Raw genomic sequence first — 72,089 nt, 5'->3', positions numbered from 1 at the left:
TACAGCACTAAATCTGATCATTTTTATAAATTAAATCATTTTAACAGAGGGAAATCTGTGGCATAGAGAATGCTATATTGGGTCACGTTTCACACAGTATCCTCAAAGCCATCTCATTGTCCTCCTTAAAATTCTCCTGTGCTGTGAGGCCTATAAAAAAACAACAACAAAAAGCTCAACTATGGCAGCTGTTTTGCTGTGACCACTGTTTATCTTGCAGAGCACTATCGCTTTGTTTCCTGTGCGCACTTTGACTATTTGTTGTCCCCATCTTTTGTCTCATTGGACACTTGTATTGCAAATGCTTTGGGACAGAGGCCATGGAGCAAAGGTGCTACTCCAGCACACCCCCTTTAGGTCAGATGTAGTGCTGCAGCAACTTTGCCTCGGTTTCTCCACACAGTCCTTTGGACAACTCCAGCCATAGGAATGTCCTGGTGCTCTGCCCTGACCGCTTTACAGAGTTCACCCCTCCTAAGGCCACAGATCCCTTTGCCAAACCCCAACATAAACCTATATTAAAAAAGCCTTCAGCCCAGCTGGCTACCACCTCATCACAGATATGGTCAATCACTGTGTCTCGATCAACCCCTCAGTCCAGGGGATAGCACATTCAAACCCTTACACAGGGATTCAAGCTGATTACAGCTTGTCAGCCCCCTCATCTCCAACTCACCCCCAGAGAAGCCTGTCTTCTCTTCTCCCTTCCCCTCAGTCTTCTTTCTGGCTGCTTCCCAGGGAGAGAGAACATCTCTGCTTTGGATTTCTTCCCTTCCACTGGGCTCATCCAGCTCTTCATGGAAATAAAACCCAGCTCTTCCCAGCTGGACTTTGTCTCTAATTAGGCCTGGCCCACCCTCCAGTTGCCCTCAGTCAAGTTAATTGATCTCTCAGGCACATATTAACCCTTTCATGACATGTGTGGGGTACATTTCTTTTTATATGCTTATCCAGTGCCTCACACAATGGGGCCCTGATCCTCTAGGCACCATCACAAAACAAATAATTGTTAATATTTTCTGAAGTTGATCTATTCCACTGACGCTGAGCATCTGGAAAGTGCTCCTCCATTACAAGCGCTGAGAAAATGGTGCATTTGCAGCACGCCCAGCACCCCTGCCAAGGGGTGGAGCAACAGAATGGGACCAGAAACGGAAACCAGACTCCTACAGGAGCGGGTAGAGCCTTGTCACTAGGCCTTACAGCTAGCCCTGGAATCATCACCACTTCATATTTAATAAACTGAGCAAATGGAGACATTTTTACAAAGTTTTATACATTTACACCATTACTAATCTGTCTAGAAGTACACTGTGCCTAATACAAATGTAGGGCCAAATCCTGCAAGAATCCCATTGCAATAAATAGGAAGTGAGTCTAACAAGATTTGGCTCTTAGGTATATAGACACACAGGCAAGTTTTTTGGTCTTTGCATTCTGTTTCGTTTCCCATTCCAGATCTCTTCCCTCACTATACCCATTCTCCACTGGGATGTTCATTTCTCTACTACAATCACCTTGAAATTGCCACTATGTTGTTCTCTATCTTTGCTTCTTATGCTGTGGTTCAATTCATTTTAAAAATTAAAATTTGATTATTCTGCAGATGATGTGACTCTTAGCAGTAAGACTCTTGGCCTTGTTTCAACTCCACTCTTCTGGATGAGCAGCTGTTAATTCCATCAGACCTACACTACAGACATAGGCACCACCTTTATGAGTTGCTAGAGGGCGCTCGACCACCGCTCGGCACCAGGCCCTGCCCCCCACTCCACCCCTTCTCCCAAGCCTCCACCCACCCCACCCCACCCCTGCTCCACCCTGTTCCACCCCTCCCGCGAGCATGCCATACCTTCCTCCTCTCCCTCTCCACAGCGCCTCCTGCATGCCTCTGAACAGCTGATCTGCAGTGGGTGGGAAGCGCTAGGAGGGAGGGGGAGGAGCTGATTTGGGGGGCTGCCGGTGGGTACTGAGCATCCACAATTTTTTTTCTGTGGGTGCTGCAGCCCCGGAGCACCCACGGAGTCAGCACCTATGACTACAGAACATATAGCAGCGCAGCTACACCAAAGCAGCTGCTCTGCTGTAAGCTCTCTAGCGCAGTGGCTCTCAACCTTTCCTGACTACTGTGCCCCTTCCAGGAGTCTGATTTGTTTCAAGTACTCCCTCCCTGCAAGTTTCATCTCACTTAAAAACTACTTGCTTACAAAATCAGACACAAAAATATAAAAGTGTCCCAGCCACACTATTACTGGAAAATTGCTGACTTTCTCATTTTTACCATATAATTATAAAATAAATCAATTGAAATATAAATACTGTACTTACATTTAAGTGTATAGTATATAGAGCAGTATAAACAAGTTATTGTCTATATGACATTTTAGTTTGTACTGACTTTGCTAGTGCTTTTTATATATCCTATTGTAAAATTAGGCAAATATCTAGATGAGTTGATGTACCCCCTGGAAAACTTCTGATTCCCCCGGGGGTACATATACCTCTGGTTGAGAACTACTGATCTAGTGAAGCCATTTTAAGATGACAGGAGAGAGTTCTCCCATTGACTTAATTAATCAAGTGACATAAATTTTGCAGACATAAGAGGTAATGTAGACATGGCCTGAATCTAGTGGTGGATGTAAGAGGACTGAAATGTATCTCATGAACAGGCATTGTGCTCATAGATTGTGTACTTTGTAGGGTGTTTGTTCTATAAATCAAAACTAGGCAGGACTTAGATTTCTGCAGAGAAGTAATCCCTGCCACTATTTACCTATCTTATTTTTTTTTATGCAAACAGGAGAATTAACCTTACATAGCAGTTCCCCACCCCATCCCACCCCACAGTGTGTATGCAGTTATATAGGGATAAAGATGATATTCCTCTATAGGAATGGAAAAAACTATGCTGATGTAAATCACCTTTATACTGGCATAATTGCATCCACACTACAGCAATTACCAGTATAACTATACCAGCAAAAAAACCCAATCCCCAATTGACATAGCTATAACTGTCAAAGTTTGAAGTGTAGACAAGGCCTTAGTCTATCTGTATTTATACCAGGGTTTTATGAAGAAGTTTCCCCCTATTGCTAACACAGGTGTAACTCCCCTATAGGCAGTGATAGTGGGAGCATACTGTAGACAAGGATCTTATGACCACTGGTGATTTTAATGGTGTGTCATCTAATCCTGCTGAAATTGTTTTGAGAGACGCCACTGGTTTAATATATTTTTGGTGCTTCTCTATCTAAAAATATTGATTTTTAAAATGAAAGTTTGCAGCCCATAATGTAAATGGCCCACTTTGGTACTTATCTTTAGATGGATCTAACCGTTGTGATAATGACATTTTTGAAAGTGGCTTCTGTTTAATGCAGAGTAATAATTTCTAACCATGATTGATCCATAAAACAAAATCCATATAATTGTTAATACACATTCTAACTAGGAGCAGTGATGGCATATGTGCTAAGAATGCTTATCAAAGCATGGCTAAAGCATTGCATGCTCTTTGACAGAGTTGGCTAAAATTTCTGCTGGTACAAAAGAGCACATCTCTGTTGTCATTAATGAAGTTCCACTTGTTCACACCAGCAGAGAGGAGACAAGCAGTCAGTGAATATTTTTTCTTTAAAAAAGGAAACCAAAAGTGCTCTTAGAGTTTGGGTTCTTCATCCTCTGTGGTACTGGGCAGACAAAAACAGAGGAGGACATGAGGATCAGATACAGCAACTGAAGTCGAATGGCTGGTTGTACCCTGCCTTCCTCTGTGTTAAAATACAATGGTATTTTAGATAGAATGACAGTTGCAGAATCTTCCACAATCTCAGGTGGTGACTTTCCAGCTCCGCTTGCCCACAGGAGAGCTTAATATAAATACGTGTGAGGAGCAGCGTATAAAGGCCTATACCAGCAGGTCAACATAAAATACAGGCACAATTTTGACTTCCGATCAGAATACATTCTAAGGCTGGATGGAAAGACAGTGCTGTTTTTTGTAAAGATATTTACCATCTAAGATGGTATGAAAAAGTGTTTTTAAAAATATAAAGTTTACATTTGTAAAAGGCACCCTCCTTTACTTGGCTCAGGTGCAGGTACACAGCCTAATAACACATCTAACTGTACTACTTATCAAAGACAAAAACAAAGCACAAAGGGCAATACCTCCAAAGAAAAAAAAGATCCCTGCCCCCCACTTCAGGCAAGCCCCTGAAAAAAGAGATGCATACCCAGGCAAGAAGGTACCCAGCACTTATTACACATGCCACCTTTCACTCAGAGTCCTGTGAGAGCTCTTTTTCCTCTTCCACCCCATTCTGATCTCAGCTTGGCAGTTCTTTGCATTGCACCAGCCCGCCCAATACCTGAGTTTTTATTAGAATGTTGTTTAGATCACCTCTTTAGGCAAAGAAGTCAGTATCCTTTTGTAATGCAGCCACTCACCTCATGAGCACCTCTTAGCCGCTGGACATGGTATTGCACTGCTTTTCTCCCCCTTGGTGCCCCTTCCAGGCTGCCAGCCAACCTTTGAGGGTCTTCAGTGGCTTTTCCTCTCTAGCTGAGGCACAAAGTCCAAATGAACCCCTTCTGGGGTATTAAAGAGCCCAATAAACAAACAGCCCCATTGCCCTCGCTAGGGTCTTCGGCCCCAACTCTGGTCCCTTTAATTCAATTCTTTGTTCTGGGTCTCAACTAAGCTCTGTCCCCTTCTTGGGTTTATGCCACTTTGGCTGGTAAGGGAACCCAGGCCCACCTCAGGGACACTACAAACAGCAGCTATTCACTGCTCAATTTCAGTTAATTGCTGTTTCTTCCTAGACCTCTTCCTACTTAGCCCCTTTCAGCTTCACCCTTACCTCAGGTTCTTATGACTTTGCTCTCCCTGCAACCGCAACTTAAGCAAATGCAGCCAGAAACAAACTCTGGTTATGCCTTTGGCCAGAATGAAGCATGCTTCCAGGGCTGTCCTTAGGATTTATGGGGCCCTACGCACTATTATTAAACTGGTGCCCTATGCTCCACTTAAGCCTGTCCCCAGCCGGTGCCGCTGACCCCAGTGCGTCGAGGTGGCACAGCCACCACCCCTGCCTGCGGACCCCCGGAACTCCCACCCCATTGCTGACACACACTGAGCTTTGTACGCAGCAGATGCTGCGCAGTGACTCAAGATAGGCTTCGCACTGTCACATGGGGGCTGCAGCCCCTAGCCACTCCTGGCTAACCATGAGCATTTTGACAAGAAGTATCAAGCAGTAATAACAACAATAATATGAGTGTGTGTGCATGACAGAGTGTGTGTGTGCATGTGTGTGTGTGTGCATGACAGTGTATGTGTGTGAGAGCCCGTGCATGTGAGACTGTATGTGTGTGTGTGTGTGTGTGTGTTGGGGGACTGTGTGACAGAGTGTGTGCTGGGGAGTGTGAGACTGTGTGTGTGTGTGTGTGTGTGTGTGTGAGACACAATATGTATTGGGGGACTGTGACTCATGAGAGGCAGAGTGTATGTGGGTGTGAGAGCCAGTCTGTGTGAGAGAGACTGTGTGTGTGTTAGGGAAGTGTGAGAGACAGTGAGCGCACTGTCACTTTAAGTCCCCCTCCCTTCCTCCCTCCCCCCCACTGACTCACATGGAAGTTTCACTCCTCCTGTCCCAGCCCCAGCCTGGCCCCTGCCGGAGACCGAGCAGCGCAGACAGACAGGGGCCAGGGAGGGACTCCACTCTGGGCAGCGGTGGGCCGGGGCTGAGCCTCTTTGGGCTCCTCAGGGCTGGGCCGGCTGAGGAAGGAGGGAGGGAGGGAGCGGGGCTGGGGTCCGGGAGAAGCCCGCCAGCACTGCGCAGGTGAGGGACCAGAGACGAGAGGATTCTAGCCGCAGCCAGCAAGGGGAATGGTGCCCCAAATTTTCAGGTGCCCTACGCAGCCGCGTATGCCTAGGGACGGCTCTGCACACTTCCTTGTCTCTCCGGTCCCAGCCTCCTTTTAGCTGAGCCTGCTAGGGTCTGACTGGCTGCTTCTGTGAGGCCTCTCTAGGCAGGCCTGGAGGACCCACCTGTAATGTTGCATGCCACATGCTTTATGAAAATATGCTCATGAATGTGAATATGATGGAACTGGAATATGCTTTATGCAAAAGGTCTCTTGTAAGGTATTACTACAAAGCTTATAATCTACTGCGTGTATTCATCGTATTTGTTTGCATGTATTATTTCTATGTCTGAAATTAGGAGAATAAGATATAAACTTGTATTACTGATGTAAACATATTAAGTGGAAGCCATTAAGGGTGCTTCAGAATCAATGAACTGTAAATGGCTCTGTTTACTTGCAAACCTTCCTGTGTACATATGGGCCAGCCCAGGAAGAATGGAGGCTGGGGTCTCACAGGACATGTGCTCATGTCACCTGATACTGGAATCCATCTTAATCCTTGTACTTTTCCATTGATGAGGCTGGGGTGGGGACAAGCACAGACAAAAGATTCCCACCTTGTGCCAAAGATATAAAAAGGGGTAGAGCAGGACAAAGTGGGCTGCCAGTCATAAGATAACCCCTGCTTACCTCCTGAGATACCTGCTGGAACTAACAAGGACTGTACCAGGGGAAAGAATTGGGTCCAGACTAGGAAGGAGTCTAGTCTGTGAGAGAAGCTTATTGGAACATCTCGGAGGGTGAGATATTACCTGTAATCAGTTTCTTAATGTATCAGGCTTAGACTTGCGTCTTTTTGCTTTATTTTGCTTGGTGACTTACTTTGTTCTCTCTGTTATTACTTGAAATCACTTAAATCCTACTTTTTATACTTAATAAAATCACTTTTGTTTATTAATAAACCCCAAGTAAGTGATTAATGCCTGCGGGAGCAAACAGCTGTGCATATCTCTATCAGTGTTATAGGGGGCAGACAATTTATGAATTTACCCTGTATAAGCTTTATACAGAGTAAAATGGATTTATCGGGGTTTTGATCCCATTGGGAGCAGGGTGTCTGGGTGCAGGTAACCTGCTGAACCATTTTCAGTTAAGTCTGCAGCTTTGGGGGCGTGGATCAGACCCTGGGTCTGTGTTGCAGCAGGCTAGAATGTCTGGAGTCCCAAGCTGGCAGGGAAAATGGGCTCAGAGGTAATTTCAGCACATCAGGTGACAGTCCCAAGGGGATCTCTGTGACCGAACCCATCGCACCACCTTCATTCTTCCTTTCCTGGGTGGGGTGTAGTAGTAGTCTCTTTTTGTTCTTTGATGATATTTCCTGTCTCCTGGGGTCCAAATACCTGCCAAACACACACATGCACATGCACACACACAGCTAAACCGATTGTTTACATAAGTAGTTAGCACATATTCTAAGGGACAATTCCAGGTAGAGTGGCCCATTAATACCTTTGCAGTCATAGAACAAAAAGGGGAATTAGTAGGGTACAAATTGTTGTAATAAGCCAGGGCTGGCCAAACTGTGGCTCATGAGCCACATGCGGCTCTTTTACTGTTAAAGTGTGGCTCAAAAGCCCCCAAGGTCCTCCCCATTCTTCACCTACCAGACTGGCAGGGGGCGAGCTCAGGACATCTGCCTTGCAGTGGGGTGGTGGGCTAGAGGCTTCTGTCCAGCGGGAATGTGGATCTCGGGGCTTCAGCTCTGTGGCGCACACCTACCAGGGCTCAGGGCTTCAGCCAAGTCAGGCTTCAGCCCCAAGCCCCGGCTCCCGGCAGGTGTGCCCCGGCTCTTGAACTTTTGAAGATTGTCGTATGCAGCTTGGAGGGCAAGTAAGTTTGACCACCCCTGTAAATAGCTGTCTTTATATCTTGTATTTAGCTGTGACACTTGAGTGCCTTTCTGAGACCTGAAGAAGAAAGAGCTCTGTGTGGCTTGAAGGCTTGTCTCTCTCACCAACAAAAGTTGGTCCAATAAAATATATTACCTCTCTCACCTTGTCTGTCTAGTAAAGCATAGCACTTGACAACCTGACATGAAAGCACATTTTAAATGTTCTCAAAGGGCAAGCAAGGTACTTTCAAAATACAAAAATGCCATTACAGACTCAGGTTCTGAAGTTACAGTGATTGAGGATGCCCTTTGAGAGTATAAAACAGCAGATACATGAATTAAAATTATATGTGTGTATTAGGCTCAGCAGCTTGATCCATGGCATCTGCCATATGTATGAGGAGATGTTCATGGCTGCAGTCTTCCAGTCTGCTTCCTCAACAGTACACCCTTCCACTCACTCCCCCCGCTTTGTACCTCGCCAGGCATCCCCTCCAGCACCCCAACTATACCCCCTTCCAGCTTCACCCCTAACCTCTCCAGTGTTCTCTTTTTGGGATCCTGAACTATGGTAACCTTTCTTGGAATCTACACACCGGAGACAAAATAAGAAACAGTTCCAGCCCCGGGAGGCTCACGGATATCAGTGCTTTATACCTGGGCCCCAAGACCTGCTGAGAAAAAGGGGCAGGAGTTATAGGAGGTGACTACCTCCCCTTGCCTCCTCTGTGGCAGTAGGTTCCCCTCAACCAGTGGCCCAGTCTAACTAATTTTGGCAGGTTTGTCAAGGGCAACATACCAGTACCTACAGACCCATCTGTTCCTATCTGTACCTTTGCCAATCATCTATCCCACTAGCTTCATGCTTGGAGTCACATCACATTGCATCAGTGGGTCCTAAGTACAGTGGGTCTAGGATATTCCCTTCATTTTTTTTCTATGCCACCTTCCCAGTCCCTTTCCCTGTCCCTCTTCAGGACCCACTCTCACAAGACTCTTCTTCAGCAGGAGGTCCAATCTCTCCTTCTAGCAGAGGCCATAGAAGACATTTCTCTGTTTCTCAGGGGAAGGGATTTTTCTCCCACTATTTCCTTATTCCCAAAACAAAAAGATGGTCTCAGACCTATTTTAGATCTAAGAAAGTTAAACAAGTACCTGAAGAAAATAAAGTTCTGCATGGTTACCCTAGCTTCCATTATTCCTTTCCTGGAACAAGGGGATTGGTATGCTGCCCTCAACTTAGGGTACGTCTACACTACGGGACTATTCTGAATTTGCATAAACCGGTTTTGTAAAACAGATTGTATAAAATCGAATGCGCGCGGCCACACTAAACACATTAAATCGGTGGTGTGCGTCCACGGTCCGAGGCTAGCATCGACTTCTGGAGCGTTGCACTGTGGGTAGCTATTCCGTAGCTATCCCATAGTTCCCGCAGCCTCCCCCGCCCCTTGGAATTTCCGGGTTGAGATCCCAGTGCCTGATGGGGCAAAAATCATTGTCGCGGGTGGTTCTGGGTAAATGTCTGTCAGTCACTTCTTCCTCTGGGAAAGCAACGGCAGACAAGCATTTCGCGCCTTTTTTCCCTGGATTGCCCTGGCAGATGCCATAGCATGGCAATCATGGAGCCTGTTTTGCCTTTTGTGACTGTCACCGTATGTGTACTAGATGCCGCTGACAGAGGCGATTCAGCAGCGCTACACAGCAGCATGCTTTTGCATGACAGCAGAGATGGTTACCAGCCATACTGCACCATCTACCAATCCATAAATTGGTAAAAAGATGATCATGGCTACCAGTCATTTTGCACCATTTGCTGCTGTCATAAGTGCCCCTGGCTGCTCTTAGCCAAGGGCGCAAAAGCCAAAATTGGGAATGACTCCGAGTCAATCCCTCCTTTTTGGTAACTAAAAATAGAATCAGTCCTGCCTAGAATATGGGCAAGTATACTAGAGAACCACTGTATCAGAGAGCACAGCTGCTCTGTGTCAGATCCTGCAGAAATTATGAGCTGTATGCTATTCACAGGAGATGCTCCTGCAACAACCCCACCTGTTGATTCCATTCTTCCCCTAGCCTTCCTGGGCTACCGTAGCATTGTCCCCCCACTTGTGTGATGAAGTAATAAAGAATGCAGGAATAAGACACACTGACTTGTTAGTGAGAAATGAGTGGAAGGCAGCCTCCAGCTGCTATGATAGTCCAGACAGGACAGTAAGGAGTGTGGAGGAGAGGAGCCCAGCATCCCTCTGCTAGTCCAGGGGCAATTGAATCTTTTTTTTACACATGAAGGGTGGGGGCTGACGGAGCTCAGCCCCCTGTTTCTATGATGACGATGGTTATCAGCCATACTGTACCATCTACCAGGAAAAATTAGGGCCAGGCGCCCTTGATCGACCTGACGGATGCTAGTCAGTATGGTTACCAGCCCTTTTGCACTGCCCCATGTGCCAATAGGCTGATGATGAGGACGGGTACCAGTCGTTTTGCACCATCAGCCACGCATGGCGGGGGGGGGGAGCAAGGATGTTGGTGTTGAGTGCTGCAGCATCGCGTCTATCTGCAGCATTCAGTAAAGATAGGGTGACATGTAAAAGAGTCAAGAGAGGATTGTTTTCCCTTTCACTTCTGGGGGTGGGTGGGGGGGTGCGTAAATTGCCGAGCTATGCCCTGACCCACCGCGGACACTGTGTTTGACCCTAGAAGCATTTGGAGCTCAGCCAAGAATGCAAATGCTTTTCAGAGAGACTGCAGGAACTGTGGGATAGCTTGAGTCCTCCAGTCCATGAGCGTCCATTTGATTCCTTGGCTTTCCGTTATGCTTGTCACGGAGCAGTGCGCTGAGTCCCTGCTATGGCGTCTGTCTGGAGATTTTTTAAAAATGTTTTTTAATTCATCTTCTGTAACGGAGCGCTGATAGAACAGATTTGCCTGCCCTTACAGCGATCACGTCCGCATGGTCCATGCGGGAGCTCTTTCTTTCTTTTGATTTTTAACTGCATCGCCACACGTGCTGATCGGAGCTCCACGCTGGGCAAACAGGAAATATTCAAAAGTTCGCGGGGCTTTTCCTGTCTACCTGGCCACTGCATCCGAGTTCAGATTGCTGTCCAGAGCGGTCAGTGGTGCACTGTGGGATACCGCCCGGAGGCCAATACCGTCGATCTGCGGCCACACTAACCCTAATCCGATATGGTAATACCGATATTAGCGCTACTCCTCTCGTTAGGGAGGAGTACAGAAACCGGTTTAAAGAGCCCTTTATACTGATATAAAGGGCCTCTTAGTGTGGACGGGTGTGGCGTTAAATCGGTTTAATGCTCCTAAAACCGGTTTAAATGCGTAGTGTAGACCAGGCCTTACAGGACATTTACTGCCATACAGAGATCTGTCCAAACCACCACAAGTTTCTCAGATTTGTAGTGAATGGAACCCACTACCAACTCACAGTACTTCCATTTGGCCTATCCACAGCCCGTTGCATTTTCACAAAGTGCATGGCAGTGGTAGCTGCGTATCGGAGGAGACTGGGAATCCATGTGTTCCCCTACCTGGATTACTGACTGGTAAGAGGCCAGTCTAAGTCTCATGTACTGTACAGCATGAGAGTCATCATCCAGGCCACCTTCAATGCACTAGGGCTGTTACTCAATCTCAACAAATCATTTCTAAAAACTGCAAAGAACAGAGTTTGCTGGAGCACTCATGGATGCCATGAAAGCCAAAGTGTTTCTGCCTCAGTCAAGGTTCCAAGTTGAGGTGTGGTATCGGACAGAACATAAGAACATAAGAAAGGCCGTACCGGGTCAGACCAAAGGTCCATCTAGCCCAGTATCTGTCTACCGACAGTGGCCAATGCCAGGTGCCCCTGAGGGAGTGAACCTAACAGGCAATGATCAAGTGATCTCTCTCCTGCCATCCATCTCCATCCTCTGACGAACAGAGGCTAGGGACACCATTCTTACCCATCCTGGCTAATAGCCATTTATGGACTTAGCCACCATGAATTTATCCAGTCCCCTTTTAAACATTGTTATAGTCCTAGCCTTCACAACCTCCTCAGGTAAGGAGTTCCACAAGTTGACTGTGCGCTGCATGAAGAAGAACTTCCTTTTATTTGTTTTAAACCTGCTGCCTATTAATTTCATTTGGTGACCCCTAGTTCTTGTATTATGGGAATAAGTAAATAACTTTTCCTTATCCACTTTCTCAACATCACTCATGATTTTATATACCTCTATCATGTCCCCCCTTAGTCTTCTCTTTTCCAAACTGAAGAGTCCTAGCCTCTTTAATCTTTCCTCATATGGGACCCTCTCTAAACTCCTAATCATTTTAGTTGCTCTTTTCTGAACCTTTTCTAGTGCTAGAATATCTTTTTTGAGGTGAGGAGACCACATCTGTACACAGTATTCGAGATGTGGGCGTACCATGGATTTATATAAGGGCAATAATATATTCACAGTCTTATTCTCTATCCCCTTTTTAATGATTCCTAACATCCTGTTTGCTTTTTTGACCGCCTCTGCACACTGCGTGGACATCTTCAGAGAACTATCCACGATAACTCCAAGATCTTTTTCCTGACTCGTTGTAGCTAAATTAGCCCCCATTATGTTGTATGTATAGTTTGGGTTATTTTTTCCAATGTGCATTACTTTACATTTATCCACATTAAATTTCATTTGCCATTTTGTTGCCCAATCACTTAGTTTTGTGAGATCTTTTTGAAGTTCTTCACAATCTGCTTTGGTCTTAACTATCTTGAGTAGTTTAGTATCATCTGCAAACTTTGCCACCTCACTGTTTACCCTTTCTCCAGATCATTTATGAATAAATTGAATAGGATTGGTCCTAGGACTGACCCTTGGGGAACACCACTAGTTACCCCTCTCCATTCTGAGAATTTACCATTAATTCCTACCCTTTGTTCCCTGTCCTTTAACCAGTTCTCAATCCATGAAAGGACCTTTCCTTTTATCCCATGACAGCTTAATTTACGTAAGAGCCTTTGGTGAGGGACCTTGTCAAAGGCTTTCTGGAAATCTAAGTACACTATGTCCACCGGATCCCCCTTGTCCACATGTTTGTTGACCCCTCAAAGAACTCTAATAGATTAGTAAGACACGATTTCCCTTTACAGAAACCATGTTGACTATTGCTCAAGAGTTTATGTTTTTCTATGTGTCTGACAATTTTATTCTTTACTATTGTTTCAACTAATTTGCCCGGTACCGACGTTAGACTTACCGGTCTGTAATTGCCGGGATCACCCCTAGAGCCCTTTTTAAATATTGGCGTTACATTAGCTAACTTCCAGTCATTGGGTACCGAAGCCGATTTAAAGGACAGGTTACAAACCTTAGTTAATAGTTCCGCAACTTCACATTTGAGTTCTTTCAGAACTCTTGGGTGAATGCCATCTGGTCCCGGTGACTTGTTAATGTTGAGTTTATCAATTAATTCCAAAACCTCCTCTAGTGACACTTCAATCTGTGACAGTTCCTCAGATTTGTCACCTACAAAAGCCAGCTCAGGTTTGGGAATCTCCCTAACATCCTCAGCCGTGAAGACTGAAACAAAGAATCCATTTAGTTTCTCCGCAATGACTTTATCATCTTTAAGCGCTCCTTTTGAATTTTGATCGTCAAGGGGCCCCACTGGTTGTTTAGCAGGCTTCCTGCTTCTGATGTACTTAAAAACATTTTGTTATTACCTTTGGAGTTTTTGGCTAGCCGTTCTTCAAACTCCTCTTTGGCTTTTCTTATTACACTCTTGCACTTAAGTTGGCAGTGTTTGTGCTCCTTTCTATTTGCCTCACTAGGATTTGACTTCCACTTTTTAAAGGAAGTCTTTTTATCTCTCACTGCTTCTTTTACATGGTTGTTAAGCCACGATGGCTCTTTTTTAGTTCTTTTACTGTTTTTCTTAATTTGGGGTATACATTGAAGTTGGGCCTCTATTATGGTGTCTTTAAAAAGGGCCCACGCAACTTGCAGGGATTTCACTTTAGTCACTGTACCTTTTAACTTTTGTCTAACTAACCCCCTCATTTTTGTATAGTTCCCCCTTTTGAAATTAAAGGCCACAGTGTTGGGCAGTTGAGATGTTCTTCCCACCACAGGGATGTTGAATGCTATTGTATTATGGTCACTATTTCCAAGCGGTCCTGCTACAGTTACCTCTTGGACCAGCTCCTGTGCTCCACTCAGGATTAAATCTAGAGTCGCCTCTCCCCTTGTGGGTTCCCGTATCAGCTGCTCCATGAAGCAGTCATTTAAAGTATCGAGAAATTTTATCTCTGCATTTCGTCCTGAAGTGAAATGTTCCCAGTCAATATGGGGATAATTGAAATCCCCCACTATTATTGGGTTCTTAATTTTGATAGCCTCTCTAATTAGAACTAAAAGCATATCCCATTACCACAGTACACACTTCCCTCAGGCTCTTGGGGCACATGGCAGCATGTACCTACGTAGCACAATACACTAGACTACACCTCAGAAGGCTTCAGGGAAGGCTAATGTTTATCTATGTCCCTGTTGTATTGTCTAGACAGAGTAATTTGCATTCCAGAGTTAATTTTGTTCTCTCTGGACTGGTGGATAGACTCTCAGAATGTCTGGGAGTTCCCTTCATTTCTCTGCAACCAGCACTTACATTGGCCACAGACACCTTGTCCCTGGGTTGGGGAGAACACATGGGAACCCTACAAACTCAAAGGTTGTGGTCCTCACAGGATGTGAGGACTAATATAAATGTCAGGGACCTCCGTGCTATCTATGTAGCCTGTTCGGACTTCTGTCCACATATTGTGGGGAAAATCTGCTAGTGTTAACGGACAACACAGCAACTATGCTGTATGTAAAGAGAGAAGGAGGGGTGTGTTCATCCCAGCTGTGCCAGGAGGCAATTCTACTTTGGGAGTGCTGCATAGCAAACTCCATTCACCTCAAAGTTGCTTACCTCCCAGGAGACTAAACATTTTAGCAGATCACTACATCCGGACATGGCCAGGTCCATTTTCCAGCTGTGGAGGACTCCCCAAGTGGATCTATTTGCCACAAAGGCCCACAGAAAGTGCCACCAGTTCTGCTCGGGGGTGGGGGTCATAGACCAGGTTCTTTGATGGACACTTTCCTGCTATCATGGATGAACTCTTTGCTATACCATTTCTACCCAGTGTTTTGTTCAAGGCCAAGCAGAACCATGTTTGACTCATATTACTAATAGCACTGTCATGGCCTCGGCAATATGGATTCTCAACCCCACTAACGTTGTTAGTGAGACCTCCTCTGCCTCTCCCATTGGATCCAGACATGATTTCTCAGGACCCTGACTGTCTGCTCCACCACAACCTACAGGCCCTCTATTTGACAGCATGGATGCTTCATGGATAACACCAGTGGAAATGGCTTGCTTGAAAGGCATTCAAGGAAGTGCTTCTGAATAGCAGAAAACCTTCAGCTAGGCATGCTTACATGGCCATGTTCTATCTGGTCTCAACAGACGCATGTCTCTCCAATGCAGGCTTCCATTAACCATGTTTTGAATTATCTGTTGCACCTAAAACGTCAGAGTCTGACAGTTAGTTCTATTAAAGTACATTTAGTAGCTATTTCAGCTTTGTACCCTCCAGTGGGTAATAGATTGCTTTTTTTTGAACCCATAACTATAAGATTTCTAGAAGGGTTAGACAGGTTATACCCACAGGTGTAAGAATCTGTTCCCCTTATGGGATATCATCCTGTTGTTAACAAAATTAATGGGGCCACCTTTTGAACCTCTCATGACTTGCTCCCTATTCTCCCTCTCTATGAAAGTAGCATTTTTGTTTTCAATTACCTCAGCAAGGAGAGTGGGTAAACTGAGAGCCTTGGTCTCAGAACCAACTTATACAGTTTTCCATAAGGGTAAAGTTTACGTCCGCCCTCACCCAAAATTCCTGACAAAGGTGGTTTTCAATTGCCACGTTAATCAGGCTATTTATTTGCCAACATTCTTCCCAGACCCTCACATGCAGAGATAAGGAGAAGCTTTTCGCTGGATGTGAGGAAAGTTTTAGCTCTCTACTTGGACTGTATCAGGTCCTTTAGATCCTCAACGCAGTTATTTATTATGTAAAGGGTAAACTGGTTTCCACTCAGAGGATTTCTTCCTGGATTTCCTCTTGCATTTGTTTGTGCTACCAGTTAGCTAAAGTCATGCCACCTCCTAGATTGTTGGCTCATTCGACTAGCATGCAAGCAGTTCAGCAGATTCCCTGGAGCAAGTACCTATCTGAGACATTTGCAAAGCGGCAACCTGGTCATCAGTTCATATATTTGCTATTCATTATGCCATTTACCATCAGTCCAGGAACAATGCCAGTTTTGGACAGTTTGTTCTAGAATTGCTGTGCATGTAGACTCTGAGTCCACCTCCACATTAATCTGCTTGTGAGTCACCTATAGTGGAATGGATGTGTACAATCACTTGAAGAAAAAAAAACCCAGCTACCTACCTTTCTGCAACTGTTGTTCTTCCAGATGTGTTGCGCATGTCAAGTCCACGACCTGCCCTCCCTCCCCTCTCTCTCAGAGTCTATCCAGTAAGTGGTGTGTGATGGCATAGGATGCTCAAACTGCCCTGATGAGTATCGCAGAGGGAAAAAGTTCTTTAACAATTCATAGACTCTAGGACTGGAAGGGACCGTGAGAGGTCATCGAGTCCAGTCCTCTGCCCTCATGGCAGGACCAAATACTGTCTAGACCATCCCTGATAGACATTTATCTAACCTAATCTTAAATATCTCCAGAGATGGTGATTCCACAACCTCCCTAGGCAATTTATTCCAGTGTTTAACCACCCTGACAGTTAGGAGTTGTGCAATTGTGCACAAGGTGCGCACACACCTACAGTGGACTGGACATGTGCAACAAATCTCAAAGTTACGAAAAAGAAGGTAACAGGATTTTTTTCCGCATGCTTTATGAAGCACTGTGATCTATGAATAAAAAGTGCTGTATAAGAGCTAAGCATTGTTATTATTGTAAATTACTACCAAAAACTGATATTTCAAAAGCATGAAATTAGAAAGAACACACAAGCCTCAGTATGGTCATTTTCCTTTTATAATTGCTATTCTATTCCAGAGATCAATGTGATATGACAGCATGAGAAAAAAGTGCCACAATCTCTATAGCTTTTCTCTTCAACAAATGTATTTTTGACAGTCTATAAACGTAGCCACTGGATGGCAGTGTTTTACATGGAATTTCAATAGCAGTTTCAACAGTTTAATAAGACTATGACTGCGGGTGCTCATCAGATTAAAACTGCCATCCAAATACTAAGCTAGCACTTATTTGAATTCCATGTTTGTTGCACTGACAAAAATTGAACAGACAGTCATATTATGGAGAGGCTACTGTCTCTGCATTGTTAAGTCTGAGACTTGCTTTCCATTATAAGCCCAGCTTTGACTCTCACCTCTGAAATTCTCAAAAAGGGTCTTTTCTATTTCAAATGTCATCTGTGCAGTGGGTGGCAAGTGGAGAATTTTTGCTCAACTTTCAGATAATTTGGACAAGCTAATTATTTTTTGATTTTTTTTAGGTTCCCAAAAACCTGTATTATATTTTGAAAATTCCTCTGACACTTGTTTGCCATGTCTTTTCTCAAAAATGGCTTTCAAATAAAACTTATTTGAAAGACCTCAAAGAGGTCAAGAGCATAGGATCAATTTTGAGACAGGAAAAGGCATATTTGTCAGAACTGGAGGTGAATTTGCTCCAGCCAAGTTCATACCTCTTTTGTGTTGGTCTATTGAGGACATTTAACAATCAAGTTTTACTGGCATGAATGTTTGCAGAAAATTAATTCCAAAGTGGCCTGTGTAAATATTTGCAGAAAACATTTAAAAAAAAATGCGTACATGTCAGTATTTGTGCTAGAAGCACTCACACGCTCCTCTTTTCATGGAACAGAAACAATATCAATCGTGATTTATTAGATAAATCACAACTAACCAACATAGCTCAAACAGGAAACATTGAACACTTACTGAGACTATATGCCATCAATCCACAGAGTAAAAAAGCTTAATACACCTCTACCCCGATATAACGCGACCCGATATAACACAAATTTGGATATAACGCGGTAAAGCAGCGCTCCGGGGGTGGGGATGGGGGGCTGCATGCTCCGGTGGATCAAAGCAAGTTCAATATAACATGGTTTCACCTATAACATGGTAAGATTTTTTGGCTCCCGAGGACAGCGTTATATCGGGGTAGAGGTGTAATACTCACAATATCATAGGATAATTTCAAATAAGAAATTTCAGAAAATCATGCTGTGTGTGAGGAGATTCCATGAAAAGTAAAAGAGGCTAAACCTACTGAATAAATTGTTACTTTGTTCTACCCACCCTCTTCCCAGAAGCCAGAGAGCCTGACTAAATATCTGCTCCTGTTATCTTCTCCTGACTCCTGCCTATCATGCTAGGGCTGGCATACACCAGCTGAATCTTCATTCCCAATAAACTCCTCTCACACATATGCTCAGTTCCAGTGACTGTTTCAGCCATGGCCACAGGAGAGACATCACCACTACCTTGCCCCTTCTACCTGAGCTAATTCAGCTTCCCTAAACCCCTCTCCCTGAGGAAACGAAGTCCCACTGAGGGCATTATCTCCTAAAAATATTTCTTAGTGCTGAGAAGATTCAGGGATGAATTTCCCTCCCCCTCACACACATATTTAGGGGGGAAAGGAAGAACCTCTCCTGCACCTCCATACTATTAGTCTTGTCCTCCTACTGGTAGCAACCTTGTCTCCATGTTATGCCTTCAGAGTACACAGGATGCAGATGCTGCAGTATTCCTCCTGCTGTGAAAAATATAACTCTCCCCCGTCCCCGGTAGTGGTGCAGTCTTCAAATCCACTCCTCAGCCTATGACTGTGAACTTCTTAAAACCCTTAGAAAATGTTCTAATCCAAAATTAGCATTTTTTACATAGCGGGTAAGAAAGGGTCAAAGAAGGGAAAAATGGAGTCTGGTCTCGGTACTGGGCAGAGTTAAAATTATTGAGATGTCCCCACTGCTTTTTCACACTGTTGAGTGTTTGGGATCGAAGTTTAGACTTAACTCTGAATTCCCTGGGTTTCTGATGGCTATTTTTGAGAACTAGAATGTTCTTGTAAAATATTTTACCCTTGTTACTGATAAGTTCTCTCAAGCTTTACTTTAGCTTAACACCTTTTTTTTTTTTGGTCTGGGAATTGCACAAGACTTAATGTGCTTTATTACTATGTAAAACTAAATTCACAGGGCTGAATTCATATTTGAACAACTCATTTCAAATTTGCAGCTTCCATTTCCCCCCCATCATTAATGATGATGTGTCACAAAAACCATATAAAATGTAGTAACATAAAACGAGGGAGAAAAAACAGGTTGTGGTACAAAAAATAAATTAGACTTACGTTGTCTAGTCCCTGTTGAGAAAATGAGTTTATACAGTTCTAGCAGTAGGATAGTGATAACATTTGATTGGTTTATGGGTGTCAGCATTTCCATGACTAAACCCTCTCCTTCAGGAGTTTGTAACTTCAGTGTGAACATTTGTTTTGGCAGGAAGTTTGCTTATCAGTTTATATTTGTATGCGTGTGCACACGTGTATCAAACTAAGTATTTAAAAGGGGAAAAAGCATGCTCTTAAATGCTTAGCTAAGTATTTAGTTGATTTAAAATACATGGTTTTCTTACAACCTTAAGTGTGTTAGCTTAAGATTCTATATGACATAGGTATTACAGTTTCTTACCATAAAGGAGTTTTTGTTGGTGGGTTTATGTGATGGCTTATGTGTTCTGCTTCTTGGCTGGTACTGATAAAGTAGGTCACTCAGCCCCTAGAAAATGGGTCGGTCTCACAAGCCCTCTCTCTGGCTGGTGGAGGAACAACATTGATTAACTCCAAGAGAGTCTTTTGATTCATCGTGGCAAGAAGGATTGTAAGAGCTCTAAAGGGTGAGGTTGTAAACTGGTGACAATGAGCATCTCAGGGCACATTTTAACCTGTATAATGTGCATGCAGATGGGTTGGGGGGAGCACAGGAAGAGGGTGTATGGAACCTCACCTATCTTAGATGTACCCATGCGCCTCTGCAGCAGCAGAGCACTGAGGAGACTTTTAGGACTATGGCCTTGCTTCTCTGACAGTCCTTCTAAGGGGTGTGGCTTGACAGTTAGGGGGTTCACCCATACAGTCATAGTAATGCTCCCCCTGCTGGCCACTCACCAGGCTATGTTGGGTCCCAATCCACTGGACCTGTGTTCTCTAAGCTTCCCTGGGTCTTAGTAGACTGCAGTATTGTTTCTTCCCTTGGCCTCTCTGACATGTCTCCTGGGCACACACTCTTGTCTGTCACTCCTTCACAGAAATGGAATCACAGAGCTCAGCTGCCCTAGGCCCCCAGGATCAGTGGTCACCCCTCAGTCTTCCCAGTATCTGAAGCACACACTGTCCCAGAACCCCAACTGTCTGGGCACTCTGGGTTATTGTTTAATTCTTCAAGGACATGTGATAGTGAAAAGCAAACAAACGTATAGGCTTTGTAAAGGTTTCTAGACACCATTATGTTTTACTTAGAGATAGCACAAGAAATACACTGATCTAGACAAAATAATAAACACACCTGTATGCATTTCCCTGCCTCAGTTTCCTCACCACTCTTTGGGCTTAGAATAGAGTCCTCTGAGGAGTCCGGGATTCCCCCTTACCCGCACATGTCCTCTTTTCAGAATCATGGAATCTGTCTGCCTCCTCTAAGTTTGTTATCTGTGGGACCAGCTGAGGAAGACGTAAGTTAAGGGTATGTCTTCACTAGCAACGTTAAAGCGCTGCCAGTGCTCTCCCAGTGCTGTAAAAAAACACCCCTATGAATGGATGGCAAGTTTGTAGAAATTTTGGTGGTGCCCAGAACCCGCCCCCCAACTCCGCCCCCCAAACTCCGCCCCCACCTGCCTAAGGCTCTAGGAGGGAGCTTGGGCGGGGGAGGTCTGGGGTGCAGATCCTGGGCTGGGGATTAGGTGCAGGAGGGGTGCAGGGTGCAGGCTTTGGGATGGAGTTTGGGTGCTGGGTGCAGGCTCCGGGCTGGGGCAGGGGGTGGGTGTGCAGGAGGGGGTGAGGGGTGCAGGCTTTGGGATGGAGTGTGGGTGCAGGCTCTGGGCTGGGGGTGGGGGCATAGGAAGGGGTGAGGGGTGCAGGCTCTGGGAGGGAGTTTGGGGGTGGGAAGGGGTGTGTGGGAAGGGGGAGGGGGTGCACTCTCTGGGAGGGAGTTTGGGGATAGGAGGGAGTGCAGGGGTGAGGGCTGTGGGGCTGAAGATGAGGGATTCATGATTCAGGAGGGGGCTCAGGGCAGAAGGTTGGGGTGTGGAGTGAGGGCTGTGGGGCTGTGAGGGGTTCATGCTGCAGGGGGGGCTCAGGGCTGGGGCTGAGGATTAGGGTGCAGGGGGATGAGGGGTTCATGATGCGGGGGCGCTCAGGGCTCTGGCTGGGGCTGAGGATTAGGGTGCGGGGGGATGAGGGCTCTGGCTGGGGATGAGAGGTTTGGGGCATTGGAGAGGCTCAGGGCTAGGGCGGAAGGGCAGGGTAAGGGCAGCCTGCCTTGCCATTAGTGCAGGGCAGGCACTAGGACCCTGGGGCAGCAGACAGCAGTTCTGCCCGGAGCTGCTCTACTCCAGCAGCTCGAGCAGGCAGGGGAGAGGCGTGTGCTGCTTTTTGTCAGGCATGGACCCGGCGTGGCGGGGGGGTGGTCACGCAGGGGGAGGGGTGGTAGGCGGGGGCTGGGACCTGCTCCAGGCAGGGATGCGGCGGGGGGGGGGGGGGGGGGGGGGCCGGGGCCTGATCCAGGCAGGGCCGGGGGAGAGATCCAGCTCCAAATATTGCTGGAGCAGGGCACCCGGCCCTGAATATTCCTGGAGCCCGAGCACCGCAAAAGTATATAACCTGCCACCTATGCTCCTATGAGGGAGTAGCTACCAGTGCTGGGAGCGCGGCTCCCAATGCTGGTGCACTGTCTACACCGGCACTTTACAGCACTGAAACTTGCAGTGCTCAGGGGTGTGTTTTTTCACCCCCCCTGAGCGAGAAAGTTGCAGCGCTGTAAAGTGGCAATGTAGACAAAGCCTAAGAGGATACCCCTGCTATGAAAGCATACCTATCTTTTTCTCTTTCCTGCCCAAACTTCCTTTTCCTGCTCTGAGAGTCCCTCAAGTTTATATGTTCCACCACCAACACCTGGTTCCTTTGATAAGCTGCTGGAGATTTTCCCCCAGCCATCCTATTGTTTCATCTGGGCCAGGTCTATTCAGTAGCTAATAGCCCCTCAATGACTGTTTCTTTCCAAGACAGACTTGCAGCCTCCATTCCTCTCTGTCACCACCTGCTGGAATTTCAGTCCAACATGGAGGTAAAAAGACAACAGAGAAGGCGACTAGCCTTACAACCTAACTGCAGCTTGCAGCTTGATAAAGATACATACAGAGAGTTCATAATCTCAAACTGGAATTCATAAATGGTACATAGATTCCCCCAAACAGCCATAGGGGGATAGCCAGTTACCTATCCAGGCAGTGCATATACTGCGGTGTACAGCCTTTGCTGGTAGAGGTCCATGCCACTTCTTACCAATGTCCCACACATTGGCCCTCATCATTGATGAGGAGGATGGCAGTGGGATTCTCTAAGAAGCCAGCACTGCTCTGCTGCCCCTTCATGACTTAATCAGTCAGGACAGGATATTAACCTTTGCAGAACCGAAGATTAAAAATTCCCTGTGATCCACATTAAAAGTTTCTGAAAGAAAGAAAGAAAAATGAATGAAGTTAAATTATATTTTAAGGTGAGGGAAAAAAGGGTTTGGAGAGAGTTTCATCTATACATTCAATTCCTACCATACTGGAAGCTGCTCTGCACTGTTTTTCAGATCTGATGCATTACATTTGGCTGGTGCATTCCAGCCAAGGAAACCAGTTTTGCACCACTGTTCGACAAGGCTGTGGAAAAAACAAAGGCCGAACAAAAGCTTCTTTTAAACCACAAGAAACAGAGGCAGGGCTGGATTAACTTTTTGTGGCCTGGCTCCAAACATATTTGTGGGCCCCTATAGGGGCAATGAAACATGGTGTGGGGAGGTCGGTCTTTGGAGCGAGGGGCTGGTCAGGGGCAATGGGACATGGTACGGAGGGGGCAGCCCCACTCCACCCAGTGTGAGGGCACTGTTTACAAACCGGCAGTCGCCAGATGCACACTGGCATGCCCAGCCCTGTGCTGCCAGCGTGCCCTTTCCCCATGGGGGTGGATCCATGCCATGCCACACAGCCACCCCCCCAGCCAATACCCCTGGACCAGCTATACCCAGCACCCCCCCACAAATGCACAGTGCCCTGAATACCCCCCCACCCAGTGCCCTTCCTGTCCTCAGTCCCACAACAGCCCAGTACCCCACACAGACACTCCACTGCCCCATACCTCAACACGCACAGATCTCCCCTGCCCCCACTGTCCAGTACCTTTCCCCACATCCACCCCATAAGTACCCCCAAAGCACCCCAAACAGACCCCCACTGCCTAGCACCCCAAAATACACAAACCTCCCCCATTGCCCAGAGCCTCCCACCCCTCACATCCCAGCATCCTGCCCACAGACCCACTTCCCCATGCCCCGCTGAGCCAGCGCAGAGCAGGGATCCTCCCTCCCAGAACAGTGCTAGGGGGCAGGACAGCTAAAACTTGGGAGCACAGAGTGGCCCCGTCCCCCGGGGCCCCACCCAGTCCAACCTGCCTGGCGCTGATGGTGCTCACAGTGGAGGAGGTGTTTTCTTGCATGAGCGGTGGGGAGGCGGCAACCTGCAGCTTCCCCAGCCTGCCGCTTCTGCAGGGCAGTAGGGAGAGGTGGGCCCAGCCCCGAGGGAGCCCAAAACGGATGGTCACTGGCCCAGAGCGGCAGCAGCTGAGGGCTCCTCTCTGCCCCCAGCTCCGCCGGCAGCTGCCTGCTGGTGTCAGGGGCAGAGAAGAGCCCTTAGCTGGCTGCTGGCCGAAAGGAGCAAGCAGTGGGCGGGGGTGGGGGAGGTCAGGGTTTGGGGAGGAGCTGGCAAGCAGGGCCAGGGGCAGAGAGAAGCCCTGGCCAGCTGGCCAAGAGGAGCAAGCGGGGTAGAGAGGAGCCAGCTCGTCCAGGTGCAGTGCAAGTGGAGCAGGCCGGGGCCCGTTTTGAGCATGGGCCCGGCCCCATGGCCCCATTGTAAACCTGATACTGAACAGAGGGAAATACTCTGGTTGCAGTAACAGAAAAAAGATTTAAGAAGTGAGATTTATTAGACTTCAGGCCTGGCTATTCAGATCAAGGTGGAACATTGTATGCTGGGACCTGAAATCATGGCAGGTGACACATCCATGATAATGCTGAAAATTGCTACAATAGGCTTCATTTTATGCAAATTAGGTCCCCCACACTTAATTTGATGCATATGAGTAATCCTACTGAAGTTAGTGGGACCAGTCATGTGCTTAGAGTTAAACACATGGGTAAATCTTTGCAGGATTGGGCCTACAGATACCTGAGCTCCAGCCACTAGGCCAATACACGGCTTTGGTTGGATAAAGTTTGGGCAGCTTTGTTGTGCACGCTGTGTCAAATCCTGCATTCTTTACTCAGCCTCCTACTGAAGTCTCTGGAGATTTGCTTGGGTAAAGAGTGCAGGATTTTGCCTAATATCTGTCTCTCAAAATACAGCAAATGAGGCAAACAAAGTGCCCACTGATCTTCACAGTGAATTAGTCTGCAAGTCTATATTACCAAAACACCCTCTTTGTACCATTACATAATAAAGTAAATCCCCAGCAAGGCAATGAGGCTTAGGCTACAAAGATTCCATTTAAAACCAAGAGTTTTATTCATTAAAGTTGGACTTTACTTCAGGACAGAGTGAAACAGAGTAGTTAAATAAAAGCTGCAGGCCTGGAAAATGTTGTTATTTAGTCAGCTGTCAGAAGCCCATGGGTATGAATTCCTGATCAATAATATTTATTACTACTGTTGCAACTAATAACACTGATTCCAGAATATCTAATTGCATTTGAAAATTAGAAATTAACGCCTCAAATGAACACTATATAAATATTTCATGGGATAATAAAGCTTCCTTAGAAGGAAAACTTTTTAAAATATAATGTGGCCAAATAGAGAAGTGGTTCAGAAATACTGTGCAGAATAATAACTGTATTCTGTGCCTTGGCTTTTTTGGTGCTGCAAAGTCACCTAGATATAAGATTGGCTGATTAGAAAATGCAGCATACTTTTCATACACTGTGATTATCATTAAAAAAATACCACATTTGCCAATATTAATCACACCACAGAATCTGAGATATTGCATTTATTGCTAATTTTATAGGGAAATGCTGAAGTAGCTCAGATACATTTTGGAAAATGTGGATTTATTTATTAATTTGTAGTGTACTTACAAATATTCTGAGATAATGGTTACAGAATCTTAAATCCAAATGCCCAACAAATACGGAGAAGCAGAGCAGGAGTGACAAAAACACGTGAGACTGCATGATGTTTTAGATACAAATACTGTGCATGCTGCACGCACCGAATGTGTAACATGCAGATATAGGAATTGCCAGACCAGTGATCCATGTAGCTTCCTATCTTGTCTCTGACAGTAGCTGAACCAGATGCTTCAAAGAAAGGTGGAAGAATCCCTGTGCAAGACAATTTTGGAAGAATCAGCCCAAAGGGGAAGTATCGTTCTTGCTCTCATTGGTTAACAGTTTGCTTATGCTCGGGTTATATCCTTTAGCTTGCTTTCCCTCTTACAGACTACTTAAGTAAAATATTACCTCTTGGAATACCATAGATTTTGACACTAGTATCTTCTACAACAGTCTTTTGTATGCAGAGGTGGATTTAAGGAGCAGCATCATTGGCAAATGCCAGCGAAGGTCCCCTGCTGCTAAAGTAAACAAAGGACTGAAAGCTTCTGCTGTACTCCAAGTCTTTGATCTTTAGAAGCTACCCTAGCGGAGGAGCAGCTGCTCTACTGCAAGCTCCTCTAGTCCTTCCCCCTCCTCTCTGTGGCCAGCTGCCAAAACTTCCTCTGCCCCATCCAGCACTAACACAGACAGCAGGGAAGGAGTGGAGCAGCTGCAGTACATACTTTCTCCTTCAATCTGGTAAAGCAATGTGGGCAGTGATGGCGGACTAGAAATACGTCACACGCCAAGCCCCCAACTCTGGTCCTACTGCCTGGAGCCAGGTGTCAGGGGAAGAGACCAGTGGCATTTGGTTAAAAAAAAAAAGAGGCAGGTAAACTAGCCTTTTTGGTGTTCCAGGCAGGGCACGAAGGGTGTGCAGTATCAGTAAAAGAATGGTTAGTTTACCCATGTATACCCTCAGTTACACTATAGGGACAGACAGCATGTGAGTGCATGTAGCAAGGTGAGGGGCTCCTTGAGAAAGCCAGAAAGGGCAATATGAGAGAAAGGGAGAGGCCATAGAGGCTTACAAGAGGAGGAGGAGCCTAAGAGACTGGCCCCACTGAAGTCAATGGCAAAACTCCCACTGACTTCAATAGGGCCATGCTTTCATTCCCAGAAAGGGAGGACGCTGAGAAAGCCAGAAGGAGGGCAGGCAGAGGAATTCATAATCTGGAAGTGTAATCTGGGAAAAAAAACCTCAATATGTTGGAGCTGGCTGGCAATTATTTTTTCTTCCTGGAAAAAAATGTGAGATTTTCATCAATTTTTTTTCTAGCCTTCAGCAACCGTAACAAAATAGTTTTGGTTTTAAACATTTAAAAATTTCTTTGGTTTTCAAGATTGTCTTTTTAAAATAAAAATACTCAAATATTTTAATTTTAAACCTCTTTTCAGTAAAAATCTTTTAATCAAAAAAATTTCAGCCAGCTCTCCAATATATTCCCCATTAAAATCTTGTTTCACTTGGTCTTCTTGCTGGTTTCAGTCCTGAAGAAATAAAACATTTTTGGCAGGGATCCTCCTAACAGAACTGAACTGAATATGTTCCTGCTCAGTGAACTACAGTTTAAGGCACCAGAGAGTCATAAACTAAACAATTATCAGAGGGGTAGCCGTGTTAGTCTGGATCTGTAAAAACAAAGAGTTCTGTGGCATCTTATAGACTAACAGACGTATTGGAGCATAAGCTTCAATACGTCTGTTAGTCTATAAGGTGCCACAAAACTAAACAATTGTACATTCTCAATGGATACTACTCCTGAGGGCACACCAGCAACCCGTAAATTTCAGATTCAGGCATGATTTTCAAATGAGTCAAGGCTCCCCTGGGTATCATCTTATTTTGTTTTAGAACCTCATCAGCAATCATCTCCAGCATAGTGCTTTCTAAATCAAAGGTATTGACATACACCAGCCTACATTTTCTGAAAGTTTTCCCTCAACTTTTTAATCCATTAAAATGTACTGACTTCCATCAAGTGTCAAATGTCAATTAAAGCCTTTACCAGCTCTGTGTGTGTGACAGGAACTTGAAAATTTGCTAATGTTTCTAATGACAAACTGATTCTGACTGTTGATACAGGTTTCTCAGAGTAAAAAGTAGATTACTGGACACCAACCTTTACTAAAGAGACAGATGGGTGAGATAATATCTTTTATTGGATCTACTTCTGTTGGTGAGAGAAACAAGCTTTTGAGCCACACAGAGCTCTTCTCTCTCTCTCTCACCAATAGAAACAGGTCTAATAAAAAAGATATTACCTCACCCACTTTGTCTCTCAAATATCCTGGGACCGACAGCTAGAACTACACAGTATACCCATCTTTACTGAAGATGAGCAGGGCTTGAAGAAGGAGTCCCTTGCAGAGGTTGATTTTGCAGACAACAACTTTGAAAATAAATGGGAGGATTCAGATCACTGGCTTCAGGACTTTCAGAATTAAAAAAAAATGTTTTCAGAGAGAAAAACAACTCTCAGTCTGGAGTTGCAGGAAACAACATCCAGTAAATGACAACGAGAGAAGAGGAGACAGTGGGCATGGACACACCTATCTAGGAGGGGTTTCTTGGATTTGAGAGACTACTACTACTATTTATTCTCTGAAAGAGGATGAAGTTACCATAACTTGTTCAAGAAATAGGTTTATTCTGATGAGTCTGGTTATTTTCATAACAAAGTTCTTAGAAGGATTTTTTTTGCCATAAGGGCACAATCTTTAGAGAGCTCAGTGCTAAAAATACTCAGTACACACTGTAGTGGCTTTATTCTACAGAGATGTTAGCGTGGCAACAGGATCTGAATGATGTCATTGGAGAACCCGTAGAATGGAGCTCCAGTTGTTCATGAGCCTTGCCAGGTGAAGCTCTGCAAGGCAGGCACCTGTACTCTTTTAATTGTCTGCGAGGTGTCATACACACCTGTGGTGCTGTATAAATAATACATTGCTAATGATATACGAGCTAAAAGTAAATGCTGAAAACTTTTGATACTTTCAACATTGGCTTCAGCATCTGTCTGCACATCTGTTTCCTTTGTTATTCTTCTCTACAAAAGGATTGAACTGCTGTTGAGGGCAGAGATGCCCATTCTTTGTAGGAATTAAGGTTAATTATCAGTATCTATTGTTTTCTCCTTGTATTGCCTCAGCAGATCCACACTGTTGGAGTTGTGTGCCCTGCCATATGAGCCTTGGAATCTTCTATAGAAGATTCTGGCTGGGGTGGGCATGGAAACATTTTTCTCCCTGGGCGTAAGCTTTCGTGGTAATTACTAGGGTTGAGGTTTTCAAAGCTAACTAGAGGATTTAGTTACACAACTCCTTTTGACATGAATGAGAGTTGTGTGGCTAACTCCCCCAGGAGCGGCGCCAGAGTTTCTGGCGCCCTAGGCAGAATTCGGGGGGTGGCATTTGTGCGCTCCCCATGGGGTGTGCGGGAGATTCTGGTTCCACTCCCATCGTGTCGCCGAAGAAGGACCCTCTGCCGAAATGCCGCAGGCGACAGCAGCAGTCATTGAGCTGCTCAATTGCCTGCCGCTGTTTTCCGTGGCACGTCAGCAGAAGGTCCTTCTTCGGCGGCGCGACAGGAGTGGAACTGGAAGCTCCCGTGCGCCCCGTGGGGAGTGCACAAAATGCCGCCCCCCGAATCCTGGTGCCCTAGGCGACCACCTAGGGTCGCCTAATGGAAGCACCGGCCTGAACTCCCCTAGTCAGCTTTGAAATCTCAACCTAGGCTGCATTGGAATGTAAAGAGAATTTAGTTTTTCCGATTCTATTTATTATTATTATGTGTGTGTGTGTGTGCGTGTGCCTGTTCATACACAAAAGGCTTGTCCTCAAAATGGTAGACACTGATAAGGAGATGGGCTTACGAGGTGCTTATATTGTCCCTCTAAAACACCTCTTTTAGACCAGCATGATTTGAGTTTAATGTGTCTGTGTGAAGGATGTAAAAAGCAACAAAGAGTCCTGTGGCACCTTATAGACTAACAGATGTATTGGAGCATGAGCTTTCGTGGGTGAATATCCACTTCGTCAACCTGCATGAAGGTTATTCCTTCAAAGTCTGTGCGACTTGTGTAGCATTCACACGAAGGCCCTGCAAGACAGCAAATAGGCTTAAGGTGTTTCTCATTGAGGGAGCTTCCAATCCACTATACAAATATGATAGACTCATTTCAGAGGCTGCTCACTCTACACAACAGCTTGTGGTGTGTTCTGACCCTGCAGTGTGAGGTCAGTGGAAGAGTCCACTGGTGCCTCTACCTTCCAATTCTCTTTTCCAGAGAAATGTTGAAGCAACCTTATCTCCTCCAACTCTGGAGAGAAGAAATGTGAGTGGCTATCTATGTATAAATCCTCCGCCTTTCAGTAATGTTCTTTTCTCCAGAGGTACCAGCTGAAATTTATCCATACTCCTGGAACCTAAACAATTGCCTTGACAATGAGGACACTCTTGTTTGCATAAATGGGATCAACTGGTCACAGCAGGTTATGTGGTGCCAGCAGCTGCCTCTTGTTAGGCAACGTTAGTGGTTCTTAGTCCCTGCCAAATGTAAGGATGAGACACAAAGCATTTAAAGAACTCACAGCCTTTCATAAGTAAGCTGAGGAAACTGACTACTGTATGGCTAATCATGTTTCTCTTAAACCAGAGAAGGCAACACTAAATACTTACAAGAGTGAGTGAAAGAAGTTGAAGTACTAAGACTCTTTCCAGTTCTACTCTTATGCAACAAAACATTTGAGAACATATTTTATTCTTTACAATCCACTATAGATGGTTTATGATTTTGAGCCCTGTTTAATTTTCTTTTGATGGGTATTTTTATAACTCCCACATTCAAAAATTTTACTTGGTGAATTAAACTGTGAGTCAGTCCACCAAAAAAGAATATAGTAGGAATTTTAAGAGAAAAAAAAGTAATAGAGTTCAGCTAATAATTCATAATGAATATTTTGTCCGATTTCACCTCCTTTACTATTTGTGAGAATATCATGAGATTTTCACATTTGTTTTTTAAATCAGTTGAGAATTTCTTAAAAAAACCTTTTCTCGTAATTGAATAACTCTCACAGATATGCTACAGATATTTGAACTTCTACATTCATCCCATGTTGGTTAGTTACATTAATGTGATATTGTTTCTATTCCGTGATTGGATGATTTGTATAGCGAACCAAACCAGCACAAGTTGAGTATTTCAATCAAATATAAAATTTAAAATTCAAGTTTCTTAAATATTTGAGCATTCAAAGGTGAAAAGTAACTTTTGATGAGTATGTGTGGAAGTGAAGCTTGGCTGCATGAATGCCTGCAAAATGCAAACATGAAAGATTGAATCAAAATTAGTTTCCAATGATTATTAATTATTATTACTAATGATTTACATTGCAGTATCTCATAGCAGCCCCACCCCACTGTGACAGGCACCATACAAACATAACTGAAAGATAGAACCTAAGCTATTTGGGTCAGAGCCTAACTATAAAACCAGAGGCAAGAGATTTAGAATAAATGTTAATTGAAATTTTCCTTCCACTATTTGCTCAGCTGAAATAAGTAGCACAAAACTTTACTGATATGGAAAGTTAGATAAATATACCTTTGTATATTTCCAAAGACAGAGAAACTATAAAGCTTTAACGCTATCCTAACTTCTGCAACTGCGTAGCTTCTACCAAATAGAGAAAAATCCAACATTCAAGCTCTTGTGATGTCTTAAGAATTAGTTGTGCTGTTGATATATTGTAATTCATTTTCTGTAGAGGGATCTGTAGGTTTTGAGAACAAAATATACGCAGTGTCATATAACTATCTTGAAAAGCTATTAGTTGTAGAAATATTACATTCATTTTCTTTGTCATAGGTGTTTTATATAGCTAGTAAAACTGGGCAAACATTGCTAAAACTTTTTAGTGAATATTAATTCAATTCTTTCAAACAATGTGTTTTGACTGTTTGAAAGCCTTTGGCTAAAATATTCATTAAAATGAACATTTCAACCCCTGATTTACTAGCAGGATTGTTTATGGAAGCAGCAAACTTTAAACTAATATGGATGAATATCTGGGGGAAGCTAATTTTGCATTCACAAATGTGAATAATTAAACCAAAAACATGATTCTAAGAGTTATGATCTGTACTTATGGCATAGAAATGTATCATATGAATGATGGATCTAATCAAAACAGCTAGAATTTTGAATTAAAAAAAAATCTACAACAGATAACTCATTGCCTAAATTGCAGACCAAGAATTATAGGAATTATTCAACACGTTATTTCAAATAATGAATACATTCAAGAAAACTGCAATCAGCTCAGAAACAATTTCTAAATAGTAAGAGAGGCAAAATGTGTCAGATGGAGTTATTATAAATTATTTCTTCAGCCCTTGTAGATAAACTAGTTTAATAGCAGTTTAGTACAGAGAAGGGAGAGCAGTATAAACTTTTTTTGGTGTCAAATAGATCAAAAATCTACTAATAGATTCACACACAAGCAGCAAAGCTAGAGAAAAGCCAAGCTCCGAAAGTGTAGTAAGATAAACAAAGAAGGACTCAGCACAAGCTAGTGGCTACAGTAGGGGCTGGGAGTTGGGGGATATAGGGATCTGATCCAGCTCCCATTGAAATCAGTGGCAAAACTCTCAGTTTCAATAAGGCAAGATTAAGCCCATAAAGTCTGGTGTCCACTCTGCCACTGACTTACTTTGTGACCTTGGGCAAATCACTTAACTTCTCTGAGCCTCAGTTTGCCGATCTAAAAAATGGCTATGATAAAGCCAGTGGTTCTTTGTGGGAGTGTAATTAATGATTCAAAAGTATTTGAGGCCCTTGGATTAATGTATTATTATTAATAAAGCAAAATGATAAACAGCACTGTGATGGGGTATACAAACCCCACACTGGATAGAAGGGGTTAAAAGACTATACTGGGCCAGCTAGCCCCACCCCTACAACCCCGCAGAGCATGCTCCTACTGGAGACAGGGTAGAAAAGGGAGCAATGCAGCTCAGAAGGGGGACACTAGACCTACCCTGCAGGCTCCTGCAAAAGGAGTTAGAGACGCCTCTCTGAGACACCAAGGACTGTATGCTGAGCCTGATCGGGGCTGATGGTTTGGCTTCCCTTTTATATTTTCTTTCTTCTTATCAGGGACTGGAAGTGGAAAGAGCAGTGGTAGGAAGTGACCCAGGGAGAGTAACACAGAGGGTGCACAACCCTCCCCAAGGGTCAAAGCTGCTGACCCTTCTAGGGTCCTGGGTTGGAGCCTGGTGGAGTGGGTGGGCCTGGGCTTTCCTACCACTACCCCAACTCCGGGTGATGAGATGCTAACCACTAGGCCAACCAGCCCACTGAGGATCCTACTACAAGCACCCATTGCAAACAAATTGGACTGTACAGCCTGATGAAAAACAAGAAAAAAAACCTTATTTTATATCATCCAAACTTATTATATATGAACTCTTCCTCTTGCATTTAACTTTGTGGTATATAGAATAAACAGGAAAAACATTTTACAGGAATCCATACAAACTGTGAAAGAACACTAGAAAAAAAAAAGCATTAACACATCCCACTGCAAAGCACAAATGTATGCCATATCAGGGCCGCCCAGAGGATTCCGGGGGCCCGGGGTCTTCGGCGGCGGGGGGGGCCCTTCCGTTCCGGGACCCGCCGCCGAAGTGCCCCGAAGACCCGCGGCAGGGCCCCCCTCCGCCGCCGAATTACCGCCAAAGACTGGGCTGAACTCGGCGGCAGGTCCCGCTCCGTCTTCGGTGGTAATTCGCGGGCTGGGGGTCCTTCTGCCCCGGAGCGGAAGGACCCCCCCCCCGCCGGCGAAGACCGGGAGCAGAGGAAGCTCCTGCGCCCAGCCCCGCAAGAGTTTTCCGGGCCCCCCGGAGCGAGTGAGGGACCCCGCTCCAGGGGCCCCGAAAAACTCTGGTGGGGGCCCCTGTGGGGCCCGGAGCCTGGGGCAAATTGCCCCTCTTGCCCCCCCTCTGGGCGGCCCTGTGCCATATGAAAACCATCCCCCAAATACACACACACACACACACACACACACACACACACACAACTACTGATGTGGAATATGTTGCCAAAACAGAAAGAAACATATTTGAAAGCAAGCAGGTGTTTACAAAAATTATGCCTTAAGAGAATCTCAGTGAATACTACTGCTTCTACTTAGCACTTCTATAGTGAAGAAAACATCTTTGCCAAGGGCTCAGTATCAATACATCTTAATAAAGTTATAAGAGAAGAAAAAGAAGCTTTGTGAACATATCTAATGTAAGATCCAGGAATTTTTTGATATGTATGAAAATCCTCCCTTACTGTGTCTGGCACATTTCTGGTCATAAAAGAGAATTGTATTAGCAGCTTTCAAACTGATGTACACTTCACCTTCTTGAAGAGTTTGGTCCCACCAATTTTTCTATTGAGATATTATTCAATTATAGTTAAGGATAAGATTATATCACAGAGGTCATGGAAGTCACGGATTCTGTGACTTTCAGTGACCTCTGTGACATTTTCCGCTTCAGCCCCAAGGTGGCGGGGTCGGAGCTGTCAGCTGGCGGCAGCCGTGGAGCTCCGAACCACAGTTGGCAATGGGGCTCCTGGAGATCTCAGCAGCTGCTGCGGGCAGTGGGGGCACCCAGAGTCATCAGCAGCCACCATGGGTAGGGAGTGCTGGACCCTCCCATCCTGCAGCAGGGCTTGGGCTCTCATCTCCCCCACCCTCCGCAGGGCTTGGGCTTCAGTCGTCCTCCAATCAGACTCCTCCCCCTTAATTTTTAGTAAAAGTCACAGACTGGTCATGGGCTTCTGTGAATTTTTGTTTATTGCCTCAACCTGTCCCTGACTTTTACTAAAAATAACCGTGACAAAATCTTAACCTTACTTATATTCATTAAACAAGATGACCTTTTCCACCAAGATGGGACTATTAATATTTTATCTCACTTGATACTGATTGGCCTAACAAAAAACAGTGGTCCAGACTGCTATGCTCTGAAAGACCTAGAGGGCGATATAAAACAGATGGGAATTTTGGACTTAAATAACACAGAAAATTCTATTTGTCCAGCACTGGTGTGCTCCCCTGAAATCATATCAGCTTTCTCTGTTACTTTTCCTTTTTCCAGCAATATCTCTCTTCAGCAATATCTTTCCTTCACTCCCTGCCATTTACTACACACAAGGCAATCTTGAACCTCTAAGTACATTTTTCACAAGTATGTTTATGAAATATTTCTCTATGTAACTGTGTATAAGACCTTTATTGTTACTCTTGTCCCTTAACCACAATATTGCAAAATAGATAGATAGAAGTCTACAGGTATCCCTCCCTCCTTCAAATCACTTCTCCCTAAACATTTATCAATATTGTGGCACTATACACTCTCTCTCGCTCTCTTTTTAAACTTTGTAGTTGGGAGAGAGTTATGTTTTATTGACTTGAGTTAGAGTCAATGCAGAATTTTACCAACATTTTCTGACTTCCAAGCAACAAAAAGTAAGGAGGGCGATTAGGCTTGATTAAAAGGTCAGAAGTTCTATGGAGCTACTCATATTATGAAAATTATGACCATTTATTTGCATGGGCTTGCTGTGAAGTGAGGCTGGAGAATCAGCCAGCATTATGGTACAACTGAAAATTATTCCATCTGATTGATGGTCGGTAGGTAGTGTTCGTGAAAGACATTTGCAGGTCCCAGGCAAGTTCTCAGTGGACAAGTTTCCACAGTACAACAGATACCCCCATATTTGGTACCCCTTTTGGCAGTCTCAACACAGAAGTCAAGGACTGGGTGGGCATGGAGAGTAAATTACTTTCTTAACACTAGAGATGGTCCCTCCATATTGGGGCTGTGGTACATTGGTAATGTGGTGTGGCATCACTTGTTCTGGTGCTGCAGATGCTGTCCATGTTCTGTGGATAAACACAGAACTTCAAGGTTGTAAGTTCAACTTTTCAGAAGTACTAAATTCAGACACAAATCCTCTTTTCAGATTTGCCAGGATATTCTGCTGTCCCCACCTTTGTGGAGTGGGTCAGAAATATGCAGGTAGATAGAAAAGAATATTTAAGACACAACTTATCATGTGGATCTGAGAGGAGAATTTTGCTGTGAGAGTACTGAGTACATTTCAACAGAAATGGACTCCTTATAGTGCTGCTTATGACAAAGCTTTAAAGGGCAATTTCATTGCAGTAAGTGGGATCCTGCAAGCAGCATCCTTTTGTCTGCTGGTAGGAAAATAACCATTATATTCCTATTTGTACTGATTTGCCTGAATTGGGCCATTTCAAACATTCTGTTTGCTGCCTGAGCTCTTAAGGCTGACTTTAAATGGCAGGCAGAACTCTGGAAATCTCTGAAGTGACTCAGATTTTTTATGGCTGCCCAGCAATGAATCAAGGGATGTGGGAGTGGATGGTTCTACAACAATAATAAAAACAATAAAAAACCTGCCATACACCCACATAAAGCCCTACTTAATTGACTGGTTTTGGAGTTGACAAAGTGATGTTCATGAATCCAGCTCACATTTTTTAAATCTGCTACCCCCCCACCTCTAAAGATGAGGATATAAAAGTGATTCAGTCTATATTTTCCCTTAGGTTTTGTATTCCGTTTGGTGCATTTCTCTGCTCTGTTTTAATGCGGAAACAGTTTAATAGGCTCAGTTCGGTTCCCAATAGAACTGACCAAAAAACCCACAACTGAAAGAAATTAGCATCTTGTTAAAAGTCTCAGCAGAAAGACCCAGGACTGAGTGGGCATAGAGAGTGAACAGGCAGGTAAGTAAGAGCTGGTGGTGTTTAAATTGGTGTAATATACATGTTGGGAGAGGACAGCAGAAGGAGGTATAAAATATAACAGTATAGGATATGTTTCAGAGTAGCAGCCGTGTTAGTCTGTATCCACAAAAAGAACAGGAGTACTTGTGGCACCTTAGAGACTAACAAACAGTATAGGATATGTTTACACCAGTGGTCCCCAAACTTTTGAGGGTTGTGCCCCCAACCCCCGGGAGAAGGGCCATGGCCAGGGGTCGAGGCTGGGTTCTGGGGCAGGAGCGGAACTGCAGCCAGGCTGTAGTGGGGGCCTGCAGCCGAGTCTGTGGCCAGGTGTGGCTCAGCTCCTGGCCTTTCTCCCAGCCTCGGCTCTGGGCCAGGAATGGAGCTGCAGCCAGTGGCTGAGACTGGGGGCTGGCACAGGGCTGGAGTGGAGCTGTGCTGAGACTCAGGATGGGGACAGGAGGGAGCTGTGGATGTGGCTGGGGGCAGAACGGAAGCAGAGCTGGGGGCAAAGATCGGGCTGGATAGTGCTCCCTCCCCATCCCTTGAGGGGGGTCTGGCCCAGCCCCCCACAACCCTGGATGTTCCTCTATGCCCCCCTAGAGGGCAAGCCCCACACTTTAGGGAACTCTGGTTTACATTATGGGGCACAGTCTACACCGATAGAAGGGGATTTATGTCGGTGTAGGAACTCTGCCTTGCCAAATGGTGTTAACTAGGTTGACAGAAGCATTCTTCCATTGACATAGCAGGGTCTATACAGGGGGTTAGGTGGACATAGCTAGGTTGGTCAGGGATGTGTTTTTTTCACACTCCTGACCAATTTACTATGCCCATCTAAATTTTGAGTGTGGACCAGACCTTAGACTTCTTCTAGACTTATGGTAGTCAGACTCACATAGGGCCAGATTTTTAAATGTGCTCATCTCCCATTGAAGTGCCAAAGTAAGTGGTCACATTTTCAAAAATAGCTCAATCTGTTGGGTGTAGAGTTCTGAAAATCTGGCCTCACTTATGGGTGCAAGGTATTTGAAAATCTGGCTACAAGTCTTACCTTAGAATTGTAACCATCACACCTGAATTTCATATCTAAGGAATAGTGCAGACAGTCACAATATGCAATCTTTTTCTGTTCACCCTATCAGTGATTAACCTAAAAGTAACATGAAACTTGATCATATTACAACTCTACCTGTGATTTATTGTGTCCACTAAAGAAAACTGGATCTAAGATAATTTTGCTCAGACAGGATACGAGCAGGTTAGCTAGCAGCTCCTTAGGAAGTTTATTAGTCATTTTTATCTCATTCTGTAACAAACCTACAGGGAAATTCTAAAGGGATAACTTGTTAGCTACAAATGAAATGTCATTTTGGTCTTCTCTGGGTTAGTAATGAACTCTTCACAGATCCGTTCCAGATCTGCAAGTCAACTAGTTGTAAGGTGGCAGGGATGTCACCTATGTACTTTTGATGCCTGGGAAGAAAAAAGGGAGAAATGCACACAGAAAGATGTTAACAAAATGAAACACCACCAATTACTGCACCTGTCATTATTCAGCAACAGATAAAAATAATTCAGAAATCTAAACAATCAGAAAACTGAACACAATTATGTAAGAAATTAAGTTATACCGTTGCCATGACCTTTAATCAATCACTCAGCTGTTAATGTTAATTTTGTGATCTAAAAATCATAGTTCTATTTGCATTTTAATGGCTGTTAAATGAAAGTCATCAGGAAGAAATAATGGCAGCATGGCCTTTTGATACAAAATTCTTCCTTCTTAATGTGATACACAAGATTAGGAAGCCCGGCTCAGAAAAGATTTCTTGTTCTAAACTGCAGTTGGCATATGGAGCCAACTTTGCAGAGGGAAAAATAAAGCAATTACAAACAAAATACCATGATCTTACTGTTATAAATAAACAGGAATTGCAAAATAGTAAGAAAGCCATAATGGCAACATCATTACCCACATGCTAACAAAAAACTTTATTATAGCCTAACAACTTGTTTCACAGCAATCTGCCTTTTGAATATTTTTTCTAGCAATAGGGACTTGTCCTTGACCAAGAGAGTTTTGATCTTCCCATGTCTTAAAAAAATTAGCAAGAAAGAAGAGAAGGGAGATGAGAATGAAAGAAAAATATCCCCTCACCAACAGATTTTAAATACCTGTGTTGATAGCTGTACAGTGAGTTTTATCATTTGCAAGTGATAGGCTGTAGTGTAGTGGCAAGTTCCTGCTGCTGTGTGTACAGTATAAGCATAAATGTAACGGTTATGCAGTGCTGTATTTCACAGCTAGTGACACGAAAGCTTGAATGTTCAATCAAAATTCTGATTAAATTAGATGCCCATTACTAGATGATAGGGAACTGGCTAATAACTTCTTTATTGTTAATAAGGTGAAAATGTTTTTGTCTGACTTTTGATGCTATTTCTTTCAATTTAAATTTCAACATTTTTCTTGGTTAACATGTAGCCCTTCATGATTACCAATGGATTTATTTGTATGCAAAATGCATAAAATTGATTAAAATGTTATGCATTGCTTAAAACTTTCTCTAAATCTCCTAGGAGACTACCCCCAGGTGGATCTTCTATACTTAAGAGAGAAGGTCTTGGAAATACATGCTCAGAAAGGAAACCAGCAATTTGATGATTTGCAATTGGAAGGCAAAGTTAGCACATCTAATGAAAGAAAAAAATGGTTTAGATCTACCTGAAGTTCTTATGTGGAACAGATAATTATAGAGTGGAAAGACGTTCAGTAGATATCATGAAGCTAAGTTTCATAAGAGGAGATTTCCTAGCAATAACAAAGAGGAATTTTAGAGTGGAACCTTGCTAAAGTCTTTTGCCACGCAAATATGATGAGAGCTGTCCAGAAAAACTGACTAATTTGAATGCATTGAACAACATGCCCCTTTCTTTCCCCAAGCAGAGAACCTATCCATTTTAATTCAACACATTAAGAGTGTACAGGTGGAATGCATGCTAATAGGATTGGCTCTCTGAAGTCAGTTTATGCTTCAATTTATGCAGAAAATCATAGCAGAATAGAAGAGGAGCTCCCATTTTTACTATGACGTGACCTGTTCAGAGTTTTAATAAAGATTTTTTGCAATATATATTACTGCTCTTAAAATTTTTCCCGTTTAAAAGTTAGTTAAAGGACATTGCAGATCCCAGCTCTGTAAACTAACTGACTGAATCAAAAGCAACACTTTCAGGAAGCTGATTTATTGGATTTTTTGGTACACCTCTACCTCGATGTAACACTGCCCTTGGGATCCAAAAAATCTTACCGTGTTTATAGGTGAAACCGCGTTATATTGAACTTGATTTGATCTGCTGGAGCGCACAACACCCCACGCCCCCGGAGTGCTGCTTTACCACATTATATCCGAATTCGTGTTATATTGGGTGGCGTTATATCAGGGTAGAGGTGTACTTTGAGAAATCTGTAATCTTAGATAGAAAATCATTGATTTTGCCACGATCAACACAGCATTCTGATTCTCAGTATGGTTTTGGGTTGCAAGAGTGAGGGCAAATATTCGGTGTGTGAAAGGTGACTACTGAGATCCCTGGGCTGAAACCCTGGCTCCACTGAAATCAAATAGTAGCTTTGCCATTGACTTCAATAGGGCCAGGAATTTGCTTCAGAGTCTAAAATCCTTTAGTTCAAAGAATAGGTACAACACAAGCAGAGCTCTAAGGTGCTTCTTCATGCTGTCCTGCCAAAAGTATGTAATCCCTAATCTGGAGGAACCCACAATGTTTAGTCTCTAGGACCGTTGGTGATTGTGCTCAGATTATCAAGAATCATGTCAACTAGTGTTAAATGTGGCAATGGTTTTTGTGATTTATGTATGTCCATTTTATATGATGTCACTTTTAAATAATAATAATGGGCAAATCTCAAAAAACCTTTGGAAGATGATTTGGATAAGCAGTCAGAAGGTTTAAGATTTATTTTGCAAATTTAACGGAACCTCTTTTGTTGAGAAATCAGTCCAGGAATCTCATGTGAATAAGATTTCTTATAAGATTTTCACTAATTCCCAATTCTGCTCAGGTCAGAAATACTGCAAGAATGCTGTTCAGTAGTTTCCTCTTCATGAAGGAAAATAGAAATTAAACAATCAGTGTCCAACAAAGTACCAGTCTGGTAGGGGATTGGTTTAACTTTTTGGTAAAGAGTCAAGCCCGTTCTAGTTTACCCAATCCCACTTGTCCATCCATCCCTAGTTTTAATTGCCCATTTGGTCAGCATTTAGAACTAAGGTTACAGGCATTGTAGAAATGTCAGATGGACAAACAGATCTTTATTCATGACTTTGCATGTGTTTTAAAAGCCACACATTTTCAGTTTTTACCATCTTATTTTCAAAATACAGAATTCTGAGGAAACATTCTATCATGCAGTCAATACTGTGTTCCTCAGCAAACTTCATGAGAACAGGTAGCAGAGCAACTCCAGGAGAAATATCACAGAGGCATATTTCAATTAGAATTTTTGTAGGTATGTAAACTACACCGATTTTATTAATGGTAGCTGATTTTACAGGTGTCATTATAGGACAATGGGAGGAGCTGTAAACATGATTTCCACTTCCATCCAGCTCCCTAGGTTGTTGGCCCCATTACTGAAGTGCACAGGAAGGCCAAATGGCCCATGGAGGACAGCTTCCATAATAAGGGTAAGGTGATGCAAATGGTTTCTGTACAGGATGCCAGGAGGGTGAAGCCTGAAAACCCAAAAGAGAAGATGTTCCAAAGTACATGGTACTGAATGTGGAATGGGAGGCTTAGTCTGTGGTGAGTAGAACTGAATTCTCTGGAATGAGTCTCAGACTCCATTCTGAATGGAAGATTGGCCAATTTCACAAAACCTTGGAACCACATGACTGGAGATGGCCTTCTGCTTGGCCAAACAAAGACAGGGAATAAGTATGAGGAGAAGTTGATAGAGCCTTCTGTTCGTATCACCTCTGGAACTGAGAGCGAGAGTGAATCATAGCCAGACCAAGGAAGACAGCCTTGACAGGGAAGGTGACCAGACCCTTTGAACTGGGAATGGAGAGTTCTCCTTTTGTATGGGGGAGAAGGAACCTCTACTCTGATGATGGAAAATTCCATTGCATTCTTTATTGCTGAGTGCCTGCTGGATCCATTAACCCTAAATAGCTCTCTTCTCCTTATCTCTCGATACTGAGGAAGAAATCTTTGGTGATGTTTGAAATGGCTCTTGACTTCTCAGACCTTCCAGGCTCAAGGATTTATCAGAACTAGAATCCAAATAATTTTATTTGCACCAGGAAAGGGACTTTGAAGAAGGGCCTGACTCCAAGTCTGTCCCAGAAACCTTAAGAGCATATCAGTATCAACTAAGTTTGAGACCAAAGAGTTCTTATAGACCTGGTAGCAGATAGGATTTATCTTGAGCAAATGCCTCTGAGGGAGGTTGATAGACATTTTGCCTTCATGTGCAGGGCAAAACTTAAACCTGGTCATTTTTTCTAAGATGTGATGTTGCAGCTGAAAAATGAATTAAACCAACAAAGTTAGGAAAGCAGTTTCTGTGGAACAGAATTTACTCCAACCCTTAATAAAACCTACTTTCTTTTAGGTAAAAATATGATAGTTAGCTTATAGTATCTTAAACTTGTTAAGTGCAAATTTGTTTTAGGAAAACTAAGATGACAATGGACCAGATCCTCAGCTGGTGTAAACTGACAGTTCCATTAGCAGCAGCTGAGGATATGGCTCAATGCATTTTCAAATCTTAAATATTTTCAGTAGTTTTTCCTTACTTTAGAATACTGAACAGAAGCATACCCCTGGGCTGTATCATATAAAGCTACATATATTGGACTGTATGCTATGGCAAAAGTCACTTTTAGTAGTAAAGTAAAATCATGACAACATCACTGTTTATCTTGTCAGGGCACATATAGCAGAAAATAAGGGTGTTCTGAAAATTATTTAGAACATCTCATGAGTCTGATGATGCTATTTCATTTGGATGGGAGGAATCAGTGACATCTTCCGTTCTGAACACTAAATTAATGCTCATCAACTAATCAAGAGTAAGCATTCTCTCTCCTCAATGTACATGTTCTCTCTAAATGCACAATAAATAAAGTCCACTTTTGACTATGCTAACTTACAACACTTCACATGTGAATATTCCTCTTTCAGAAATATTGTAATGTGATTCCTCTTTTGTCATATAGTTTGGAACATAAAGTGACGTAGCATTAGAAAGGAGCTTTTCATTCATTGGCATAATGGGTCACCATGTTATGGAAATAACTTAGATTCAATTATATTCAAGGGCTTTGGAAGAACTTTTATTCAGGATGTTGCTCAATTGGAAATTTCCAAATATCCACATTCACTTGACATATTTTTCCTCTTAAAATGAATTATAGAACGCTAGGACAATATTACAGAAAAAAGTATGTTTTTAACCAACAATGATCTCATTATTGTAGATCAGCATTATTGTCACTTAGTGAACCTAAAATGTGAGGTACACTCAGCACATACTTTCAAGGCTGAGTATGTACCTTGCATTATGTTCAGGAATTTAAGTTTCATTGCTATAACTACCGTGGGAGGGTAGCACCACTATAGTTTAGGTTAAGACTAGTCTACTATTTAACAGCCAACTTCCCTAAGAGCTCTAAATTCCCCATGTTTACTCAGATTGTCAAACTTTGCTGTGCCTCAGGAGGGTCTGGGGTAGGGTTGGTGGTTCAAATTAGAAGTGATGTGGGCATGGGTTCCCTGAGATAGAGTCCTCCTACAGAAACAGCATGACAACCTTTTACAGTTCTTATCACTTTTCTTGTGCATATCTGGGGGTCAAATTATGGCTCTGGTCCTCTCAAACTGTTCTCACCTGCTCAGGATTGATCTCAGCTAGTGTTCAATACCCAGTGCCCCATTAGGGAAACAATATTACCAGGCAGGCCAAACTTACTGACCCCCCAAGCCATTTATGACAATTGTCAGAAGTTCAAGAGCCGGGGTGCACCTGCCAGGGCTCAGGGCTGCAGCCCCACTCCTGCTGAAGCCCTGCTAAGCCCCAGCAGGTGCAACCCATGGGGTTGAAACCCCAAGATGCCCCTCCCTGCTGGACAGAAGCCTCTATCCCACCACCCCTCTGCAAGGCAGAAGTCCTGAGCTTCCTCCTCACCCCAGTCTGGTAGGTGGAGAATCGGGGGAGCTCCGCGAGCCACACTTTAACTGTAAAAGAGTTTCATGCAGCTCACAAGCCACAGTTTGTCTCCCCTCCACCCCTGCAATATTAAAAAATGTTATTTAGGTAAAAGTTGGAAGAAGTTACAAATCAACAAGCCAGAGAAAGTCATTCATGCATGTGTAGCAGGACTGGGGCTCTGTTTCAAGCTAGAATATGTGTAGCCTGCTGTTAGATTAAGTGGGTGGCTCAAGGCGATGTGGTGGCTAGTGAACCCAAGCTGCAGCAATGTCCAGTGAGTTCAAGTGTTGCCCTTGTCAGCGTTCTGAGAATGCGTGCTGTGCTTTCGACCTGCATTCTGCAGGGCTCCTTCTGGAAGTTTTGCTCCAAAAGCAAAACTTCTGGTTTAAGAGCTGGTAGTTCAAAGGGATCTAAAATCTTCATGCTTACTTAGAGCTTGTCGACATAGGGAAATCTTGAAAATTCTACTGCATTCTTTATTGCAGTCCCTGCTGGATCCACTGACCTTAAATCTCTTAGAAGAGGAGAGGGATCCAAGGGAGTGAAGATACCCATGTCCCTTCTTCTTGTCTCTTGAGAGTATAACTCCCTGCGTAGACACTCTTATTCCAGAATAAGAGTGCCCTTTTCCAGTTCAGTTTATGTCACAATGGAAGCAGTATAAGCTAAACACTAGAAAAAGGCACTCTTATTCTGGAATCAGAGTGTCCATATGGGAGTTATAGTGGTACAACTATAGGGGTATAATTATGCCAGTAAATTTCCTCGTGTAGATAAGCCTGTTGATTTTTCTTTAGAAGTAGTATCAGAGAAAAAAGCATTAATTAATAGAGGTAAAATAAAAAGATCAGAGGAATTGCCATACTGGAACAAATCCAAGGTACATCTAGTCCAATATTGTTAGGCTGGACAGAATTCTTTTTTTAATAAGTTTGATGGATAGAATTGATGTTTATTTTTTCTCAATTTAAATTTCTACAGTTGCACAAAATTATGGGGAGGATCAGAAAATTTAGTGACAGTAGGTGTTGAGATGCAAGAAGTTAAAACTTTATAACTGTTAAAAAACACAAACTGTCAACATCACATGTCAAAATGTACAAAGTAAAGATCCTTAAATCCAACTAATAAGCTCTTGAGCATCTTTTTTCTTACTGTGCCTATCTGTAGATTTTGATGACTATAAATGGAAATAAGTTTGTCAGTTTGTGTGTATATGGTGAAATCAACATTTACCGATAAAAATCTAATCCTTCCAAGCACAAATATCTTGCCACAGACAGTGACCAGCACCACATGCTTCGGAGGAAGGTGGAGGAACCCCACAATAGGTAGATGTGGGATAATCTGCCCCCACATAGGTCTAATTCTGGTCTCTATATTAAACCAAGGTTTAATATCTAGGAAGATGAGAGACAGCAGCATTATGCTAACCATGCTGCATTCTCTTCACTCATTTCCTGGACAACGGGACTGAGCATGATCACAGAAAAGCAAGTAACTGTGACTTCCGTAGATGTCACCATGCTCAAAAAGGTGGATGAGCATGAGGAAACACACACATAAGAGAGTCTTATGCTAAGGATTGATGTAAGGTCAACATTGCCTAATACAGCACCAGGATGCTATTGTCAGTCAAAATAGTTACTTATGTTTATCATGAAAAATAAGCACTGAAAACCAATTTAAATGCTAAACAATTCATCTGATCTGCACCAATCAAGGGTTCACACCTAAGAGTTTTATCCTTCAAAGTGCTGTAGTTTCTGTGAAAAAGTGGTCTGAAAGGAAAGAGACTCTAGAATTTTTTTTAGCCAATGGCCCTTTAAAAAAGTCATAGGAAACCTCAAATGATATTCCCCCCCCCCCCCCGACAAATTGCTATGGAGAAATCAAGCAGTGCACAAACTACAACAAACATTTTAAAGTGACACTATCACAAAAGATAGAATGTCCATAAACTGTTTTTCACCTGTTAAAATGAAAATGATAGTGTTACCTTCCACTATAATATTGCTGTTCCACATTAGTGCTTGGGGTAGAGTTAGTGGTGCAAATTGGGGTAATTTCATGCAGGGGTTCATCAGATTCCATCCCCCCAGGAGTTGATTTTAATAATAAAAACATTCTGAAACCCACAGGAAAGATTATCTTGAAATCCACAACAAGGGTTGGGCTAGACTTTGAGAGAGGGGAGAAGAGAACACCCATTGAGAGGTACTGTTTCAAGCTGTATCTATCTCCCTGGGGTGTTCCCATTCAGTCAAGAATATCCCTCTACTTTGGGGTGAGGGGGCGCTACCCACAGTCTCCACCATGTGTATGTGTGCGTGGCCATCCCTTCTGGTCTATCCCTGAGGGAGGCCATGCCTCATCATGGTTGCACCCTTAGCATGGCAATCAATTAGTGGGGGAATGAGCTGTTTCAGGCTGCTTAGGCCAGGCTGAACAATAACGAGTCTATGAACCCCAGCCCTTGGGAAGGGTGGGGCACCAACAGTCAGGGGCTCTGGCTTGTGGTCAAGGCAGGATAGCAAAGGGTCTATAAGTCCCAGTCCTCCGTTGGGCAAGGGGCAAACAGTTTAAGATCTCATCTCTCAGACAGGGTAGAGTAATAAAAGGTCTAGCATCCTAGCTCTGGCAGACTGTAGACTAGCATAGGCGTCCTGACCTATGGAAGAGAGGCTGCACCCCATGGTTAGGTGGCAGGGGGACCCAGGCCTACCCGACTCCACCTGGTCCCAGCTAAGGGCCCTAACAGTGGCTGAGTGTTTCACCACTGGGGAGTCTAGCCACAACACACTGACATTTCTACAGGCAGTGACACAGCCAGACTACAGTCATCTGTTGCTGGGCTACTACCTACCTTCCCCTTGGGGTGTACCTGCATCCAGGGGTCAGCGTCCATCTCCTTGGAACACACCATCAACAGTAGTCCCAGCCGCTCTCAGTATTTGAAGTGGCAGGGCACTCAGGAAGCTCAAGCAAGTCCTCGGGGTGGCAGCAGTCCTCCTCAGCATCCTGCTCCAGGGAGAGACGCATCTATCTCCTTTGACAGCTCCAGCCAAACTGAACTAGGGGCCCTATCTTTTAAACTTCCACTTCCTGTCCCGCTCCTCAGCTTCCCGTGTGGCTTTCCTGGCTGTACAACCCAAGGAACAGGTTGTGGTCCCTCCTGGTCTATCTCTGAGGGAGGCCACGCCTCCTTGTTACAAGTTCCTCTACCACAAGCCAGGAAGTGGAGATGAGTTGCACCATAGTCACTACTATAGCTTCAAGGCTGCAGTGACACATTTCAGTGGGAGAGGGGCTGACTCAATAGGATAGCCGAATCTCAGCTACAGGAGGGCTAATGTTGTGGGTTGGAGACTAGTGGAGCAATCATTAAAATAACAATGAAAGGAGAGGGGATTAAGGGAGCAAATGCAGTTCTAAGTCAAGGTGTTGTGAATATATTGAACTGAGGTGGCAAAGAAGGTGAAGAAAAGAAATGGCATGTGTTATACGCTAGTTCTAGGAGTCTGGGTAAGAATTAGAGATTCTTCTTGATGGGAAGGAATTTGATTTAATTGGCATTACTGAAACCTGGTGGCATGATCTGAATGATTGGAAAGTTAAAATCACTGGTTCTAACCAGGTTAGGAAGGATGGAGTGGGTAAACCAGGTGAGGGGTGGCATGCTACATTAAAGACATCATTACCTGTTTTAAAGTTGAATTGATGTGGGTCAATGTGCTAACTTAAAAAGTCCAGGAGGTGAAATGTTGAGGGCTTGTTACAATCACTGAATTAATCCAGAGAGCACAGTGGCCATTGACTTCAGTTTTGAGTGCTCAGCACTTCTGCAAATCATACCACAGTGTATCAGGTCAGACACCCATAAAATAAGGAACAGATGAGTGACCAGCTCAGAAAAGTCTGGGGTAACTAACATAGAAGTGCTGTGGCAGAGATATTGTTAGAATCCAATTCTCTAGGAGCGCATTCAACTGCCTTAACCATGATATTATTCTTTCTCTTCTTGCTAACCACTGCCTCATTTACTACACACCTTCCAGTGGGGTTGGGGGTCCTACAGACAACAACCTCCTTTACTATACAACCTTGGTTCATCCTGTGGAAAAAGTAGTATGTAATCATAAATTAAATACTATATCATAATGCAAGTGCACAAGGGGGCAGCATTGATGCTGCACAGGCAACCTGAATTCTGGCATTTCCTAACTTCTGAGTGCTTGACTTTGCAACCTTAATAATGTTCTTTGAATGTAATTTTCTGTGTGTAATGTAACATAGAGCAAGTTCACAAAATGCCTAAAAACTGTTTTCTGCAACGGAGTATATAAGATAGCATCACTTCCTTGTATTTTTCCTTTTCTAGATTTTTAGCTGACTGTAGTGCTTATGAAAGAAAGCAACTCAGTTCATTGAAAACCTTGGGGACTGAAGTCCTCCATCAACACACCAGGTAAAGTATGGACAAAGCTAGCACAAGCTTTCCCTCACTGCCCCGAGAAGGAGCCTCAGTGATGTTCTGGAAACTGAAATACCCTCTCCTTTAGAACCAGGATTTCAATCTCCATGTTTATTCAGTCTTTGTCTTTGCCAAATGGTACAAGTTGTGCTGGCTGTTTTGTGACCTGCCCCCTATCTTATTCCATATAGGCCACCAAACAGTTATCAGAGGCTGGTAATATTCAATTCCTCCCAGCCAGGGCTGGATTTGAACAGATGAGTTGGGAGCATTATCCAATCCCTCAGTTTCCTCTGTATGACAGCACACATTTAAACTATTCATGAAGGCTGCATTTATTTACAACTACTTTTTTAGCCTTAAGAAGCTTACCAAATATGTAATTCACTGCAAGTTCACATTTTGAATTAAAGAATATAATGACAATTTGGGGATCTGACAGAGAAATGATCTATGTGTTACCATGCACAACTGAAGGTCACAAATCTGGTTGCTGCCCCCAACTAAATTATTCAGAAAGAGTTTCAGGGCAATTGAAAAGACAGTGATTTTCTGAGTTTTATGAATGCCTGCAACGAACTGCTGATTGGGATTTGAGACTTCATGTAAATGAGTCTCCCTTTGCCTTCTCCATATAGTACATCATTGCTTGATTAAACCAAGCCTACCTCTGCTACATAATTTTGTTTCCATATTTAAAATTAATCCATTTTTAGATGGATTAACCCCTAGAACTCTTCCTCCTGCTCTCCTCCTCCTCCAATAGGGATGCATGCTCCTACTGATAAAATAAATTCCTAATTTTTATTTTAATGTTTTGGCCTGCTGACTTTTTGCCTATATCTCCTTGTCTCCTATATCAAAGATGTCAATCCCAATCTCTCTCTCTGTAAGAGTATCTATATATCTATATCTATATATACAAATCCTTCTTGTATGCATTTAAGGTGCTACTATGGAAAGAAGCTTGGCAAGGCTGTGAGAGCCTTCTGTTTTTAGTATGGTACACATCAGGCATGAAGAGAAAAAAAAGAGATGGAAAATCCTTAGCTTGATTTTCTACAGCCAAAATCTGTTCATCAGCTTATAAAAGGGAGTAGTTGTTGGTTCTTGTTTTTTCTTTTGTAAATTAAAAATAAGTCTAGCTTTATGATGTATTAATTGCCATAAAGGCTCCAAGATTTTGAGACAGCTGCCTCTATTCAGTTAGTGAAACTTGTTCTAAAATGTTTTCCCCTGAAGGTACCTTGACTACTGCCACTGATAAGGGAGCAGGGGAACACCTCTCAGCCACTAGAGGGCACTGTACTCTCAATTTAGGACCCTCAGGCTTTCCCATAGAGCTAGGAATTTTGTCCTAAGGAAATTTGTATTCAAATACTTAAGTTGTAGTGCCTGTTTTTTTTTTTAAACCCACAACTAAAGATATCATAATAGTATAAATGTGCCAATCTCCTCCCCTCAAAAGCAAACAAATTCCCGTCCACCCTTGCCTTACCTCCACTAAGGAATCAATCATATATATGTCTTAACCAGGGCCGGTGCAACCATTTAGGCGACCTAGGCAGTCGCCTAGGGCGCTGGGATTTGGGGGGTGCCATTTTCTTCAGCAGCGACCGCACTGGCCGAATCTTCGGCCGCCCCAGTCGCTGCCGGCATTGAGATGGAGGGAGCTGGGGCAGGGGAGCGCGAGGAGGGCCGCCTGCAGCAAGCAGGGGCAGCTCTAGCCATTTCGCTGCCCCAAGCACGGCGGCACGCCACGAGGGGTGCTCTGCTAGTCGCCGGTCCCGCGGCTCCGGTGGACCTCCCGCAGACGTGCCTGCGGATGCTCCACCGGAGCCACGGGACCAGCAGACCCTCCGCAGGGACGCCTGCGGGAGGTCCACCGGAGCCGCCTGCTGCCCTCCCGGCAACTAGCAGAGCGCCCCCCGTGGCATGCCGCCCCAAGCACGCGTTTGGCGTGCTGGGGCCTGGAGCCGCCCCTGGCAGCAAGTAAGGGGGGGGCAGCACGCAAGGGAACTCCCTGCCCCAGCTCACCCCCACCTCCTCCTCGAGCACGCCGTGGCTGCTTCACTTCTCCCGCCTCCTAGGCTTGCGGCGCCTAAGCTGATTGGTGCCACAAGCCTAGGAGGCAGGCGTAGTGAAGCAGCCACGGCGTGCACAGGGAGGAGGCGGGGCAGGGGTGAGCTGCTTCACTTCTCCCGCCTCCCAAGCTTGCGGCACCAATCAGCTTAGTGAAGCAGCCATGGTGTGCTCGGGGTGCTCGTACGCAGAGCAGGGATGATATGGGGTGGGGGGTGCCTTAGGGCAAAGGGTGGGGGGTAGGGAGCTGCCACAAGGGGGCACCTCAGGGTGGAGTGGGAAAGCTGCCGTGGCGGGGGGGGGGGGCGCCTCAGGGCGGAGGGGGGGAGCTGCCGCAGGGCGGGGGCGCCTCAGGGCGGGGGGAGGGGGGGCGCAAGGTGGAAGATTCGCCTAGGGCGCGAAGCATCCTTGCACTTTCCCTGGTCTTAACTAAAAATGATCAGACAAGGCAGTCTTCACATTCTGATCTAGAATATGTTAGGGAAAGGAGTTCAGGTCTGATGCCAAGTCAGGATGAGGGATGGGGTTTTGGTGAGATTTTTGCTAAAAGCAATAGCTCGTGGCATTCAAGCCAGAACCAGAATACAAACCCTTCTAGTTTTGTATCTGGTCTGGAACAAAAGCCACAGAGAATAGTTCGTATCCAACATGAATCCGCCTGAAATTAAGGGGTTTGGCTATGCGGTCTGGTTACGATTCCCGTCTTTATCATGTATAAATCTCCCTTTAAAGTCAAATACATTCTTTATCAGTTTTTATTTGTCTTTACAGCACTAAAGGGGAAGTTGCTACACACTGCATCCTGTTTTGTAGATAGCCTTCTTAGAGTCAGAACTTTACAAGCCTCATGATTATATACACTGAAAAGAAGTTTCCTAACAGAGTTGAACAAATAGAGTAAACAAATTGCACTGATATTCATTTGAATTTTCAAGCTATTTTTATGCCAACATATTTTTATGAATATATTTGTACTCTTTTATGTTTTCTTCATGTGACTATTCTGTGGAACGAATTTAGTGGTAGGAATGTTAGTAGAAACATTTTAAATGATAACTAGAGAATACTTATGGAAAGCGATTTTGGAATTCTGAAACATGGAATTGGCATGGGAAGCCTATTCCTGTGAGATACATTTATCCAATCAGGCAACAGAAACATTTCATGTGACCTATGTGTCCAATCAATACTAATCCACACAGCTCAAATTTCTTATGTTGAACGCTTCCTGCCAATTGGTCTTGAATTATTTGTATAAATTATTTGGAGAATAATTTTCAAGAATGTATTAATTTGAGAAAAAAACCTATCAGCTCTTTGCTGATAATTCACAGACAGAAAGGGAGGCAGAATTAATTAAACAATATATTCATTTTGAAGGATTCACCCAGCTCGGTGTCTAATAAAGTATCTTTATGCAAAGTATACACAGTACATAGTTTTCTGAAATTTATTAGAGTATCAATCTTTTGTAGCTAATTTGCAACAGAATAATTTTGATTTAGAAAAGTTTGAACTAATACCACCTTGATTTTTACACACATACAAATTATTTTCCTCAGAAAAGTAGCAGGGCTCAGGTAGCTGTCCTTTTGTATGCTTAGCACATTGTGTTTTGCTGTACCATATAGTCCTAGAAATTATTATTGCCCCATATAAGTATAAACAATGAAATCTGACATTGCCATCCAATATTTACTAAACCAGACAAAACTGTCAAAATGTGTGTATTGATATCAAACTTTCAATGCAATGTTTGTAAAAAAGACTTTTTTTGTCTTTTGAAAAAGTATACACAGTACATAGTTTTCTGAAATTTATTAGAGTATCAATCTTTTGTAGCTAATTTGCAACAGAATAATTTTGATTTAGAAAAGTTTGAACTAATACCACCTTGATTTTTACACACATACAAATTATTTTCCTCAGAAAAGTAGCAGGGCTCAGGTAGCTGTCCTTTTGTATGCTTAGCACATTGTGTTTTGCTGTACCATATAGTCCTAGAAATTATTATTGCCCCATATAAGTATAAACAATGAAATCTGACATTGCCATCCAATATTTACTAAACCAGACAAAACTGTCAAAATGTGTGTATTGATATCAAACTTTCAATGCAATGTTTGTAAAAAAGACTTTTTTTGTCTTTTGAAAAAAGTTGAAAATATGTTTTTATAAAAATGCAAGATTGACATAGTAAATCTATTGTACACATTCTCATACAAGTTGACCAAATGAAGAGGCTGATTCATAGAGGTTTGGTTTGTACATGGGTCAGTCCTGCTTGAGGTACCCAATCCTGGGAGTCTGGTGACAAAATGGTAGATAAAATTTAATGTTGATAAGTGCAAAGTAATGCACATTAGAAAAAATAATCTCAACTATACATACAAAAGAATGAGGTCTAAAATTAGCAGTTACTACTCAAGAAAGAGATCTTGGAATCATTGTGGATAGTACTCTGAAAAAAACGCTCAATGTGCAGCAGCAATCAAAAAAGCAAACAGGCTGTTAGGAGCAAATAGGAAAGGGATAGATTAAAGAACAGAAAATATCATAATGTTGCTATATAAATCCATTGTACTCCCACACCTTGACTACTGTGTGCAGTTCTGGTCACCCCATCTCAAAAAAGATATATTAGACTTGGAAAAGGTGCAGAGGAGGGCAACAAAAATGATTAGGGGGGTGGAATGGCTTTCATACAAGGAGAGATTAAAAAGACTGGGACTGTTCAGCTTAGAAAAGAGATGACTAAGTGGGGGAGATATGAGAGAGGTCTATTAAATCATGAATGGAGCAGAGAAAGTGAAGAGGGAAGTGTTATTTACCCATTCACATAGCACAATAACCAGACATCACCCAATGAAATGAATTAATAGGCAGCAGGTTTAAAAGAACAAAAGGAAGTATTTCTTCACACAGTGCACAGTCAACCTGTGGAACTTCTTTCCAAAGGATGCTGTGCAGGCCAAAAGTATGACTGGGTTAAAAAAAGAATTAGATAAATTAATGCAGGATAGGTCCACCAATGACTATTAGTTAAGATGATCAGGGACACAACCCCACACTCTGCGTATCCCTAAATTTCCAACTGCTAGAAGCATCTGGCACTGGCTGCTGTTGGAAGACAGGATACTATGCTAGATGGACCATTGGTCTGACCCAGTATGGCCATTCTTATGTTCTTAGATGAGAGGAGAAAAGGTGCTGCGGGGAGATCAGACCAAGTCATGTTTAGGTTCTCCATATCTTGAGGAGGCGAAGAAGAGTAACCATTGAAGTAGGGGAACTGCAGAAAGTCCCCCACTATGGTGCCTAACCCCAGAAGTGGGCAGCCTCTTGAGTAGTTTGTAAGTGCCTCCTGCTGTCCAGGCCTAGACGTTTTATTCCTACAAGAGGAATGTACAATGTCAACAGAAGACAACCTTTTCCTCCCCATCCGTGGCCAGCCAAGATGTTGTAGCTTTTATCTGTTCATGCTGGTCTTGCCAGGGTTATGGCTGCTTACTATTAATAAATAAATACAAGTTTAACATTTAATTAATTTAATATAAATTCAGAGAACAGAGTTTTTCAAAGAAAAGATTTCGTCTCCACTGAACTAAAACAGAACTCTATTACAATGTATTTTAAAAATAAATCCATTAATAAAATAAATCTTTTGGGCTTTGAGGTGATATCTTTAAAAAAGTTTTTGATGCAGGACTTCTTTAATGTGCCTACAGATAGATGGGGGCCTTATTCTATTTTTTAACTCACATCAAGGCTAAGGAGAATTTTAGCCTGAGTAAGGTCTGAGGGAAAAACAGACGGCAAATTTGTGACTGATCTTGTGAGCCTGCTCAGTAGAAGAAGGGAAGTATAAGGTGCTCCTTACTCTTCTGTGGGCTACCCACATTGTCATCACAGCTGGGGAGAAAGACCAGCCTCTATGAGGGCTATTACTCCCCACATGCAGGTTGGTGGGAAGTGGGTGGAGCCTTGACTCTGCTTTCCATCCACAATCTGTGCCAGCCATCACAGAGAGCCTGGAAGGAGAAGTAATTGGCATGGGTCTAGGGGCTGACATAGGTAATTGGAGCAAAGGGGAAATAAGGGACCAAACTGAAATGATTCTAGTCACAATTTGATTCCTGGTCTGCTTCTGGGGCAACACATGGTTTCTCAGGACTAATGGAAAATCCACAATCTAACTCAGAGTAAGGACTTCAGGGTTTGAAGCATACAAAATATATTAGAGAAAATGGAAATTCTAGTATCTGGTCAGCCTTTGAATCCTGCTTTCTGTGAAGACACTGATAAAAGAAATGTTTTACATATAGACACATGTTTACTAAGTATTTCCATGTATTTTAACAACATTTTTATAGGAATAAAGTTTGCTATTAAGACACTTATGTTCATGCTTTAAAACACTTAATATAACCTCATGCTGTGCTGTTGGTAAGATGAGTGCTCATAGAGATACTGTCAAGATTGTCTGATCTATACTTAAACATAGCCACTATAACAACCTTGTTCTTTGAAACAAAATGTCTGTCTGCTTACAAAATGGAGACTATAGCAGAACCTTGTTTTTTAAAAGTGAATGCCCTGATTGTGAACAGCTACTAGCCATTGAGAACTAGGGCAACGACATTGCTAATTTGTGTCTTTGCAACTGAGTGGCCCTTCAGCAAGCCCAGGGTGTATGTTTGTATGTGCATCTATCTTTATTCTTCCACTTACTACCCTTTTGTATTACTGTGGACAGGAAGAGTATTGACATTTACAGGGTCCTGCTTTCCAAGAGTGCAATGTTCAAGTGTCTGAATTCAAACAATGCCAATAGGATTTATTTTAGGCAGGATAATATCCTAGTCAGCAGTAATCTCACTGAAACAGAGGCCGACATTCTGAGAAGGCTGTGTGTGGCTTGGCTCTCCCAGAAGGATCTTGGATGAATTTTAGGCTTTTTAAAGATGAGGAACCCAATTTTCAAATGTGGCTGTGGGTGCCTTAACAGGACATGCAAACTCCATATTTGAGTACTCACCTTAATAATTAGATTCTTAAATTTCTGTTTTGAGTGCCTACACATTGATCCTAGTTTCCAAATTATTACTATTATTTGTATTATGATAGTATCTAAACATCTCAACCAACACCAGGACCTCATGGGATTAGGCACTGTATAAACATTTCATAAAAGACAATCCCTGCCCCAAAAAGTTTATAATCTAGGTGCCTGGAATAGCCAGCATGGATTTCAGCCAAACCAACCTAATTTCTGTCTTAGACAGGGTTACTGGCCTAATGGATAGGAGTAGCAGATGTGGTATGTTGTTGTTATCCTTCATGATCATAGACAGTAACATCACCAAGAGTCAGAAAAGCCTAAAGGGTATGTAGATGGGACTACTATCCAACTCTTCCCCAAATTTCCCCCTCTAACCTTGTGATACCATAGAAGCACCTCTGAGGCACAGCAAAACCAGACTGGGAACATCATTCCCAACTCTCTCCCCCGTACCCCATCTCTCTCAGCCTCCAAGATGACATGGCAAAGCCTAACAGCATTTACTGCACAGACAAAATTTCTAGTGCAGCCTTCCTCATTGCACATACTGCTCACCATCTCTGAGGTTCCTCCAAGGCTGGGAAGAATCTCAGGGAGGCACAATCAGAAATACATATAAAAAAATGCTACCACAGCATCTCTGGAATATGAATTATAACTGTTTGTGTTTTTCCCTACTCCCACAGCCATGGCTCCTGCAGTGGCCAGACACTCGAGGACAGGGCCTTTATTAATGAGTAAGCAGCTGGCTAACCTGAGGGGAAGGAAACAGAAAACTCAGGCTTAAATGTTCATGGACCTTGTAGTGGGGTGGAAACCCCCCCCTGCCCTGAAGGAGTAAAAACAGCCCTGGAAGCAGCTGTGGTTGGAGAAAGCAGCTTTTAGGCTGGGCTGATTGGGGGAAGTGGCTGCAACTGGGGCCATGCCCCAAACAGACTCAGCTGGCCCTATAAAGGCAGAGAAACCAGGCACAGACAGAAATCTCTCTCTTTTTGTAGAGGGAGATGGGCTTTGCTGCAGGGACCTGAGCAGGGTACCTGAGTGAAGCAGGGCTAGGGAAAGGCAGAGGAGCTGGGGAGCTCCAGCCTGGAAAGCCCCAGGCTGCGGCCTAGCATTGGGCTAACAGGTACAGGAGTTGCAGATAGCAGCCTGGGGTAGGCTAAGGCAGCAGGTCCAAACCCTCCTTGCCAGCGATGAGTAGGCTGATACTGCAGTCTGCCCCAGGGCATGGGGCTAGATGATGACTGGCAGTAGCCAAAATTGAGGAAAGGTGGGGGGTTCCCTGGGGAGGGGAGACCCTGAGAGAAAGGGGTTACTACCAAGGGGGATAGCACCCCATATAAAGGGGCACCATGTCCAGGGAGGGACATGGGGGCCAGAGGACAGGCAGATCACTAGCCTGCAGAGAGCGCTCCAGAGCTGAATCAAGCTAATTCCTGGCAGTAACCGGCAGGAGGTGCCGCAGGGGTGAGTCCGCATGTCTACAGACCTCATTACAGAGTCCCAAAGAAAAACAAAAATGGAGGGGAGGTGGAGGCAATATTTGAGGACAGAGAGGGGAAAAAGACACAGAGCTCTCATGAGAGATCATGAGCAAGGACAGCATTGCTATGGCAAAAGACAATATTGAAAAAGACCATGAGATGCAGAGGGAAAAAGACACAGAGCTCTCCTGAGAGATCATGGCCATGAGCAAGGACAGCATTGCTATGGCAAAAGACAATATTGAAAAAGACCATGAGATGCAGAGGCAACTCCTTGAGGAAACACAAAGCCAGAATACCCTGCTGCATCACATGTTGCTGTTAGGACAGCAGGCAATGCAGTACTGTAAACCAGAACCCAATCATATTCTGCAGCTTAATTTTCTGACCATTACCAGGCTTTATAACACAGTGTAAAAGTACCTTTCCAGAGCATTGCACATCTGCATGACAATGGCCCCAAGCTGGGTGGCTACATACCGGTAGCATTTGGGGGTGGTCAACCTCCAGATGGCAATAGTGAATTGCCTCTCCATGAATAGGGGGTACTGCATGTAGCTACACAGTTGTTGTAGCTTTAGTGCTAGTTGTTGTAGCTTTAGTACATATCTCAGAAAAGGCTGCCTTTCTCATTCTGAAATTCTCTCAACTTCTGATCATCCCAGGTCTGCAGAATGATCCTTTCCCACAAATGCACACTGGTTTCTCAAGCCCAGAAACTGCACTGCAGTGGGTGAAGCTGCTCTAGGAACCAGTCCTCTATTGTCAGTCAGTCAATGTCCTCTTCTTCCTTATCTTTGTCCTGCTTCCTCTGTCACTGAAACTCCTCCTGCTGCTGGTGGAGCTGCTGTTGCCACCAAATCATAAGCTGGGTGGTGTGGCAGGTGAAGGCTAAGGTTGAATTCATCTGGCTTTGAGTGTTGAAATACAGTCTGAGCAGCCTCTGCATATTCAGTTGCCAGCATAGTGGTGTGAGGCATTGTTAGGTCCATGCAGCTGACATCAATTCAAAAATGGCAGTAACCTGCCCAGAAAGGAAGCATGGGCTGAAGACAGTGGAAACATGGGATTTTAAAAAATTTGAACCCATCTGGCTTCTGCTATGCAGCCCACAATTCACAGTGAAAAAAAAATCCCAGGGCTCACACTGCTCAGCAGTGAAGCATGGGATACCCACTGAGAACACCATGTGCTTAGTACACAATAAACTGCCACTACGTGTACACATGATGTGAATTGAAAGACATGTGCATACCATTAGCATAGCATTTGAACTAACTGACTTGCTCAAGGTCACAGAGGAAGTATGTGAAAGAGCTGGGAACTGAACCCACATTCCCAAGTCCTAGTCCAGTGCCTTAACCAAAGACCATCTTTCTTCTCAAGTATGTGTACAATGGGGCCACCAGGGAGGCATCTGGCTGTCCAGTTAAGTGTCACACACATGGAAATTGGGACCACACTATATATTGCAATAAAGCTTTACTTTATAGTGTTTACATATAATAGAAGTGCTTGTTATGCATGATAGCTACAAACACAATTTAACCACCTATAGACAGCAGTTATAAAAGTCATGATTATATAGTCTGCTTTTGGATTTACATGTCAGAAATAACCATTTAGCCCCGATCTTGCAAAGAGACCACTTGAGCAAAGGGGTATGTCCATGTGGTTTTTTTTGCAGAATTGGGGCCACACACTGTAATCATGCATTTACCCTGAAATGACCCTGCTACCAAATAGTACAGTACTAAAAATGTAATTAAATAAGCAATTGCATACAAAATTCTCCCATTATCTCCAGTAATGAGACTAGGCATTTTGCGGATAGTACTCATTCTTTATTGCTTATTATTTACACAGTGTCATTAGGGGGTATAGTGCATTACTGACAAAAAGACACACTTGCCCTGAGGAGCTTACAATCAAATCAGACATAGCACAGCAAGGGATGAAAATAAACAAAGAGTGCAGGAAGAAGAATGGGAGGATGAGGGTTACAACACTGAAAGATTATGAGATATGCTTGTTATGTTCACCTCTTGTTAGTGCCCTATTTTTCCCCCCAGTCTATCCTGACACTAAACCTGAATGATGTTTCTGAGGAATCATGCATGAATTCATATAGCTTCTTGTGATAAGCTGCTGACATGCTAGCACTTTTTAAGACAGAGGAGACATGTTATAGCAACAGTAGCCTGTTTTTCACTGCAGGTGGAATATTCTGATCAACCAACAGCTTATCAACACACTTAATTCACCACACACTTCACAAATCCTGTTGAATGCCATTTGAAAATCACCAGCACCGCTGATACAACTTCCAAGATAAGGCTCCTCACCAATATCAGCTATTACTTGCAGAGGTTCAATATAAAGGTGTACAAAGCTTTTTCCTGAACAAATTAAGCCTCAGATTCATGGATGAATAGCAGAACTCACAGTTCTTATTTATATTCAATGCCCATTGCAAGTGATGCTCTTTAATTTATATTTCCTGCACTGCATAGCACAAAAAAAGTACTTAAATCTAAAAAACAGACATATTTTTCTTTTAGATTAAATCTTTTTTTGAAAAAAAAAAAACAACAAAAAACCATGGTACATACACGGGTATGATATTAACCTGGAACAAAAATCAGCAAACCAGAAGTGAGTGTCGCATTAGCTCAGCTCCTGATGTGTTTATTTTCACCAGATCTGTGAAGAAGGCTGATAAGCAGAATCTCTTGCCTTATAGAGCTCCAATAAGCAGGCATCATATGAAACAGCAAGCTAAAAAAGCTTCAGCAATGCATAGCCGCGCCCCCCCTCGCCCCCCAGATATGTGGAGTACAATCAATTAACACCTGATCAATAGAAGAGGTTGATCAGAAACAAAATTAAAATAATTGCACAGTAAATACAAGTTGCCATAAAATTTTATGACATAATTTAGTTGAATTAGATAGTATTGAGTCTCTGTGTACTTTAATCAGAAGATTAAATGAGCCCAGAAAAGATTTGAACAGTATGAGTACGGACACAGTCACGTTTTCAGACTTCTTCAAGATCACATCCAATGCTTTGGATAAATTGCTACTCTCAGTAAATGAAAAGAAAGGTTCACATATTCGTGTTAATGTCATGAGTAAGGATAGAAACATCCTCCACGAACTTCACATCAGAGAATGATACATATGAATAAATACAAGATGATTTACCATTTTCATCACCAATTGGGCTGATGATCCAATCAGAAAACTGCAACAACATTCATGTTACTTCATCTCTCTGTTTTCCTCCCCACCTTTTGTCCATCTTGTCTAGACTCTAAGCTCTTTGGGACAGAGAATGTCTTTTACTGTGTTTGCATAGTGCATAGCAGAATGGAATCCTGATCTCAGTTGGATGCTCCTAGATGTTACTGTAATACAAGTGACTAAATAATTGTTTGAAATGAAAAATATCTAGCTGTCAGTAAATGTGAAAGTTGTAGTTGTCCTAAAAAAGCCTAAATACCCTCCCAAACCAAAACAAGACTGAGAAACTCCATGCCATTTGTAACTTGATTAAAAATATCAAAGGATTTGACTGTACATATCTGGTTGACACAATCAAAGCCCTTATACAAAAAATTCTTTGCTGTTTTTAAAAAGTGTCAGCTCCTGAGACTTGGATTCTGCTGAAACAGAAATTGTGAAAGACTTTTCCTAAGATTGACAGCAAATGAAATATTCTGCCACTTATTGCAATTCTGTTTGGCGGCATAATTATGGGTATCCTTACTCCATGCTTTCTGAATGATTTCCACCTGCCAGACAGCCCCACAGATTTTATGCATTCAACAATTGTAGAGACTATCACCCCCATATTTCAGCATATATACAGAAATGGAACTGACATCAAGTGACTGTCTATTTCTGATCTGTCTTACAGTTTCTGTCCTTTCAATGTTGCCTGCGTTTATAGAAAATCCAGTTCTTACCTCTCATTTCCCCAACACAGAATAAGGGAAATATCTTAAACATCAGAGACAAAGACCAAATTTAGAGTAGTCTCTGAAGAGCAGTCTTTACAGCATATACTAAATGGGCAGTAGAATTAGAAACTACATATCACATCTCTATTAAAGACTGTTTGAACTGGAAGCTTGATGAGACAGAAGATACAGGGCCTGATTCTGAAAGTTGCTGAGCACTTGAAGTTTCCATTAGCTTTAATAAGGGCATCAGAGCCTGTCAGAGTCAAGGCTCTTTGTGAATAAAGGAAACATTTTCCACCTTTTAAATGACAGTTTCCAGTGACAGACAATAACAATGTGAGAAAGGACAAGGAGAGCTTTTCTCTGCAAATCTAGGGACACCCCTGAAAATGAGGGCGACCTGTTTTTCCTGGGCTTATTTTAGCTGAAGTCTCCAGAGAAGTCCTATTAAAAATCTCCATTAAATCTTATTTCCATTGAGGAGTGATATCATTTGTGATCACTGGACTCCATCTTTAGCTTTGACATGAAGTACATTATGCCACTTTTGCCTTTATCTTTTGTAGATTTAATTGTGTAGTAAAGTGTTCTTAACCCTCCTCATGTGGTACTGGTCTAGGAGTCAGCTTTTTACTGTTCATCTATCTTCTTTTATCATATCTTCGACTTTCCTTTATCTTTCTATAACTGTTGCTGTCATGTAAGTGTCTAGATACTATCCTCATTTGTGGTAACCTCTAGCCTAGCTTTCAAAATCCCTTTCTTTTCAAAATAAGCCCTGTCTCTTGCCTCATCCTCCTTTCCTCCAGCTTTCTTTGGGATCTGAGATTTTCATCACTAATGTAAACACAAAGGGCAAAATTCTGCTCCCAGTTATGCTGGTGCAACTCCATCCAAACCAGTGGGGTTGCACTAGTGTAACAAAGCAGAATTCAGCTCATGATGTTCTCAGTCCAAAGCCCTGCTTTGCTGCTTCCTCTGAAGTATTTGTGCTTACACATGCTTCCTGCTCCAGTATGCCATGGAGCACTAGGGAATTTAGCCCTTCTGTGTATGCCATTTTGGGTTGGGAATGCTGTGAAGGATAGAGGATTTTTCTTCTGATCATTTCCCTCTTCAGTATAAATCACATTACTCAGTATATAGTTCTTTTCTCCCAGACAAGGTAAGTACATTAGAACTGATCAGCTCTCTTGGGGTATATTGACACTAGAAGATTTTGTCTCTGTTGTTTAGCAGTTGAACCGCTGCACTGGTACTTCCCATAGTGTAGGCTGCAGTGCAGACAAAGCACAGGGATTGTACCACTTTGTTTAATAGACCTGCTCAGAGCAGTTAGATCAACTGAAACAATGCTTGCTCCTAGTTCACACTACGGCTTACATTGTTGCTGAAGAATGGATAAGAAATATCTTGGTGCAGAGCTTTCTTGCAAGCTAAAGAATTTAGTCCTGCATTATGTGACTTGTGGGTGACAGGCAATGTCCAGCACACACTGCTAGTTCCTTTTCTTCTATGAGAGTACACAGAGCTAGATTATGAAGCGCTCTAAAGATTTTCCATTAGAAACATTTTATAGGAGAGATGTGGTCTGAGCACAGGACTGGGAATCAGGAATTCCTGTGTTCTGTCTCAGCACTGATTCCTCGGTGACCCTGGGTAGTGCTTTAACCTTTCTGCCTCAGTTACCTATTTGTAATGGGGATAGTAATATTTCCTGGCTTACATCAGAGGGGTGTTCTGAGGAACATACAGTTCTTTGAAATAAAAAGCACAAATTATTTGAAAATGTTCTTGTTATTGTTCATGACCTCTCACTTCACGTGTGCATTCTAATTTTATTCCAATTTCTCAGTTTTTAGGAAGGGGTTTCTTAATATCATGTTTTTCTGACAAAGAAAGAAAATACATTTTTAAAATAGAGGCAGACTATCAAAGTACTGAGACTACAATCTGCACTGGGACAGTGTCCCAAGCTGAGGAAACCAACAGAACATTGACCCAATCAGGATGGTGTTGGGTTTTTGTTCCATATTAAGAAAAGACCAGTTTAGTAAGAGTATTGAAGGGCAGTCATGAAGGTCAGATGAGCAATACAGAGATGTTCCAGATAGCTGGCTACCACAAATATCTTTTAGGCAGTAACCATGGATAAAGAAAACAATAATAATTTACTAGTTATAACTGGAAAGAGTGACACTATGTAACTTTTATGAAATGTATGAGAAATAACCCTAAACATTAGTAAGGTGATAACTCTACTAAAACAAATAGTTTCCCATATGCCAATGTGTTTTGTCATGCCAGTAATGTGAAGTTGCATTACTGTGCTGAAACAGTACTCTTGGGAACATATGCTGTTGGCATCAAAGTGTTAGTGACCTGTGGTGTTAATAAGAAAATGTGTCATAGCACAAGTGCAAAGAATTTAGTGTGATGCCTTCATGAAAGGGTACCGTGATACAGGCATAAGGACGTGTCAGGGTGTGAATTTGCTTCCATTGTCCATATCAAGGCACTAAGTTATTCACATTCTATGAGTCGAGGCACAGATTCATTTATAACACCGAACATCACCAGTGTGAGGACACACCAACACAAGGATGCGTCAAAGAACCAATCTGCTATTGTTGTGTGCATCCAGTTGCTAATGTGAGAATATGCCAAAGCATTAATGTCATTGTTTTCAATGGGAGTTTTGACTGAACAATGACTTCTCTTTCTTACACATTTATTTCATCTCTGCTCTGCTTAACAGTGGATTGCATTCTTTTTCTTATTTCAGAGGAGTTCTGATTGTTGCTTGGTTGGCTTTATTGCTGGTTTCCTGTGCCTCAGCAATCACATTTGCCACAAACGTGCAGCCTCTAAAATGAAGAGTCCGGCTTAAAAGGAAAGGCAAACGTTCACACTTACAGCCTATCACAAACACTGACACTTTACAACTCTGATGAGACAATGAGGCAGCAGGGAAAAGCATAAATGAAGTACATTTTGGATGGAAGCAGCAAATGACCAGAACACGGTGATTAGCCCTGAACTCTGTCTTCAAAAGGAAAAAGAGCTGCTGAAGGGGAAAAAAATCACTGATGTTCAATCTTGTTAAGTGAGCCTCTAGCAGGAGTAATTTTTAAAATAAAAAAGCATGTCCAGTGTTCAAAAATACAAGCTGGAGAATGGCAAGGAAACCTAAAGAAGGGAATGGTGGTAGAGAAATAGCTGGAGAATACAATTCCAGCCACAATAACAACTTATAAAGTTCCAATGCATTATAACTAACAAATAAAATCCTCCCAGAGATTAATAAATTATCAAATGCACTGTGAGATAAATAATGAGCAGCATGTAGATGTAACTCATCAACCTTTTAAATTAGAAGAGTCAGCCTGGCTGTGAATACAAACATCTTGCTTTCTCTAATTCTTCTCGTAAACAGTGTTATCCTGGGAGTGTATGGAATAATAATCTGGCCAGTCAAAAGAAGGTGCTGTCCCATTGTGGCTACCTTGCCTAAATGGGGCATTTCATTTCTTTCTGATTTATTAAGCCTATGTTTTGGGGCACTGGTAGCAGCCCCAACCCCAAATAACTCGAATTCAAACCCGTTATACTGTATTTAGACTAGTGTATGGTCAAGACCAGAATCTGATATAGTCTCTTCATTAATCAGAAGAAGTCTAGTCTTTTTAAAATTGTTTTTTGAATTTTAGGTGTTTAAACCCTTTCTGTCTCTGCTTTTGTTACTCATATGTCAACTTTGCCATCAATTAATCAATGGTATTAGCATTTTGACAGGAATCTTGTTATGAGGTGTGTATATTGAGCATTGTCGTAGCCATAATATGCCTATTAAGAACAGGTAATGGAGGAACAGTAAAGACTAAATGTATGTGCATCCTGCATGGCTGTGCTATAGGGAAGTGGGCATAGGGAGCCTCTTCATCCCTTTACTACCTAGCTGAGCTACATATATGCTCCTTATTACTACAGTATCTGAGCCCCTCGTAATCTTTAATATATTTATCCTCAACACCCCTGTGAGGTAGGGAAGTACTGTTATTTCATTTTACAGATGGAGAACTGAGGCAGAGAGAGACAGAATGACTTGCAAAAGTTCACACAAAAAGTCTTGGCAGATCAGGGAAGCAAACCCAGATGTCCTGAATAGCAGGCTATACCTAACCATTTGGTCCATCCTTCCTTATTTCATGCACAGTGCCCAGGCAGAATGCTTTGAGTTGTGGTCCCTGAGCTTTGGTGTGTATATACAGAGGCACTCTATGGGCATGTGACCAATAGGGTTCGGAGAGGGACTGGGTCCATCCTGCATCTACTAATAGCTGCTAGCAGGCACTAAGCAGTGCATGCCACACAAATAATCCTCTTACTCTAATCAAAAGAGTTCACTCTGAGCTGTAACTTCCTTTTCTCCAAGTCAACAGTCCCAACTATTTGCATCAAAGGATTTTCCTTGTCAACTTTCTCTCCATTTTAGAATACCTGAACCCAGCTATAGACATTATTGGGGAGCTACTGGGACAACTTCTGATGTCACATCCAGGCTATTATGCAACTTTAAAGTCCAATACAACAGGCTGTAAGAGATCAGTGGAGGGACTCCCATTGACTTCAAGCCCACACACTCCAGCTCTTCCACAAACCTCACTTCTGCCAAACAACAAAACTTTCCAGCACATGAACATAGCAAAACCCCAAGGTTTAGAACCATGCAATCAGGACTCAGTGCTAGCCCAGAACCCCAGGGCCAGGTCAGAGCCTTGCTCTAAATCAGTAATACTCAGACTGAGGCTCTCAAGCCACAAGTGGCTCTTTAATGTGTCTCCTGTGGCTCTTTGCAGCACATGAGATTCAAACACTGTGTGATGGAATATATAGTACTCTAGTAAATGAAATGATGAATTCACAGTATTGTGACTCTTTTGGGTAATGTTGATCGCTAATTTGGCTCCTGAACCACTGACGTCTGAGTATCACTGCTCCAAATGCTGCAACTAAGCACTTGCCTTTCCCCCTCTTTATCCCCCCTCCCTTTTTTTAAAGGTGCAGACCATCAAATCCTGGGCTGGTACTTTAGTTTAGAGACTGACGCCAGGCTTATGGGCCAGGCCATCCTGCCACAAGCAGGTGGCCAAACTCTGCAGACTAAGACAAGGAGCACCTGCAGTACCACACAAGGCCTGAGCAGAGTAGCCCCAGCTCCCACAGTTACCTTTTATTCAATATTCACACAAGCTACATTCACGTGCAAAAAACCTGTCCAGTGTTTTTGAATATTAACATTTGATAGATATGCCTGGTCTGTTAAATATGTATAGTTAGAGATTTCCCAGCTTCCTACTCCCAGCCAGGCTGCTGCCTGGGCTCCCCGCTTCCTGGGGCTGCACTGAGGCTCCTGGTTCCCCACTGGGAGCCCGGCAGCCACCCACGAGCCAGCACTGAGCTCCCCACTGGGAGCCTGGTCAGCTGCCAAGCTTGTGTCAAGGAGTGGGTAGCCAAGAGTCCAGGGAGGTGCCGTGCTCCTGATGGGGAGGGGGAGCGAGAGCCTGGGCGACTGCTGTGCTCCCAGTGGGGAGTAGAGAGCTGAGAGCCTGGTGGGCAGCTGGGCTCCCAGCGGGAAGCTTCGCACAGAGCTGAGAGCCTGGACTGTCAGCCCCCCGCACTGCCCCTCTTAAGTCAGTGGAAGCGCTCCTGTTGAGAACGTGCACCACCGACAGAAGAAGGGTAGTGTGGACATGAACCACCACAGTAATTACTGCAGTGACTGTAAGTTTGTAGTGTAGACATGCCCTAAGAATCTCTTCCTCTCTCCCATTCTCACCCAGCCCTGCCCCTGAACAAAAGCAGGCAAGCCTTCTTAACTAGCCTGCTGGCTCCTGATTGGTCAGTAGTTCCTCCTGGCCCTTCTAGGCCTCTGGAGGCCTGTTTTGTTTGTCACCTGTTATGAGTGGATTTCTTTGCGTGGGGAGTGTCAGGGTGCTGATGCCTCCAGCAGGGACCACAGAGAGGCCTGATAAGTATTTGGTTACTGTGACAAAGTCTAAGTATCTATTTGTCCTCTGTCTATTTTACTGAGTGCGTAAATATTGCCACAAGCTTTAATTACATGATCACATAAAATTTTTTATACAGGACCTCTGCCTCATTCAGCTCAAAGGATGAACACAAACGGGGATGCATTAATGTTGTATGGACAACTGTAAAATCTGACATTTTCTAACTTTAAGTGCTTAAATTTGTAATCTAAATAACTTTTTTAATGTATAGTTTAAAATGTAATTTACATTCACATTAGGATTTGTAAACCCCTGAAAAGCATACCCAAATTTGCATCTAAACTATTTGCCAATGTCCTTTTAAATCAATCGATAAGAACGTCAGGCTATAGATCAGGCAGCTAACCTAAATTGTTTAGGTTTTAGATTGTCAATCCTAAAACCTTTAGTTTTGCACACTTCTGCCTGTAAACTTTATAAACTCATTAGAGACACCGGGAATAGAAAGCAAGAATTATGAGTGGTCGGATGCAATACATGTATAGATGGATTGAATTAGGTAATTGAAGACAGTAGTCATACTAGAAAAGTGACTTAATTTCATCCATAGTGACAGGCAGGTCTATCAGAAAGTCACTGGAGGAGGAACTCATTTGAGTGATAAATCCTGAATGATGTTTACCAAATACATTTTTAATTCCTGACCAAAACTTCAGTGTTAGGATTTATTCTCCTTCCTATAATTGAGGCAGTATTAGGACTAAGTATACTGTAGTAAATTTACTTTGATTTCAGTGGGGTCAATAATATTAACTCTTTTGGTAAAGCAGTCCAGCCATATTGGTTCCAGTCAATATCTCTCAAAGTGAACAGCTCTACAGTTTCATTAATGATCCAAATGCAATGCAGTCCAATACCATGGAAAGCAGGTGCCTACTTAAAGGTTTAGGAATTCTTCATAAAAAAAGTTCAGGTTGACCGATATTAGGAACAAGATTTAAATGCTGTTGCCTCTAATTATCTTACCTTGTCCAAGCCAGTTAGAAACATTTAGTCATACAAGTATCTAAAAGAATTACTTTGGATTTTTCTTTGGTTTCTTTTCTGGCCATATTTCTTCTTCACCACCAGGCAAGAGAATGCTGAAATAACCAAGTTATGTTCCAAATGTGACCATTCTCTCAGTTCTATTAATCCCATCCAGCAGATTAAGTTATGATTTCTCATGTTGATTTTCCTTTTGTAGGCTTGCACAGGATGTCCTCATCATCTGCCCTAAATATAATGTAGGTACCTGGTTTTAGAGTTCATTAATATCCTTTAAAGCCAGCTAATATGGATAGCGCCGGGTACAAATGTTTCTTGCTCATGATGACCAAAGGCAAGAAACTTGTCACCTCCATAAAACACATTCACTTGGATTTTGGACAGGTTACATAACTGGAGGACGGATCCTTTCCTCCCCCCTGCTAATCTGTGGAACACTTTCATAGCCACAGTGTAGAAGCTGTATCATTGACTACAAAGAACTACATGCCTCCTACATGAGGTTTTTGCCTAGTGGAGCCACATAGTTCACGAAACTGCTGGCTATACTAGAACCCATCTTCCAGGCTGCTCCCCTCCATGCTGCTGCAGAACAATAATCTTGGAGCATAGCTTTGTGGTGCATGGGAAATGAAGAATTCCCCTGTACAGCCTAGTCACCTCCTCCCTATCCTAATTCAGCAGAAGCACAGCAATCAGACGAGAGAGATTTTTCTAAAGAGAATTTTCCATGTAGCCAAAGACATCACCTAAGGGTAAAAAGTCTTAAGAGGACTGAAAACATAGCCTAGCAAGATGGTTTTAACAACATGTAAATGAGTTTCAATCACTATACCTTTAACATTACTCTGAAAGAGATCAACACGGTGATCTTAAATTTATTTGAAACAGAGAGCTATGAACTTTTAACCTACTGGTATATGAAACAGTATAGCCAAGGATATTAATGCAAGCTCAACCAATTTAATGTGTGACCAAGTTTGAGATTGGTATGATAATCAGGTTGGTAAGTATATTCCGAAGCACGTAACTTGTCTATCTTTGGAAGTAGGCTGAAGATGCTAATATGCACTCTTGTTAATCCCTTACTTTGCTCAAAGCGCTGGTGATCATGAGCTATGCTGTTCACATTAACAGGCCAAGTAGTATTCTTTAGTTCTTTCCTTCTTTGTAAGAGTAATAACACAAGAATATTTTCCAGAATCAAGCTGAAGCCAACCTATGTAATTAAGGTTACATGTGCCTCTGCAAACCAGACCCGAGGATCTCAAGTCAGGTACCAGAAATGAGCAACCCACAACGAAATGACCACCTTGAAAAGTTTGGCTTAAGTGTAGATCTACACTACAGAGTTAGGACGTTGGCCTAATTATGTCTGTGTGCACATTACAGCCTTGTTCCTGCTGATGTAAGTGCTCTGCTACACCGATACAATAACTCCACCTTCATGAGAGTTGTAGGGCATATGTCAGTGTAGTTAGGGTGACAGTGTCTGTGTAGACACAGTGCTACTTACATTGGTTATTGGCTGACATTCTTGTCAATTTCACGGCTCCATGATTGGCTCTCAGCCTCCCCCACAGCCCCTCTTCAGTTGGTGAAAGCGTTCCTGGTGAGGCTTTGCACCACCAACAGAAGGAGGGTAGTGTGGACAGTAATTACTGTGATGGCTGTAAATCGACCTCACATAGGTCAACTTCACTTTGTAGTGTAGACTTGCCCATAGAAACTCTGTGGCAGAGGATGGAATAGAGTCTCATTCTCCCAGGCAGCATTCACCTCCCTTAAGCATGAGTCTGTCCAGTCTCTTCCTGCAAACTCTTGCCTCATTCACCAGATTGCCTCTCACTTCACCAGTAACTGCACACCGCACCATAGTAACTCTAACTCAGGAACCAATCCATGCAACAAACCTCGATGCCAACTCTGCCCGCATATCTACACCAGCGACACCATCACAGGACCTAACCAGATCAGCCACACCATCACCGGTTCATTCACCTGCACGTCCACCAATGTTATATATGCCATCATATGCCAGCAATGCCCCTCTGCTATGTACATCAGCCAAACTGGACAGTCTCTAAGGAAAAGGATAAATGGACACAAATCAGATATTAGGAATGGCAATATACAAAAACCTGTAGGAGAACACTTCAACCTCCCTGGCCACACAATAGCAGATCTTAAGGTGGCCATCCTGCAGCAAAAAAACTTCAGGACCAGACTTCAAAGAGAAACTGCTGAGCCCCAGTTCATCTGCAAATTTGACACCATCAGCTCAGGATTAAACAAAGACTGTGAATGGCTTGCCAACTACAGAACCAGTTTCTCCTCTCTTGGTTTTCACTCAACTGCTAGAACAGGGCCTCATCCTCCCTGATTGAACTAACCTCGTTATCTCTAGCTTGCTTCTTGCTTGCTTATATATACCTGCCCCTGGAAATTTCCACTACTTGCATCTGAAGAAGTGGGTATTCACCCACGAAAGCTCATGCTGCAAAACGTCTGTTAGTCTATAAGGTGCCACAGGATTCTTTGCTGCCTCTCACTTCTGTAACAAATGGGGCAGGTGTCTCACAGACAACAATTTCCTTCACTGCACACCCCTAATTCGCCCTGAAAGCAGGGCCATCCTGTGTATTGAACGAGGCCGCGGTCCTGTGGAAAATGGGATGTGATCATGTAATTAAAGGCTGTATCATAATGTATATTCAGAAGGGGACAGAACTAAGTTTATATAGGAAACCTTAATTCTGACATTTCCTAACTCCCAAATGATTGCTTTTGCAACCTTAATAATGATCTTTTACAATAGCTTTCGGTGGGTAATTTGCTATGTTTTAAAAAAGCAAACAGAAAAACCTGAAATTCCATCATGAGGCATCTTGACACTGACATCGTTCATCAGCAGGGTTGGACTCTTTCGCTCCGCCATACAGACCTCTGCCATTTGGGCTAATGGAGTAAAGGATAGCAATAATACGTTGTCATCCTTTACACTGACCTGCCTTAGAGGGGGATGGGACGCCTTCCAGTGGGTTTCACAGATGCATGCTGACAGCAGAGGAATGGGGCTCAGGAATCATGGGTTCCATTTTAGGGCCGGGAAAGGAGAGTGCTCTAGTGGGCACAGACTCTTCTGCCCATTTCCCTCAAGTTTGACCCCTACTGCCCTGTCTCCTCCCATCTGCCTCTATCCCAGTCCTGTCCCTTCCCCACCCCAGGCTCCCTGTCCCAGTCTCCACTCTTTAGGCTTCTCATTCCAGTCCCAGTGTCCTTGTCCCACCTCTCTCATTCCAGTCCCAGTGTCCAGTCCCAGTCTCCCCCCACTATCAGCCCCAATCTCCTTGCCCAGCCTATTCCAGCTCCTCCCAACCACCTAGGTCTCAGTCTCCCTTCCTATGCCACCTGCTCCCCACCCCTCTTCTGATTATCCAGTTTGGTTGTCTCTCCCGTCTTGGCTTGCAGGGATGCCCTGCCCCAGCCACACTCCTTGTCCCTCTGACTCTCAGTCCCAATATCCCTTCCAGGGGTCCTTGTCCAATCTGTGTCCCCTCAGCTCTGTTCCCAGTTTCTCTACCCAGACATTCTCACGTCTCTCCCCACATCCCAGGTCCTTATTAGATCTGCCTCTCTCGCCCCAGATCTCCTTCCCCTTGCTCCACACTTGCAGTCTCCTCTGAGACCCAGTCCCAGTCTTCACCTTTGGCTCCCAGGCCCAGTGTCCTTAGATAGCCGGTTCCAGTTTTTCCCCTACACTCAGTCCCAGTTTTCCCCTGCCAGCCTCCAGTTGCAAGTTCCCTCCCCCAGTCTGCTTGTCCCTATCTGCTTCCCTGCCCTCCTCCCCACAGATCTGACTCATGTCCCCTCTACACTTTAAGCAGGTGGCTTCCTCCTCCATTCTGCCTGGGTTCAATAGTGGGGACAGTCTCCTTGCTCCCTGATCTCAGACCTGGATCTGACATGGCCTGTAGTAGCCCAGAATTGCAATTGTAGGAAAAGTTCTTTTCAACTGTGGGTGGCAGCACGCCCAATGCAGATGGAATCTTTGGGGCCTTTAGCTACTAAAATCTATGAAATCTCTACGGAACATGATGATGATGGCAAAAGACACATCCCTGACAGAAAGGCCACCTCCTCATCTATTTTCATGTCCTGGCTTCAAAGCAGGTTATCAGAATTTTCTAACATGGGCAATAAAACATTTTTTCCTTAGCCTCTGTAGCAGGGTGGGGCACTCACCGCTGCAACATCTCCTGCTGGTCAGTCTAGGAATGAGCTCATCCAGCTCAGGAGCGCCCTCCTCTGTCTGGTTTCTCCCCTGCTCTTATCTGCCCCTCTGCAGTCACTTTATCTCATCAGTTCAGGCCCCACATCCCCACCCCCCAGACCACGGTGCCCCTTAACTGGGGGTGCTGCCCCACGGCAGTGTCCCCACACGCTAGGTCTCCCTCCCAGGGGAACCCCAATCCCCTATACCCACCTTGCCTCAGTGGCTACTGCCAGTCATCATCTAGCCCCCGCTCACTGGGGGAGACTGCAGTCTGAAATAGCCCTACAGCACTGGCAAGGGGGTTGGACCTGCTGCCTTTTCTTGCCCTG

General features: G+C 43.5%; 1 long non-coding RNA gene across 1 annotated transcript; it reads right to left on the bottom strand.

Annotated features, from left to right (window-relative positions):
* Positions 1-19,606: 19,606 nt before the first annotated feature.
* Positions 19,607-46,544, bottom strand: LOC123367127. Its single transcript, XR_006578317.1, has 4 exons — positions 46,221-46,544; positions 22,710-22,811; positions 22,562-22,611; positions 19,607-19,700 (listed from the first exon to the last, which is right to left on the bottom strand). It is a non-coding gene; the product is annotated as an uncharacterized LOC123367127 (long non-coding RNA).
* Between the last annotated feature and the right edge of the window lie 25,545 nt (positions 46,545-72,089).

The sequence above is a fragment of the Mauremys mutica genome, chromosome 1, assembly GCF_020497125.1.
Source record: "Mauremys mutica isolate MM-2020 ecotype Southern chromosome 1, ASM2049712v1, whole genome shotgun sequence".
In the NCBI taxonomy this organism is placed as follows: domain Eukaryota; kingdom Metazoa; phylum Chordata; order Testudines; family Geoemydidae; genus Mauremys; species Mauremys mutica.
This window is presented reverse-complemented; position numbering and strand designations above follow the sequence as displayed.